The sequence below is a fragment of the Nymphaea colorata genome, chromosome 7 (assembly GCF_008831285.2).
Source record: "Nymphaea colorata isolate Beijing-Zhang1983 chromosome 7, ASM883128v2, whole genome shotgun sequence".
Classification (NCBI taxonomy): Eukaryota; Viridiplantae; Streptophyta; class Magnoliopsida; order Nymphaeales; family Nymphaeaceae; genus Nymphaea; species Nymphaea colorata.
In genome coordinates, this window is record NC_045144.1 from 6,163,823 (window position 1) to 6,235,911 (window position 72,089).

General features: G+C 39.7%; 4 protein-coding genes, 1 long non-coding RNA gene and 1 pseudogene across 5 annotated transcripts; 3 read left to right on the forward strand and 3 right to left on the reverse strand.

Moving 5' to 3' along the window:
* Positions 1–565: 565 nt before the first annotated feature.
* LOC116257504 (flavonoid 3'-monooxygenase CYP75B137-like) lies at positions 566–3,195 on the reverse strand. Its single transcript, XM_031634329.2, has 2 exons — positions 2,227–3,195; positions 566–1,468 (listed from the first exon to the last, which is right to left on the reverse strand). The coding sequence occupies exons 1-2, from the start codon at positions 3,112–3,114 to the stop codon at positions 824–826; spliced, it is 1,533 nt and encodes a 510-aa protein (XP_031490189.1). The 5' UTR covers positions 3,115–3,195; the 3' UTR covers positions 566–823.
* A 10,693-nt stretch (positions 3,196–13,888) lies between these two features.
* Positions 13,889–16,618, reverse strand: LOC116257503 (flavonoid 3'-monooxygenase CYP75B137-like). The gene is made up of 2 exons (XM_031634328.2): positions 15,651–16,618; positions 13,889–14,825 (listed from the first exon to the last, which is right to left on the reverse strand). The coding sequence occupies exons 1-2, from the start codon at positions 16,545–16,547 to the stop codon at positions 14,184–14,186; spliced, it is 1,539 nt and encodes a 512-aa protein (XP_031490188.1). The 5' UTR covers positions 16,548–16,618; the 3' UTR covers positions 13,889–14,183.
* A 2,621-nt stretch (positions 16,619–19,239) lies between these two features.
* Positions 19,240–23,423, forward strand: LOC126410250 (uncharacterized). Its single transcript, XR_007573896.1, has 3 exons — positions 19,240–19,679; positions 22,332–23,150; positions 23,255–23,423. It is a non-coding gene; the product is annotated as an uncharacterized LOC126410250 (long non-coding RNA).
* Positions 23,424–27,608: 4,185 nt separating this feature from the next.
* On the forward strand, positions 27,609–28,720 carry LOC116257505 (pentatricopeptide repeat-containing protein At3g56550-like). Its single transcript, XM_031634330.2, has 2 exons — positions 27,609–28,006; positions 28,108–28,720. The coding sequence occupies exons 1-2, from the start codon at positions 27,609–27,611 to the stop codon at positions 28,484–28,486; spliced, it is 777 nt and encodes a 258-aa protein (XP_031490190.1). The 3' UTR covers positions 28,487–28,720.
* On the forward strand, positions 28,515–29,428 carry LOC116257506 (pentatricopeptide repeat-containing protein At2g42920, chloroplastic-like). The gene is made up of 2 exons (XM_031634331.2): positions 28,515–28,796; positions 28,875–29,428. Exons 1-2 carry the CDS (start codon positions 28,515–28,517, stop codon positions 29,115–29,117), a joined length of 525 nt encoding a protein of 174 aa, XP_031490191.1. The 3' UTR covers positions 29,118–29,428.
* A 30,207-nt stretch (positions 29,429–59,635) lies between these two features.
* On the reverse strand, positions 59,636–69,334 carry LOC116257986 (flavonoid 3'-monooxygenase-like; annotated as a pseudogene).
* Between the last annotated feature and the right edge of the window lie 2,755 nt (positions 69,335–72,089).

The following is a 72,089-nucleotide window of genomic DNA, read 5'->3' on the forward strand; positions in this document are numbered from 1 at the left end:
ACTTTCTACAAATCAAATGAATACAAATCAAATGAAAAAGAAAAATTGGAAAACAAAGAAAGAAACTCAGTTCGGCTGCCTATGTGTGTACACTGAATAGCAAAATGCTTTGTTCAGCGGTGCAAAATAAGAAAAAGTGTGAGACTGTTCATTGGTAAACTGGTTTTGTTGCATAGTTTGTTTGTTGCATAGTTCTGAGCAGTGACTCGATGTCAGTGGCGTGTTGGCAATTATGTTAGTAAAACTGCACTTTTCATTGGTTCAAAGATCAGCTAAGATAAGATACTCCCGCATCGCGAAGATAAGACATATTCTGACGTGACGTCTTCTTTGACACACTAAAAAAGTTGATTAATTAATCATCATTTGTTATCTTTTTTATAAATTTGCTCCAAAGATTTAGCACATATATTTACATTTTTTTTTAATCTCAAAAGCGGCCATGTCCCCTTCCAAACTAACATTATCATTTAGTATTTTTAAATTAATAGCACTTAAGTTTGGGGATTTTCGCCTGGTTATACGACATATGTATTAGAGAGTTTAAAATGATGGAAAATGGAGGTAGGTGTACACACACTACATTATTTTATATATATGTAATATGTAGACACACTCATAGAAGGAGACTAATAGCCCCGAAAGATATCTCAGCCTTTTACAGATGCAGCCAAATGGATGGCCCGAGATCTCAGTTCGGATAGAGAGAAAGGTGGTGCAGTCTAGTCAAACATAGGCCCATGAGCTTGAAGCCCAAACTTTACATTGTCTTATATATCTAAACATCGTGTTTATAGCTCAAAAATCAGACCATGCGTGTGAGCTAAGCAAGGAGGTAAGCTCTTGAAGCAAGCCTGAGCTTAGGTTGAATCTTGAGGGGCATGGTCCTCTGCAAAGTGATTCCAAAAGCCTCATCCATATTTAATGCCTCTGAAAGCTGGCCCACCGGCAGCTCCCATTCGAACCCATGGACCAAGGTCGCAGCCATCAGCTGCACCATCTTTATGCCCATGCTCACACCGGGGCAAATTCTTCGGCCTGCCCCGAATGGTATCACTTCAAAGTCATTTCCCCTTACATCTATGTGCTCATACTTGGATCCAGGCATGAACCTCTCCGGCTGAAATTCCAGTGGGTCGGTCCATATGCTCGGGTCCCGGCTGATAGCCCAGACGTTGACCAAGAGGCGCGCACCCTTGGGAATGTGGTAGCCGGCAACCTCACAGCTCTCGCTGGCAATGCGCGGGAGGGAGAGTGGTGTCGATGGATGGAGGCGGAATGTCTCCTTGACAATTGCCTGAAGATACGTTAGATTTGGTATGTCTGATTCCTTGACCAGCCGGTCCCGGCCAACAACAGAATCGAGTTCGGCCTGAACTTTCTTTTGGACATGGGGGTGCTTGATCAGCTCAGCAATTGCCCATTCTACTGTGCTTGTTGAAGTGTCGGTACCAGCTGTGAACAGATCCTACGTTTGCAAATGCCTTTTAATTAGTGATGGCGATGACGTACAGGAGGTAGATAGAGCAACGTTTGGTGAGACCGATAACTATGGCAGGTGAAAAGACAATTAATTTGCCTATTTCTTGCTTGTGTCCTCTTGCATGATTTCATGAATTTAAATGAAACATGTAGTTATCTAACAAACTTTCAAAATTGCTACTTATTCCAAGCCACCCGTCAGTCAAGGATTAATGAAACCAAATATATATATATATATATATATATATATATATATAAAGAGAGAGAGAGAGAAATAAGCCATGTTGCTAAAAACATCATAAACTATTCCATGTTGCTAAAATTTTGTATTTACAGTTTCAAATTTTTAGTTAGTGATCTAGCAACCTCTGAGCAGCCAGTTGCATCAGTTGCATTAGGGAGAGAATGAGTGGAAGGAAATGGTGTTGCATTTTTCAATTTTTACGTAAAAAGTTCGTATTTTTGTAGAGTACTATACTACTTTTAAGACACTTGATTAAGCGTTGAAAGATTACGTAAAAATGATGGAGAAAGTCTAAAAATGTACGTACCTTTGTAAAAGAATTTACGAAATACCTGTGTCTCACTTCTTTCTTTTCTAATTCATATTTGTTGTGAGTGTGCAAGCAACTCGATTTAAGAAAGGCCACCTCTGGACAATTCATATAATGCATATTTGTCGCGTATAAAATCAATCAAAGGAGAAGGAGAGAAACAGAGAGAAAGAGAGAGAGAGAGAGAGACAGTTAGTAAGGCTTTGATGTCAATATCTGTCAGCTTGCCATCTAGACCATCAAGACCGACGGGATCATCCTTCAGCCGCAGCAGCACGCTGAGAAAGTCGCCCTGCAAAGAAGAGAACGCATGCTCATCCATAATCCTCTGCATGAAGCCATCGTGCCTCCGGTGGTGCACCTTCATCTTCTTGGCCACACCCATGAGATCCATCCACTCCAGCGAAGGCACAAAGTCCCCTATGTTGAACACCCCCAACAGCTGCATCCCCTCCAACACCATCTCCCTGTACTCTCTGGCGTCCTCCCCACCCTCGAACAGCCTTCTCCCTATCAGCACCTTCCCCAGCACGTTCGCGATGCACAAGTGCACTGCCTCCCCCACACCGACGATCTCCCCCACCTCGCCGGCCCGCGCCAATGACGCCGCCAGGATCCCCACCTCTTTCTCCCTAACGATCCGGAAGTCGTCGAGCGCCGTGTTAGAGAAGAGGTGGACAGCGCAGATCTTCCGCAGGCTCCGCCACCTAGGCCCGTGCTCCGCCCACACCATGTCATGTGAGCCATACGGCATGTGCTTCGACACGGCGTTCGAAGGCCGCGACAGGAAATTGGCGTCGTTGTGCTTCAAGAACTCGCGTGCCGCCGACGCCGAGCACGCGGCGACCACCGTGGTGGTGCCGAGGCGGAGGGAGAGGATGGGGCCGTAGCGCTTAGCGAGCTCGGAGATGGAGTGGTGGGGCATCGCACCGAGGGCCGGGAGGCTGCCGATCAGGGGCCAGCCGCTGGGGCCCGGTGGCAGTCGGCTGTTCTGCCGCCGAAAATACCAGATCAGCGCCCATAGGGCAGCAATGAGCACGACGAGATGGATAGGACTGTCGATCAAATCGCCTATCATGGTCGGAAAATCGGATGGGACTTGTGAGGGACGACTGAAGATAGCTACAAGCACGGCTTGAGAAACTTTTATAGATTAAGGTTTGCAGAAACGACGTTTTTCTCTCAATACCTTACAAACTTACCACCCGACCGTTTGCAGTCGTCATCCGTGAGTCAAACCTTATCTACCAAGTCCAATTTTCTTGTTCCGGTTAAGTCTAACTTATTCTTTCAAGATTGGCTACATTATTGTGGGGGAGTAGGAATATATATATATATATATATATAAAAAAAAGAGAGAGAGCCTTTATAATCAAAATCAAAGATGTTAAAGATATTATTGAAAATAAAGTTATATATTTCCCTTTCCTTGTTATTTTCTTTATTTTCTTTTCTTGTCTTTTTATCCAAATAATTTTTTTCCTTTTTTTTCCCTTTCTTTTCTTTCCTTCTTTATTATTTTTCTTTCCTTTTCTTTTTTTTCTTTCCATCTATTAAAATCATGTCATTTTCATCGATCTAAACGTAACTTTACTACATGAGCAGGATTGTCCACAACAATGGGAGAGGAGTTGCCGAACATATATATATATAATATATATATATATATATATATATATATATATATAAGAAAAAGCAAGACTAAATGGTTGGTGAAAGTTGGATCGATTCTCATGGCACCATTCATCTGAAATTCAAGTATTAATTTATGTACCACTTCTCAAATTGAGGACCTTGGGGCCAGGGAAAGGGGAAGAGTTTTGGTCTTTTTCGAGGTATCTCTCACTCGTTAGAAAGAACAAAAAAAAGTTAATAGTAGCTTACACACACTGCATATGCATTTTTTTTATTGCTTCAAGTTTCCGTTACTAATAGGCATGCAACACCCTATATATATTTTAATAATTTAGAAAAAAGAGATTGGTCATTTGTCTCTGATATGAATATGTTTTGCCTGATGGTTAAAAAATTTTTCTAGAAACTATAAAAAGAATCTCCTTCTCTCTTTCTCTCTCTGTATATACATATAGTAAGTGGTAGACGCCAAACTGTTAAAGGTCAGAGATTATATATATATATATAGAGGGAGAGAGAGAGATCTCAATCTCAAACTATTAGGTCAGTCTGAAAACTAGACCCATTAAATTTTTATAAAAAAATAAAATTTAAATAAAATATAAATAAGTTCAGCCATATCCAACGAAATTTGAAATTAATTTTCTGTCCTTTACTTTAGTTGGTTTGGCCAAAATAAAAATGTGGCTCATTAAACGCCGCCGGCTGCACGAGGAGGAGACTGCTTGCTCATAATGCTAGCGTAAACAAGAGCCTTCCTATGCCGCTATTCTGGTGATGTTACCTAGAATTACATTTGAAGAGCTGCATTTGACATTTATTATAAAATGGCCACATCTTTATCTCTATTACAAACAGAATCTCTCGCTTCCCCCCCCCTCTCTCTCTCTCTCTCTCTTGTATAACTACAGTTTCAAATTTTTTGTGATCTAGCAACCTCTGAGCGGCCTGTTGCATTGGAGAGAAAATGAGTGGAAATAGTGTTGTATTTTTCAATTTTTTAAAAAGTTATTTTTGCCAACAAAAGTAGAGTACTACCCTACTTTTAAAATCCTTGATTAAGCGTCGAAAGAAATGAAAGATAGGAACTTGCAAAAATGATGGAGAAAGTCTTGAAAATGTACGTACCTTTGTAAAAGAATTTCTAAAATACCTCTCTCTCTTTTTTCTTTTCTAATTCACATTTGTTGCGAAGTGTGCGTCAGCTTTAATTCATATGATTCAAAGGAGAAGGAGAGAAAAAGAGAGAGAGAGACAGTTAGCGGCTTTGATGTCAATATCCGTCAGCTTGCCACTGAGACCATCAAGACCGACGGGATCATCCTTCAGCCGCAGCAGCACGCTGAGAAAGTCGCCCTGCAAGGAAGAGAACGCATGCTCATCCATAATCCTCTGCATGAAGCCATCGTGCCTCCGGTGCACACCCATGAGGTCCATCCGCTCCAGCGAAGGCAGGAAGTCCCCTATGTTGAACACCCCGCACAGCTGCATTCCCTCCAACGCTAACCTCCTGAACTCTCCGCCGTCCTCCCCACCCCTGAACACCCTTCTCCGGTTGTTGGAGAAGAGGTGGACGTCGCAGATCTTCCGCAGGCTCCGCCGCTTAGGCCCGTAGTCTGCCCGCAGGCTTCTAGACGTCGCAGATCTTCCGCAGGCTCCGCCACTTAGGCCCGTAGGCTTCGCCACGGCATTCGGCGGCCGCGACAAGAAGTTGGCATCGTTGTGCTTCAAGAACTCTTTTGCCGCCGACGCCGAGCACGTGGCCGTTAGATGTTATGCAAATCTAGTGCTAAGTTGTATCTTTTTAAGATCTCATAGTTATAAAATTTTTTAAAAAAAGATAACGCTTGGACGTTATACTCACTCTTGTATAAATATTGTTGTAATTTGTTCACAATGTATTGTACGGTTTTGCTCGGTTTATTATTTATCATGGTATAGATTATGGTTGAAGTCGACCAAGGCGAGCACGGGCAGCATCTGCTCGTTTCTGATTCCGCAGCATCAGTCTTGTTATATCCGGCTGTTCCTCTGTTCACGACTGTTCCTCCGTTCACAAAAATATCGGCGCCCTTTCCTCTGTCCACCACCACCGGTGTTGGCCACCGTTGGCCTCCATAATACTCAGGCAGCACCCTCCGTCCGTTCCGGTTCCAACGAGCCCAAGCTCGACCGGAACCGACGCCTGAGCCGGCCGAAATCTCCAGATTTCCAATCGCCTTCCTTGCCCTGTCTTTGTTCGTCAGCGGGAGAAATAGGGCGACCGACCTCCGCCTCGCAACTTCAATATCTCGCCGTGAAACTGAACAGGAACCATCGCCCAGACGTTGTGCTTCCAACTGTCCGGTGCTCGACCGGATCCGACATCGGTGCCGGCCGGAATCACAGTTTTTCCGGCCACCTGTCCAGTCCTCTGTTTTTGGGCGAGAAGCATCGGGTTCTGTTACTGCTGCTGTGTCCCCTGCTTCAGCCGATTGTTACGTCTCGCCTCAGCAGCCCAGCCAACTGTTTCCTTGGCACCTTCCCTCTGCTGGACTTCTGGGCGCGCTGCTTCGTGCGAGCCATTTTTTCCGGCAGAGGAAATAACCAAAATTATATCGCCTCTTTCCCGTTCTCGCTCTCTCTGGTTTCCCCGAGTCATTCTGGTATCGTCGCCGGAAGGAAGAAATGACAACTCCGCCTGGAAGGAACAAACTCGATAGCCCGCTTACGACGGCACGTCTCTTTCCCGGCTTCCTCCCTCTCCACCTTGGTTTACTTTCTCTCTGCCTCCTCGCTTCATGGGAAGCCATCAGACTATTCTTTTCACGTGAATAACTAATGGACCAAGTGCAACAGAATCCAGTTGATGATGTCGTTTTCCACATGGTGGAGAGTCGTCTCAATCGTATCCCAAAACAATCCATTTTATCTCCATCATTAGGATAATCCTAATTAGGATAATCCTAGTATGGTTCTTGTTTCCCAACCTTTAACCGGTGAAAATTATGAAGTTTGGCGTCGTGATATAACTATGCATTTGGCAGCCAAGAATAAACTTGGTTTTGTCGATGGTTCTATTCCTAAACCGACATTCCCTACTCTTGTTGTTTCTTGGGAGCGATGCAACAACATGGTCTTGTCATAACTGCTGAATTCTCTTCATGAAACCTTGTTGTCAATAGTGGTTTATGCTAACAATGCAGCGTATGTTTGGGCTGAACTGCTGAACTTAAAACTCGCTTTTCTCAGTCCAGTGCTCCTAGACTTTACCAAATACAACTGCAGATTATTAACTGCAAACAATTGCAGTCCTCAATTGCTGTTTATTATACTCAACTTAAATCTCTGTGGGATGAGTATGATTCATATGTTATTTTGACTACATGTGATTGTGGTGCCATGCGACAAATTAAGGAGATATATGAACAACAACGATTGCTTGAATTTTTAATGGGGCTCAACGAAAGCTACAGTGCTATCCGCAGCCAACGCCTTCTATTCCACATGCTTATTCTTTGCTCGTTCAAGAAGAGCATCAACGAGAGGTTCATGTATCTCTACCATCCAAAGTATTTCTACTGCAGCCATTCAACGACAAAATAATGATAGGAACCTTAACGTTAAGTTTAAAGGCAAGTCACGTTTGCAGTGTGAGCATTGTGGGAGAATGAGGCACACTAAGGCCCACTGCTATCACATCCATGGTTTTCTTAAGAGGGGTGTCTCTAATTCTCAAAAACAGCAGCCTAAGGTAAACTCTTCGACTTCTGATACTTTATTGCCAACTCATTCACCTTTAAAACCTCCAACCGGTGGCATCAGCTTCACTCCATATTTGTACCGCCAATTCATGGATTTCCTAAACACACAAACTCTCAAAGTGAACATTGCAGGTATATACCTCAGCCTATTACTTGTTTTGTTTATTCATCAAAGTGGATTATAGATATCAGAGCCACCCATCATATGGCAAGCTTTGTTTCTATTCTCTCTTTTCCTATTTCAACTGATTGTAACCCTGTTAAAATGCCAAATGGATCAACCACGTCTGTCACTCATATAGGGCAGGTTCAATTAAATCCATTTTTCACATTGTCCAATGTTCTTTGTGTCCCAACCTTCTCATTTAATCTTGTTTCAGTCCCTAAAACTTGTCACTGAAAATAACTGTGATGTTATTTTTAATTATTCTTGTTGCATTGTTCAGAACTGTCACTCGAAGAGGATAATTGGGCGGGGTAAATTGGAGAATGGCCTATACGTTTTGGAGATTGAGAAACCAGCCGCTGCCCATGTGACGCCGAATTCTTCAACCTTATGGCACTACCGTCTTGGTCATCTTCATTCTCTAGACTCAAAACTTTATTTAATTCTCTTCATTTGTCTCATGCTGATGAACATTGTTCAATTTGTCGTCTTGCCAAACAATCTCGTTTACCGTTTCCCAATAGTTCAATATCTACTACCAGACCTTTTCAATTGATTCATTGTGATAATTGGGGAGGCTACCAAACAGATTCACTTTCTGGTGCACATTGCTTTTTGACTATTGTCGATGATTTTTCTAGATCCACATGGGTATATTTGATGTGTTACGAACATGCAACCTCTTTTGTAATTCAAAATTTTATCTATATGGTGGAAAATCAGTTTTACACAAGGATAAAAAAGATTCATAGCAACAATGGAGTAGAATTTTTTTCAAATAATATGACACAATTTATGTAAACCAAGGGCATAAAAAGACAACACTCTTGTGTCGGCACTCCACAACAAAATGGAGTTGTCGAACGAAAGCATAAGGATCTCCTCAACATAGCTCGCGCCCTTAGATTTCAAGTTAAACTTCCTTTAAAATTGTGTGGAGATTGTGTCTTAACTGCAACATATTTGTTAAATCGTTTGCCTACAAAACCATTAAAGGACAAAACTCCTTTCAAAATTCTTCACGGAAAACGTCCAACTTATAATCATATTCGGACATTTGGATGCTTATGTTATGCCTATAATACTTCAAAATGTCATAAATTTGAATATCGTTCATGAAAACATGTCCTCATTGGATATTTGTTTGGACAAAGTGCCTATAAACTTTACGATCTTGAAACACATGAACTATTTACAAGTCGTGATGTTCATTTTGAAGAACTTGTGTTTCCTTTCAATAGGATCCAAGATAGTGATAGTCGGCTTGTGTTGTCTCTCCTACACGTGAATCTCTTGAATATGAGTACATGGTTCCTAGTCCTGATTCTATATCTCATGGAACTACCACCACATTGCCACATGAAGAATGTCTGTCAACATCACCCAACGAACCTCCACCATCCACTATGCGACAACCTGACCTCAATGATACCACTGTTAGTCACCCACCATTAAGGCGTTCTACTCCGCAGCGCATGGTACTATCTCGTCTATAAGACTATCAGTGCTTCTACTCTACCTCGCTCAAATCCTCTAATTTGGGTAATGGTACTAACTTTACAATACCCGCACATCACCCAATGCACCATTTTCTCGGTCTTGACAATTTCTCCCACCGTGACCAAGCCTTTTTAACTACTATTCTCAAGAATCAAGAACCATCATCATTCAATGATGCAATACAATATCAGAAATGGAGAAATGCTATGGATGCTAAGTTTCAAGCATTAGAGGTAAACTCTACTTGGGAAATCACTTCTCTTCCATGAGGCAAAAAACTCATTGGTTGTCGCTCGGTTTACAAAATCAAGTATAAAGCTAATGGATCCATTGACAACTATAAGACACGATTTGTTGCTAAAGGATATACACAAACTGAAAGCATCGATTACACCGAGACTTTTTCTTCCGTTGCCAAAATTACAACTATTCGATGTCTCCTTTCCATTGCTGCTACTAAATGGTGGTCTCTTTATCAAGTCGACGTCAATAATGTCTTTGTTCATGGAGATTTGCAAGAAGAAGTCTATATGTCTCTTCCACTTGGTTTTAGCCGACAAGAGGAGAACATTGTCTGTCGGCTAAAGAAATCTTTTTATGGGTTAAAACAGTAATCTTAGAATTAGTTTTTTAAACTCATTGAGTTCCTTCAACACCTGGATTTTTTCAAATCTAAAGTAGGTTACTCCTTATTCTCTAAGGTTAACAATCATGGCAGTATTTTTATCGTGGTATATGTTGATGACATTATTATTGCAAGAGACAATCAACAAGCAATTGATTAGTTGAAAGTCAACATCAATGGCAAGTTTCAATAGAAAGATTTGGGAGAACTAAAATATTTTTTGGGAGTCGAAGTTGCAAGATCAAAACTTGGAATTTTTCTTTCTCAAAAGAAATATACAATAGACACATATAGTGGGGCCAAACCGAGTGACACACCAATGAAACAACATCTAAAGGTTGATGATGAAAAAGGTCAACTGTTGGAAGACCCTACCTTCTTCAAAAAAATCATTGGTCGCCTAGTTTATTTGATCATCACGCGACCAGATATTCTTCTTAGTGTTAACATTTTAAGTCAGTTCATGGCATACACAAGAACCACTCACTTGGAAATGACTTTTCGCATCCTTAGATATATTAAATCATCGCCTGGATATGGTATTATTTTGTCGTCTAATGGCAACATTGTTGTTAAAGGATTTTGTGACTCGGATTGGGCCTCATGCCCAATGACAAGGAGATCAACTTCTGGATTTTATATATTTATGGAAGACAACCCAATGTCATCGAAGGTCAATAAACAATCCACTGTATCAAAGTCTTCAACAGAAGCAGAGTATAAAGCTATGGCTCTAGCCACTTGTGAAATGACTGAGATAAAATATATTCCCAATGATTTTGACAAAGAAACACCCATGGAAGGAAGACGGGAAGAGGGCTCCTGGTTTTGTTGAGGAACACTGGAGGGTGACCTCATGATGAGAAGGAGAAGGTGGAGAGAGGGCGAGACGGGAAGAGGCACCAGACAGAGCGACACCCATGGATGATGCGTCCCTCCCTGCTCCGTATAGAGATAACCCACACTCGTACTGAACTGGATGAGACGGGCTGCTCCTCCTCCTCCATATTTTCTCTCTTCCTCCACCTCCTCTGAGGTTCGCCGCCTCCGTGTCCCTCTTCTTTGATTCCCCTCCCCGTCGAAAACACCGACCCGGGCTGCATCACCTCCTTTGAGGTCGCCTCCTTCGTCCTCCACCGCATCTGCTTGCAACCCCACGAGGCAGACCAGCAACCGGGTAATGGGCCGGACCGGGCCGACCAGGGCTGCATCATCTGACCCGGGCCCGGTCCGAGACCCGGTTTTCCCGGCTCGAAACCAGGCCCGACCGGGCCAGGTACCAAGTACCCGATGGCGGCCCGACCCGACGCTTAGGCCTAATTGATATACCTTCAGTTACAACATGACCTTTGCACATAACTATTATTGCCAAACTTAATAGAGCAATGACCTAAACAAAAAATGACATGGAGTCTAAAATCAACAACCTTCTAGTTTTTTTTTTCTGACACTTCTAGGCTGAGATAATAAAAGAACAACTCATTTGTCACCAACTAGACTTTAGCAAGAAAATGAGAGTATTTCATTCTCTCTCCAATCGTTTTGCTATAGGAGCCTTCCCACTACGGTAGCAGTTGAAGGAGGCTGAATTGTTGTCCACTCAAGCTAAATAACCTGTTTTTAATGACCCAAAGATTCTCATCCGAATTTGCTGCAACTTAAAAATGAGAGTGACCATTTGGTTTCTCCCACCCCTGTTTAATGTCTAACATTGTACTCAACTACCTAACTAAATATAATTACAGATTTAATACTTAGTTTGATTGGTCCCAACATTTTATGTAAATAAAAATAAACAAAAATATCTATACATATATATCTAATTGCATCCTTTTGAAATTACAAGGCTTTATACAGAGAAGTTTTCCCCCACATGTTAATGTGATGTAACATGCAAAAAGGTTATTGGTCACTTTGATGTTTGATGGGATGCAAAAAAGTTGCCGTACTAAAACATAATGTTAAGGAATGCAAGTTTTTTCTAGTTGCTTGTGACATTAAAATTAATTCTTCATAGAAAGTCCTGAGATCTTTGTATATAAGAAAAAAATTGTTGAAATATTTTCTGTTGATTTTACTTTGAATATACTTTGCACAGTTCTAGGAACACAATAAGTAAATGAAAAAGGTGAGACTGACGAGTTGGTGAAAGTCCTGTCATTAGTTGACCTTTTTAGGGTGTCTCCACCGCCCAGCTGCCCCAGAACATAGGAAAACAGGATAAAAATGATTATTTAAGGGACTAATATAATGTTGAACTAACAAAACCAATAATAGTTTATAGAGGCTGGTGATCACGCGCCGCATATGACTTTTTTATTAGTTTAAGCTTGTGCTACTAATTAAAGAACACATGATATTTTGATAGTTTATGATAGAGAGATTGGTCATATACGCACATTAGTTTGACTTAGCTTTTGCCAACTCAATGATAAAGAATACAAATATTATGTAGTTTGCATTGGCATTGAACAATACATAAATTTTCTCTGATTATATAAATATGTTTTGCTGATGGTCAAAAAACATTCTGAAAATCTCTCTTTAATATATATATATATATATATATATATATATATATAGAGAGAGAGAGAGAGTAACCAGACCCATTAATTTATGTTAAAAAATATTTTAACTAAAATATAAGCACTCTAATCTATTTGTCAGGACTATTTTAATATAAAATATACTTTTATTCGAGTCGCTTTTATGAAAAAAGTGTATTTTTCTACCGTCCACGATAAAACATCAGCAAAACCAACAGTAACGTTTTGCATATGTTTGTTGATGTTTTTCTTCCATCAATAAAAACCTTTTTTTTTTTGTAGTGAGTGCATAGCCGTGATAGAAACCTCATCAACTAAATTCTGATGCCTACACTATTCTCTCCATATATAATTTGATGAAGGAGGAAACTAAGTATACTGTTTCGCTAAATTTTATGAGTGGGTGCGGTAGCCTAGCATTTGAACATCTTTCCTTGAATATAATATTTCCTTGTAAAAGTTTTGTTACATAAACCATGGCCAGAGTGGGCACTAGCCACAGTGGTGGAGTTTGAAATTTCTAACTAAGGGCCACGAATTTTTGGAATTTTAAACTTTAAGTGATGCTTATATATAAATAAGTAAAAAATAATAATAAGGTAGTGTATGCAATTGCCTATACCAACCTACACGTGCCTCCACCACCAATTAGCCACAAGGTTTTATAATTACCTTGAGAAGAGTTGACTAAGTCTCGACACAAGTGTGGTTTTCTAGTGTAATAATTAAGTTCAAAAAAATTTTGGACATAAGTCTTTTTTAGCACATTCCTTGTATTTAGTTGAAACAAATTTAACTTATATTTAGTTGGAACAAATTTAGGTGATGCCGCCGGCGTGCGACCTTTCAGTGGTTTGATTCTCAAGGGTGCTTGCCCCTTTCACTTAAAGCGTCGACACCTGGTCGGGCTACCGGCACGTACTCAGTATTCTGCTCGACTTGGGCATAGCCCCGGAAAAAAGGGCACCGTACTGGCTCCGATCAATTATCAGGTCGGCCCGGGTGGGCCTGATAAGTCTGGTGGGTCCGATAATATCTTTTTAATATATATTTTATTAATTTTATATATAATTATAATATTTTTTATTAATTTTTTTTATTTAATCGAGCAAGATTTGGGTGTTAGGCCAACCCGAGTCCGATTTTTTACCGGTTCAGGCCAGCTCAGCCTGATGCCTCGACCTACTTCCAATCCAAACCTACCCGGAGTAGTCCCCTATGTGTATTGATAAAAAAAAAAATGAAGATATATAATAATGAACAAAAGGGTACATGACGTTTGCACCCCAACTGAGACGTAGTCTCCCTTCCTAATGGTTTCTACCAATGATTGGATTTTAGTGGCGTGTTGGAAATTATGTCAGTAAACCTTCACTTCCTTAGGATCAGTTAAGATAGGATACTTCCGGCTTGGCGAAGATAAGATGTATTCTGACGTGACTTCTTCTTTGACACATTAGAAAAAGTTGATTAATTTATCATTCTTGTTATCTTTTTTTATAAAATTTGCTTCAAATATTTGAGCACATATATTTATTTTTATTTTTTAATGTCAGAAGCGGCCATGTCCCCTTCCAACCTAACATTATCATTTAGTACTTTGAAATTAATAGCACTTAACAAGAACAAGCTCTGAGTTTAAAATGATGGAAAATAGAAGTAGGTGTACACACACCTACATTATTATATATAGATATACATACACACACTCATAGAACACACTCATAGAAGGAGAAGGTTTCTCCAATAGCCTTGGACATATCTCGGCCTCTTATACATGCAGCTAAATGGACGGCCTGAGATTTCGGCTGGAATAGAGAGAGAGGTGGTGCGGTCTAGCCAAACATAGTCCCATGAGTCTGAAGTCCAGACTTTACATAGTCTTATATATCTAAACATGTCTATAGCTCAAAAACAGACCATGCGTGTGAGCTAAGTAAGGTAAGCGCTTGAAGCAAGCCTGGGTTTAGGGTGGATCTTGAGGGGCATGGCCCTCTGCAAAGTGATTCCATAAGACTCATCCATATTTAATGCCTCTGAAAGCTGACCTGCCGGCAGCTCCCATTCGAACCCATGGACCAAGGTCGCGGTGATCAGCTGCACCGACCTTATGCCCATGCTCATGCCCGGGCAAATTCTTCGGCCTGCCCCGAAAGGTATCACTTCAAAGTCATTCCCCCTTACGTCTATGTGCTCATACTTGGATCCAGGCATGAACCTCTCTGGCTGGAATTCCAATGGATAGGTCCATATGCTCGGGTCCCGGCTGATAGCCCAGACATTGATCAAGAGGTGCGCACCCTTGGGGATGTGGTAGCCGGCTACCTCGCAGCTTTCACTGGCAATGCGCGGGATTGAGAGAGGCGTCGATGGGTGGAGGCGGAATGTCTCCTTGACAATAGCCTGCAGATACGTCAGATTTGGTATGTCTGATTCATTGACCAGCCGGTCCCGGCCAACAACAGAATCGAGTTCGGCCTGAACTTTCTTTTGGATTTGGGGGTGCTTGATCAGCTCGGCAATTGCCCATTCCACGGTGCTTGTTGAAGTGTCCGTACCAGCTGTGAACATATCCTGCATTTGCAATTGCCTTGTAATTAGTGATGACTAATAGAGCAAGGTTTGGTGAGTGCCATAACCATGGCAGGTGAAAAGACAAATAATTTGCTTATTTCTTGCTTGTGTACTCTTGCATGATTTCATGAATTTAAATGAAACATGTAGTTATCTAACCTTTCAAAATTGCTACTTATTCCAAAACACCCTTCAGTCAAGAATTAATGAAAGCAATTACACATATATATATAAACGATTAAATGAAACTAATTATATATATATATATATATATATATATATATATATATATATATATATATATATATATATATATATATATATATATATATATAGAGAGAGAGAGAGAGAGAGAGAGAGAGAGAGAGGAATAAGCCATGTTGCTAAAATTTTGTAATTACATTTTCAAAATTTTAGTTAGTGATCTAGCAACCTCTCCGCGACCAGTTGCATTAGAGAGAGAATGAGTGGAAATAGTGTTGTATTTTTCAATTTTTATGTAAAAAGTTATTTTTGTAGAGTACTATCCTACTTTTAAAATCCTTGATTAAGCGTTGAAAGATTACTGTAAAAATGATGGAGAAAGTCAAAAAATGTACATAGCTTTGTAAAAGAATTTATAAATACCTGTCTCACTTCTTTCTTTTCTGATTCATATTTGTTGTGCGAGGTGTGCATGCAACTCGATTTAAGAAAGGCCACCTCGGGACAATTCATGTAATGCATATTTGCAGCGTATAGATGCATGCAAGCAGTTGGATATTAAGAAAAACCACAATTCATATGAATCGAAGGAGAAGGAGAGAAAAAGAGAGAGAGAGAGACGGTTAGCAAGGCTTTGATGTCAATATCCGTCAGCTTGCCATTGAGACCATCAAGACCGACGGGATCATCCTTCAGCCGCAGCAGCACGCTGAGAAAGTCGCCCTGCAATCCAACGCTAGAAGAGCACGCATGGTCATCTATAATCCTCTGCATGAAGCCGTCGTGCCTCCGGTAGTAGTCCTTCATCTTCTTGGCCACACCCATGAGGTCCATCCACTCCAGCGAAGGCACAAAGTCCCCTATGTTGAACACCCCCAACAGCTGCATCCCCTCCACAACCATCTCCTTGTACTCTCTGGCGTCCTCCCCATCCTCGAACACCCTTCTCCCTATCAGCACCATCCCCAGCGCGTTCGCGATGCAGCAGTGCACTGCCTCCCCCACAGCGACGATCTCCCCCACCCCGCCTGCCCGCGCCAATGACGCCGCCAGGATCCCCACCTCTTTCTCCCTAACGAGCCGGAAGTCGTCGAGCGCCTTGTTAGAGAACAGGTGGACGGCGCAGATCTTCCGCAGGCTCCGCCACTTAGGCCCGTACTCCGCCCACACGATGTCATTTGAGTCATACGCCATGTGCTTCGCCACGGCGTTCCGCGGCCGCGACAGGAAATTGGTGTCGTTGTGCTTCAAGAACTCGCGTGCCGCCGACGCCGAGCACGCGGCGACTACCGTGGTGGTGCCGAGGCGGAGGGAGAGGATGGGGCCGTAGCGCTTAGCGAGCTCCGCGATGGAGTGGTGGGGCATCGCACCGAGGGCCGGCAGGCTGCCGATCAGTGGCCAGCCGCTGGGGCCCGGTGGCAGTCGGCTGTTCTGCCGCCGGAAGTACCAGATCACTGCCCATAGGGCAGCAAGGAGCACGATGAGATGGATAGGACTGGCGATTAAGTCGCCTATCATGATCGAAAATCGGATGAGTCAGGATCTCCAGGCTTGTCATGGACGACTGAAGATAGCTGCAAGTAATTCGAGAAACTTTTATAGATTATGGTCAGCAGAAATGTCGTTCTTTTCTCAATATATCACAAACTTACCACTCGACCGTTTGCAGTTGTCATCCGTGAGTCAAACCTTATCTATCTAATCCAATTTTCTACTTTGTCAGTTGATTGCCTAGAGAGGGAGAAAGATTATAAAACAATTTATTGTTCTAGACTGACGAATTTATTCTTCAAGATTGACAATATTATATATATATATATATATACACGATCAGATTATTGTATATTCTTTTAAAACTGCATAGATGTCCATATATAGGTCTTTATATATTTCTAGATACATACTTGAGTAATCTATTGGCAATGACAATCCGGGTTGACTATAGCTAATCAGTTCCTTCTTCAACATAGACATATTCATATACCTTCAGGTTACAACATGACCTTTGCACATAACTATTATATATACATACATGATTGCCAAACTTAATAGAGCAATGACCCAAACAAAAATGACATGGAGTCTAAATCAGCAACCTTCTAGCTTTTTTTCTCTCACTTCATGGCTGAGATAATAAAAGAATAACTCATTTATCACCAACTCAAACTTTAGCAAGAAAATGAGAGTATTTCATTCTCTCTCCAATCTTTTTGCTATAGGAACCTTCCCCACTACGATAGCAGTAGAATGAGGCTAAATTGTTACCCACCCCTGTTTAATGTTACATTGACTTTTTCTAGTAGTCCTAACATTGTACTCGACCACTTCTCTAAATATAATTACAGATTTAATACTTAGTCTGATTGGTCACAACATTTTATGTTGATAAAAGTAAACAAAAATATCTATTCATATATATCTAATTGCATCCTTTTGAAATTACAAGGGTTTATACATAGAAATTTTCCCTCACATGTTATTGTGATGTAACATGCAAAAAGATTATTGGTCACTTTGATGTTTATTGGTCACTTTGATTAACCATATATTTTTTGTTGATTTTGCTTTGAAGATACTTTGCAGCAATAGGAACGTAAATGAAAAAAGTAAGACTGACGAGATGGTGAAAGTCCTTTCATTGGTTGGCCTTTTTAGGGTATCCCCTCCGCCCAGCTGCCCAAGAACATAGAAAAACAGACTGAAAATAATTGTTTGAGGGACTAATATAATGTAGGACTAACAAAACCAATAATAATTTATACAGGCTGGTAATCACGCGCGGTATATGATTTTTTGAGAACACATGATATCTTGATAGTTTATGATAGAGATTGGTCATATCCGCACATTAATTTGACTTAGCTTTTGCCAACTCAATGATAAAGAATACAAATATTCTATAATTTGCATTGGCATTGAACAATACATAAATTTTTCTGATTATCTAAATATGTTTTGCTGATGGTCAAAAAGATTTTGAAAATCTCTTTCTTACTATATATATATATATATATAAAAGGATTTCTCTTCAGTAGTCCCCATATCTCGGGCTTCTCATACATGCAGCCAAATTGACAGCGAAAGGTTTTACCTGGGATAGAGAGAGGGTAGTACAGCTTTGCCAAACATAAGCCCATAAACCTGAAGCCCAGACTTTGCATTATCCATAACTAAACATCTTGTTTACAGCTCAAAACCAGACCAAGTCTGTGAGCTAAACAAGGTAAGCCCTTGGGGCAAGCCTGAGCGTAGGCTGGACCTTCAGTGGCACGGCCCTCTGCAAAGCGAGCGTAGGCTGGACCTTCAGTGGCCGGCATCTGGCATCCGAACCCATAGATCAGCTGGCGCAAATTCTCCAGGTCGTTCCCCCTTACATCTATGTGCTCGTACTTGGATCCGAGCATGAACCTTTCCAGCTAGAACTCTAGTGGATTGGTCCACACACTCGGGTCCCGGCTGATAGCCGAGACATTGACCAAGAGGCGGGCACCCTTGGGGATGTGGTACTCGGCAAGTTGGCAGCTTTTCCTGGCAAATGAGCGGGTGGGAGAGCGACGGGATGTGGCACCGGGCAAGTTGGCAGCTTTCCTTGGCAATGAGCGGGAGGGAGAGCAACATAGATGGGTGGAGGCGTAATGTCTCCTTAACAACCACCTGCGGTAGATATATCAGATTTGGTATGTCTGATTCCTTGACCAGCTGGTTTCAACTGATGACGGAATGCTATGTCAGATTTGGTACGTCTGATTCCTTGACCAGTTGGTTCCGGTTCCAGCTGACCAAGGAATCAAGTTTGGCTATGTTGGTATGTCTAATTCCTTGACCAGCCGGTCCGACAGCAGAATAGAGTTGGGCCTAAACTTTCTTTTGAATGTTGGGGTGTCCGATCACACTCGGTAATTATCCATTCTACCGTGCTTGTCAGTACCAGCTGTTTGTAATTAGGATGATGTACAGGAGCTAAGACAGAGCAAGGTTTGGTGAGACTGGTGAGACCGATAACCGTGGCAGGTGAAAAGTGCTTGTGTACTCTTCATGAAACATACTGTCATCTACCAATCTCTCCAAATTGTTAGCTACTTATTCCAAACCACCATTCAAGGATTAATGAAATCCATAAAGATCAAAATCATATATATATATATATATATATATATATATATATATATATATATATATAAAAAGAGAGAGAGAGACTGAACCATGACGATGACAGCCGACCTCAGCCGCTCGATCCCGTCCCATTGAGCGGCAGAGATCAGATCCCCTCTCAACAGTTACTCTGGCAACTCTTCATCGACATCGACCCCTCTCTCTCTCTCTCTCTCTCTCCTCCCCGCCCAGTGAGTCAGTGAGTGCGACACCCGGCGTCCAAAGACTTGCCGTCGCCGTCGAGTCCGAGCGTCGCCGCCGTCCTCCCTCACCGAGAGAGTACTCCTGCCTGCCCCACGGCAACGGCACCCGTCGACGGTTTCAGCTGCTGTCTCCCGCTCTATCTGTTCCTTGCAGGTGCCCGCACCAGAATCCGACGACGTCGCCGTTGCCGTCGTCACTGAGCTTGGCCGCCGTCGTCCCTCAACCACCGATATCCATCACCTTCCCCGCCGGTGCCCATTGTTGAAGGAGACATCCACAACCACAACCGCGCAGGTGAACCGCTTCTCCCTGTTCGTCTTCATTTTTCTTCCATCCCTCAAGTGTTGAACTTATGCGTCTTGTAACCTGTTATTATCTACAGCAACTACTGATATCCCATTTTCGTTCAAATTCATTTACATAATCTGCTGATGTGCATAATACTGTTGTCGAATAGTCCCAAGATTAAAAAGTCGTCAATGTTTGGAAGATATGAGGTCAACAAGCACATATAATCATCATAAACTATAGCCATACTATAAACCATGCCATGCACGTTGGTAAATATTAGCACCGACAGTTTGAAATTTTTAGTGATCTAACAACTTCCGGCGGGTTGCATTAAATTTTTAGTGATCTACCAACCTCCGGCCGTCCAGTTGCATTAAGGAAAAGAGAATGACTGGAAATAGTGTTGCATTTTTCAATTTTTTTTGTAGAAGGTTATTTTGTCAACAAAAGTAGTGTACTGTGTTGGGATTTCTCCATCTGGATAGTCCTGCGTCGATACGGGTCCATATCCGTTTCGGACCCTTAAGTATAAATACTTGTGTCTTGTGATGGTGTGAGATACATCAAGTTTTTACCGTCTGGGTAATCGGTCCCCTTAGCCATACGTAAATTGCCTGTCCCCATCACTGGGCTGCTATGGCTGAGGAGAGAAACCCATTGCCGCCGCCGCCACCGCCGCTACCTCCGCAGGGGAACGACTCTATGGGGACTGTAGCCGTTCTTCCCACAGCCGCCGACATTCAGTCGGCGGTCGCCTCTACAGGTTCTACTTCCGCCCTACATGAAACCACATTAATCATGAATGTTTGTTTTTCGATTTCTGTATTTTCGTTTGTGCGTTATCTAGATTTCTAGTAAAGCTCCAACAATGGGTTATGGGCCCACTCCATGCATCGCTGCGCGTTTCCCTTTGCATAATGTTTTTTCACGCAAAGGGAATAGGGCAGAAACGTGGTCACCGGCGTGCCTGTTCCTTCCTCTGTCGGAACAATAGGCGATGGAAGCGTTGGGCTTCTGTTGCAGTCGCAGGAAGAGGCAATGGACGTGGCTCTTGCCGGCGCCCACCCACTGCGTTGGGAATGAACAGAAAAGGGGAAACGGGCAGAGGGCATTAGGCTTGGATTGCTCGGAGCCCAGCGACGTCCGGCCTGCCGTCCTCAGGCGGCGGGAGTCGGGAGTCAGGACGGCTCCGGTTTCGTGCATCGTCCGTCCGTTTTCTATCGGGCGACAGGAATGAGGATCACTCGACGCCCTTCCCCTTCCGTTTTCTGTTTATTGCTTCAAAGACGAAAGGGGCGGGGCGTCCATGCCCATCAGCCATTGGGAATGGCCAGCGGTGTCGCCGGGTGCCGGACGGCGCCAGGCAACCGCCGGATCTGTCCCACCGCCGGTGGGACGGCCGTCTGGTGCATCTCCCGCCGCCCCCATCGCCTCTGCCGTTAGGCTAGGGCAGCAGTGGTGGGAGGCGGTTTCAGCCTTCCCCGAAACCGCTCGCGCGGTCGAGCGGGTGGGTCGGACCCGGGTCGGGTCATGCTAACCCGACCCGGATCCATAAAGATTATAAAAAAAAAAAAAAAAGAAAAAAAACTCGTTCCCGCCCGTTCTTCCACCCGCGTTTTAAGTTTCTGGATCGGGTCGTGTCCTATCGGACCCGACCCGTATCCATACGGACTGATTCTTTAAAACAGAACCGAAAGAAACCGATACGGTCCGTTTCAGGACCGGTTCAAGCTTTTGGGGACCTATTCGGACTGTTTTGAGACTGGTTCAGGCATTTTAGAACCCATTCAGATCTTTTCTGGACCGGTTCATTGATTTTCAGACCGGTTCATTCAGTTTTAGAACCGGTTTGGGCCTTTTTGAACCGATTCAGAGTCGTTTGAGACTGGTTCTTTCCCTTTTCAGACCGGTTCATCTAGTTTTCCACCGGTTCGGTCCATTTAAGACTGATACGGGACCGGTTCTAAGCTAGAGGAAGCTGGTACATGTGTTTGTATGCCCATTTAAGGTGTTTAATGGATTGGTTTGATCATTTTAGATCGATACAGGACCGATTCATTATGTTTTATGGAGCTTTAATGAATAATTTAGATAGCATTAAGTTGATTATGCAGAAATGATTCATGTGATTCGTGTATTTCATTTTAAATGTGTTATTCTGACATGTTATATTTTTGTATTATGTTTTTTGTTTAAGATTATGCTAAGGTTAAATTTTATTGCATGATCATAAAATTATGCGATAACGCTAATGTAAGGAGCCTATGATTAGTTAAATCATGTTATACCTCACCAAAGTGACTACGCATGATTTAAAGGCACATTAGTGTTTCATGTTGTGCTCATTCTCATTTGAAGTAACATAATTACCCAAAGGTAGTGTGTTATGTTCAGGAGAATAAGTAGAGTAAAATAGAAAAATAGATCATTACATAGTTGTGTCATTTTACACCCAAAGGTGTTATGCTTAACTATAGTTTGAATTTACATTTCCTAGTGTGCGTATTAGGTATATTACCAAAATAGTATCCTAATGACCCCGGGTATTTGTCTTGGAAATAGTAGACATAAAGAGCCTTTTATTTGGTTTACTGTTCCATATGGTTTGTCTTATATAATGCATGTCAACTTATGGATGTCTTTTATCGTCTGCAGTGCCTGGATCTACTTATTTTAATGGCTCAAATTATATCCCTTTACTTGATGATTCAAATTATGCTGAATGGAAAGAAAATGTTGTGTTTACGTTGGGGTATATGGATCTGGATATGGCTTTGAGGCGACCTGAGCCACCACCTCTTACACCAGAAAGTACACATAATGAAATAGTGTATTTTGACAAGTGGGAGCGTTATAACCGACTAAGCTTGTTGCTTTTGCAATCAAGGGTCGCTAAGAACATACGTGGTGCTATCCCACCTTGTAGATCGGTGAGAGAGTTCTTGGATGCAGTTGAGGCTCAGTTTGTTAGTTCTCATAAAGCCAGATCCAGTACCCTATTGTCAAAGTTAATATCTCTGAAATATCAATGAGGGGGTAACATTCGCCAGTATATGTTAGAGATGAGGAACATTGCTTCTCAATTGAATGACATGAAGTTGACTATTTCTGAATCATTCTTGGTATTCTTTACTTTGACCTCTTTACCAGCTGAATATACTCCTTTCAAGATCAGTTACAACACACATAATACTGAATGGACATTCAATGAATTGATGTCCAAGTGTGTTGAAGAGGAGGAAAGAATGAAGGGTGAGAAGTTGCAAAGTGCACATATGGTTTCTCACTTTGGGGCTGGTAAAGTTGGCATAAAGAAAAGTTCAATGAAAAGGAGTGCCAAGAAGAAGTCAACAGGACAAACTGCTTCTCAAACTGCGCAGACTAACTTAGCCCCTATAAAGTGTTTCTTTTGCAAGAAAAAGGGGCATAAGAAGTCAGACTGCATCAAGTACAAGAATTGGTTAGAGAAAAAAGGTAACATGTCATTTGTTTCACTTGAAAGTAATATGTTACATGTTCCTATTAATAGCTGGTGGATTGACTCTGGTGCTACTGTGCATATTGCCAATAATTTACAGGACTTTCTGAGCAAAAGGGAACCAACACTACATGAGAGGAGCATTTTCTCAGGAAACAAAATGCGCTCACATGTGAAGGCTGTAGAAGAATGCCAGATTAGGCTTGATACTGGCTTTGTTTTGGATCTTCATGATGTTTTCTTTGTTCCATCATATAGTAGAAACTTAATTTCTGTATCAAGACTGGACAAATTTGATTTCTGTTTAAAGTTTGAAAACTCAAAGATGTTGATTTATAAAGATCTTGTTGAAATTGGTTCTGCTATTTTGTGTGATAGTTTATACAAGTTGAATGTGAAGATCCAATCTCCTGAATCGTTGGTTTCTAGTCATAATATAATTGGCAATAAGTGTAGTACCATAAAGGATGATTCATACATGCTATGGCACCGCCGTTTGGGTCATATCTTTGAAAAGAGAATAAGGAGACTCCTAAATGAAGGGATCTTACGATCTCTTGATTTTACAGATAACGACATATGTGTAGATTGCATAAAGGCAAAGCAAACTAACATATATAAAGAAGGTGCCGAGCGATGTACTGAAAAGTTAGGACTTATTCACACAGACGTTTGTGGACTTTTCCCTCCTTGTTACACAGGCGAAAAGTATTTTGTCACCTTTATAGATGACTATTCTTGGTATTTGTATCTCTACTTAATCTTTGAAAAATCCGATGTGTGTCAAGTTTTCAAAGACTATAAGAAAGAAGTAGAGAAACAAACCGGTGAGGTTATCAAGATAGTCAGATCTGATAGAGGTGGTGAATATTATGGTAGGTTCACTGAGATGGGACAAAGGGAGAGACCATTAGCGCGATTTCTAAAGGAAGAAGGCATTGTGCCTCAATACACTATGCCAGGCAGCGCCTACCAAAATGGTATTGCTGAAAGAAAAAATCGTACGCTTAAAGAAATTGTTCGAGCTATGTTAAATTACTCTACTCTCCCTCTAAGTTTGTGGGGTGAAGCTCTCAGAACAGCAGTGCATATCCAGAATAGGGTTCCTACTAAGGCTGTTCCCACAACTCCTTACGAGTTATGGACAGGTAGGAAACCTTCTCTTTCTTATATGCACAAATGGGGATGTCCTGCTGAAGCTAAATTGTATAACCCCTACATAAAAGCCTTTGATCCTAGAACAACCAGTGGTTTCTTTATTGGTTATCCAAAAAGATCGATAGGCTATAGGTTTTATTGTCCATCTCATACACCACATATTGTGGAAACAGATAAGGCTAAGTTCCTGGAAGATGGCTCATTTGGGTTAGATGCATTACAAAACCTCAATTTTAAGGAAATACAGGATACTGAAAGTAGACCTGATAAAGAAAATATAAATGTGTATAATTATGTTGTCTCCCACGATGACATGAATGCAAATCATACAGGCAATGCATCAGATCCAGATAAATTAAGTGTAGATCATACTTATGAACACGAACAGGATGTGGACATACAAATTGAAAATGATCAATTACCTGTTCGTAGATCTACAAGGGCCAGGAGATCTGCCATATCATCAGACTATGTGGTATACCTACAAGAGCCTAGTGATTTCATAGATGTTGATGATGATCCTTTCACATTCATTGAAGCCGTTGAAAGCAAACAATATAGGCACTGGATTAATGCCATGAAAGAAGAGCTTGACTCTATGGCTAAAAACCAGACATGAAGCCTTGTGTCGTTGCCTGAAGAAGTAAAGCCCGTAGGGTGTAAATGGGTCTATAAGACCAAGAGAGACTGTAAAGGCAACATAGAGAGATACAAGGCAAGATTGGTTGCTAAAGGATTCACACAAATGGAGGGCATTGACTATAATGAGACATATTCACCTGTCTCTGCTAAAGAGTCAATAAGGATTGTCCTTGCACTTGTAGCTCATTTTGACTTAGAGCTACATCAGATGGATGTGAAAACGGCTTTCTTGAATGGTGATTTGGATGAAGAGGTATATATGGATCAACCTCAAGGGTTTTCTGAGAGTGGTAAAGATCATTTGGTTTGCAAACTTAATAAAGCGATTTATGGACTTAAACAGGCCTCACGTCAATGGTACATTAAGTTTTCCGAAGTCATTACGACTTTTGGGTTTACAGAAAACATCATTGATCGATGTGTGTATCTTAAGACATGTGGGAGTAAGTTCATAATTTTGACTTTATATGTGGATGACATTTTGCTTACTTCAAATGATCTTCAATTGCTAACATAAACCAAACATTTTCTCGCATCTCATTTTGAGATGAAGGACATGGGTGAGGCTTCATTTGTTCTTGGCATTGAGATTAGTCGAGACATATCTAAATGTGTTTTAAGTCTCTCCCAATCAGCATACATCAATAAAGTTCTTAAAAGATATGAGATGGAGAATTGTTCTCCTACTTCGGCACTCATAGCTAAAGGGGATAAATTGAGCCTAAATGATTGTCCAAAGGACGAATTTGAAAAGGCACAAATGATCAACATTCCATATGCATCTGCGATTGGTAGCTTGCAGTATGCACCGATTTGTATTAGGCCTGACATTTCCTTTGCTGTTGGCATGCTTGGTAGATTTCAGTCTAATCCAGGCATGGCACATTGGAAGGCCGTAAAGAGAGTCATGCGATACTTGCAAGGGACAAAAGATTACATGTTGACATATCGCAAGGTGGACCATTTAGAAGTGATTGGCTATTCTGATGCCGATCTTGGAGGATGTACCGATAGTAGAAAGTCTACTACTGGTTTTGTTTTCCTTTTATCGGGAGGTGCCATCTCATGGGGGAGCAAAAAGCAGACTGTGACTGCTGCTCACACCATGGAAGCAGAATTCATTGCATTATATGAGACTACATCACAGGCAATTTGGATAAAGAACTTCATTTCACAGCTCAAGATAGTGGAATCCATTGATAGACCACTTAAGGTTCACTTTGATAATGAAGCTGCAGTGTCTTTTTCCAACAACAACAAAAGTACTACTTCTTGTAAGCATATGGAACTTAAGTATTTTGTTGTTAAGAAAAGGACAGAGAATCAACTAGTGTGTATTCAACACATTGGGACTACAAATATGGTTGCAGATCCTCTTACTAAAGCGCTAGCATCTGGTATGTTCTTTGAACATGTTAAGAGGATGGGTTTGTGTAGTTCAATGTAAACACACTATTATGCAAACATTTATAAATGTGATCACATACAGTTTGTTGATTCTCATTAAGTTTGTTGTCTATTTATTTTGTATTCTCATTTGTTTGTTGAGAAGCTTTGTAAGACAACAAGGTGGGACCTTGGAATATATTTTAAGGCTAATCCATTCATTTTGTTTACCCTTGATATCGACTTGGACTAGTGGGAGATTGTTGGGATTTCCCTATCTGGATAGTCCTGCGTCGATACGGGTCCATATCTGTTTCGGACCCTTAAGTATAAATACTTGTGTCTTGTGATGGTGTGAGATACATCAAGTTTTTACCGTCTGGGTAATCGGTCCCCTTAACCATACGTAAATTGCCTGTCCCCATCACTGGGCTGCTATGGCTGAGGAGAGAAACCCATTGCCGCCGCCGCCGCCGCTACCTCCGCAGGGGAACGACTCTATAGGGACTGTAGCCGTTCTTCCCACAGCCGCCGACATTCAGTCGGCGGTCGCCTCTACAGGTTCTACTTCCGCCCTACATGAAACCATATGAATCATGAATGTTTATTTTTCGATTTCTGTATTTTCGTTGTGCGCTATCTAGATTTCTAGTAAAGCTCCAACATACTGCCCTACTTTTAAAACCCTTGATTAAGCGTTGAACGAAAATAAAGAACTTGCGTTTACTGTAAAAATGAAAGCTAAAGCCTTTCCAAAAGGATTTAATACCAAGCATCACGTATTTAAAAATGGAGAAAAAGTTAATTCCAAGCCGCTGGTAGTTGTCAACAAAACCAATAAGTTTATTCTAAAAACTTTAATGCGTGAATTTGAATCTTTTGGAATTATAATAAAGAAAGGTCATAAGCTGGTTAAATGCACGCCAACGACCAAAATGCTTTCCATAAAGTGAAAAACAAAGGCAACTATTAAAAAGGATAAAAAGCAATCATAAAGATATTTAAAAGCCTAAAATGTATATATCTTTATAACAGAATTTTAAAATACCTTTGTCTAAAAGGGAGAGGATGGAGCCGTAGCGCTTAGCGACATCAGCGATGGAGTGGTGGGGCATCGCGCCGAGGAACGGAAGGTTGCCGATCAGGATCAGAGGCAGAAGTTGGACCAGGTGGCGGTCGGCTGTTTTGCCTCGTAAGTACGAGATCTCCTCCATACGGCAGCAAGAAGCACGATCAGATGGATAGGAGTGGCGATTAAATCACCTATCATGATCGAAAATTGGAAGGGTCAAGGACTCCTGCTTGTTCATAATTTTGGTTCAGAAAACCTTTATAGATTAAGAGGTCTTACCACAAGACACGGAGAACAGGAGTTCCAAGCTAACCCTGAGAACAGACAGGACAGAAATTCATCTCCCCAGCCCCGACCCCAACCCCAACCCGAAGCCCTCGACCTCTGCCCCCATCTCCTTCTCCTCCACCTCCGCCTCCATCTCCCCTGCCTTTCTCCTTTGCCCCCATTTTTTTGTCCCCTACCAGAGCAGGATCTCGGCGATCGCATCGCCTGCAAGAACGTGGCTGTGTCGTCCTCCTCCACTCCGTCGTCTTCGGTTCCGATCTGTTCTCCCGACCCTCCTCCGCTCCTACGTCTCCCCTTCTTCCCTAGGTTCTGGTCCCCCCCCCTTCATCTTTTCTCTTGCTCTAGGTTCCTTTCTCGTCTTGCCTCACGTTCTTTCGCCATCGTTTTCTGTTTCTATCGCTTTTTAGGGAAGGACAGAGAAATAATCGTCATACTGAAGCTATTGACGCTAGTTTACAAATTGATGGCGAGATGTTGCGTAACTTCTATGTTTGTGCTGAACTCATCCACATGTACGGTGGTCTGGGCTGCATAGACTCTGCTCGCCAAGTATTTGACGAAATGTCTGAAAGAAACGAGGTGGTTTGGTCTTTGATGATTTCCAAATACATCCATAATGGATATGATGGGGAGGCTATGAGTTTGTTTTCTCGGATGCGATATGAGGAATTCTCTTTTAATTCATTCATCATGGTCAGCCTGATTGGATCTTCAGCTCGCCTTATCGATTTGAGTCTTGGTTCTTGCATCCATGGTTGCGTTATAAAAAAGTGGTTTGGCAGGTGATTCTTTCGTAAGGACCTCTTTGGTGGACATGTATGTGAAATGTGGATGTATTAATGGCTCTCATCGAGCTCTTGGGGAAGTTCTTGAACCTAATATAGCTACATGGAATTCCATTATCTCTGGGTCAGTGAATCGTTGCTTGTTTGGTGATGTTGTGCGATTGTTTAAGGAAGTCCAATTGTTGGATTTGAGACCTAATTTAGTGACAATGTTGAGTCTGATCTCTGCTTGTGCTGGGCTGGGGTCAGAAAAACTGTGTAGATGCATTCATAGCTTTACTGTTAAACTCAGAATTGATGCACACCTTAAAGTAGGTAATGCACTCTTGAAAATGTATTCGAGCATTGGAGCCATTGATGATGCATCTAAGCTATTCAACATAATGCAGGTGAAAGATGTGATCAGTTGGACCACAATGATCAACATGTATGGTTCTGCTGGTTGTCCTGTTAATGCTCTGCAGTTCTTCTGGCAGATGAGAAGTGCAAATGTTGAACCCGACATTTTTTTAAGATGTCATTCAAACACGCCCTCACGCTTTTCCGCCACCGAAAGTACCAGACCACCGCCCATAGGGCAGCAAGGAGCGCGACGAGATGGAGAGGACCGGCGATTAAATTGCCTATCATGATCGAAAATCGGAAGGCCCAGGATCTCCAGGCTTGTGATGGACTGCTGCAGATAGCTGCAAAGTTTGGTCTGGAAACTTTTATAGATTAAGGTTAGCAGAAATGACGTTTTTTTCTCAATATATTACGAACTTACCACCTCAGGATTTCCTTTTGTCTACTTAGACAATGGATTGTCTAGATATACATATATAATGAGAGAGAGAAAGAGGGAGAGAGAGGGGGAATAATTTATTGCTTATATTAATACTTGTGAATCTTATTCAAGATTGGCCAGAGAGTACAGTAGAGAGAAGGGAAAGGGATATATATAAAATGAATGATAAAGTGTGAAAGCTAATATAATCAAAATCAAAGATGTTAAGTGTATTATTGAAAACAATTTTAAATATTTTCCTTTCATTTCAGCTAAACAAGCATAACTTGTGACATGTTCTTTTATTTCCTTTCCTTTTTCATCCAAACAGTCTTTTGTAATAGTTTCTTTTTGTTCATTTCTTTTTCTTTATTTTTCATTCATTTCTTTCCTTTTCCTTTACATTTATTAAAATCATTTCATTTCCCTCTATTCAAGCATAGCCTGATAGCATGGGCGGACAATTCTCATGGCACTACTCATTGGGAATGCAGATGGTTGATACACAACGCTTTATATTGATATATGTGGCCGCTTCTCATCCGTCTCGAAGTAACCCTAAACCTTGGGGCTGGAGAAAAGAAAGAGAGCTTAGGCCATTTCCGGGTATCTCTCACTTGCCACAAAGAACACAAAAGAAACAGGCTGATATTCAATGTTCAATGAACCCATTTGGCCCAGGACTAACAAAACTAATAATCGTTTGTACAAGGCTGTTGATCACACAGTGTATATGAATTGGTTTTACTACTTTAAGTTCCTGCCACTAACTAAGCAACACGTGATAGTTTAATAGTGTAGGATCGAGAGATTGGTCATAGCTGCACGTCAGTTTGGCTTACCTTCTGCCAACTCTTTGATAAAGAATTCAAATATTCCACAATTAGCATTGGTAATGAACAATACACATGCATTATGAATATCTTTTGCTGATGGAAAGAAAAAATTTCCTAAAAGCTATATATATATATATACCGAGAGAGAGAGTAAGTGGTAGATCCCAGACAATTAGATCAGGGAGAAAAACCAGACCCTTTAAATTTTTATTAAAAATAATTTAAACAAAATAGAAACATCATGATACATTTATAAAAACTATTTTAATGTAAAACATGCTTTGATTCAAGTCTCTTTTATGAGAAACGTGGATCTTTCTGCCATGAAAATGTTGATGTTATGGGAGCCATTCATTTTTTCACTTATTATAAAAACACCAATGAACTCCAAAAAATGACCAACTTAACAAATATTTTGCATCAATTCATTCTTAAGATCATACCGATAAGGTTAGGTTATAAGAAAAACACTTTAATTATCACATTTACGCCATCTGGGTTTCATCCATGACTTAATGGTGTCTAAACTACGAATTATATATATATATATATATATATATATATATATATATATATTGCATTAACATACATCCTTATAAGCTAATTATATAAATGTTAGTGGTCACTTTCTGTTACCTGCCTAAGAGAAACTTTAATTTTCTGCTAAAAAAGCTTAAAATAATTGTTCAAAAAAATGTAAGAAAATTAAAACGATCAACTGATGGGGCCATTGTATACGTAATCCATTAATCTCAAAATGATAACACAGGGCAATATGATATCTGCAGCCCTATTAGAAGATTGCAGTAGATTTAAATATTGCAGACTGCTCTTAATATGTGATTCTATCACCGACCCTAATTTCTAATTGGCCACATTCAAGTGTATTATTGGTTCTGCATGCATAATTTCTCACTATATAAAATTAATTCCGTTATAAATGTGGTCGTACCAAAATAGAAAAATAATTTTCTGTCCTTATCTTGAGTTGGTTTGGCCCAAATAAAAATTGTGATTCATTGAACCCAACGAGCTGCACAAGGAGAAGACTGCTCTGGACATGATGGTTGGGTAAACAGGACCCTTCCTATGCCACTATTATGGTGATATTACTAAGAATTGCTTTTGACAGCTGCATTTGACATTTATTATAAAATGCCGACCTCTTTATCTCTATCTAAAGCACTATAATCTCTCTCTCTCTCAGGATTTACACCAGGACACACACATAAACACACACACACATATATATATATATATATATATTCCTTCACATTTATCTCGTTATTCTTAGCTTGGAATCAACAGAATGGCTAAGTACTTCCTCCTTTTCTTCATTACCTCTCTACCTTGCTATCTGCATCTGCCACCACTACGGTGACTTAATTTGGCCAGCTTCCTGTTAGAGTCGAAGCTTGACCCTTACTTTTGCCATTCTAGGGTGTTGTCCTAATCCATGTGTTTGAAAGGGGTGCTTATCCCTTGTATTTTCTATTATAAGTTGGTAAAACTTCCTATGTGGCTGTGGACGTAGGAGAACTTTGGTCTCCAAACCAGTAGATGTTTGTGTGTGTTTTCTTCGTTTTCTTCTTCTTCATCTTTTCTTGATATCAATCGGTTATTTTTCTATCTGTAATGGGTGCCCTTTGTTTATATGTAAATTTTTTTCCAAAATCTTTCATGCTGACTGTAGAAATGAAATAAAATACTTGTACTCGCTTTGGTTTTATTGTGCGGGATTTTGAGAGACGGGACTCAACCTGTCAGTACCAGGTTTGACCTTTTCTAGCTCTTTTACCAGGGATAATCAGACTAAGGATTAAACTAAAATGTTCATCCAAAACCTAAGAAAGCAAATGTATCCTTATAAACAATGAGAAGTTAATCTTGATATCTGTTTATGTTTGGATCATCATAGATCAATGCAAATCGAGATCATATATGTAAAATGATGTATGGAAAACTAAGTCATGTAGACCTGGAGTTTAGTCTCTACTAGGATTGAGGTGGAGGACATGGACATAGTTGGAAGATTGAATCTGAACCTAAAAATTGAGATCATGATTTGAGATATTCTTATTCTAAATTGAAATTGGAGATGTCATGAAGATACAAAATATCATATTGTATTAGGAGATCCAAGACCCAAAGTTTGAAACCCAAAATCTGATATCCAAAATCCTTAATCTAAGGTTTATGATCCAAAATTCAAATATCCATGATCTGAAATTTATGATTCAAGACTCTATGTGAAATTTGATTCAAAATCCAAACTCTAAAATCCAAGATCCAAAATCGAAGATGTGAGATCCATAATCAAAGATCTAAAATCTAATACTTGAGATCCAAAATCCAATACTTGAGATCCAAATCTAAGCAGGTAGACTCAGGTTAATGTCATTTTTGAGATCAAGAAAGGGTTTATGATTTGAATCCAATACTTGGAATTGAATTTCAAGAACAAAATGGGCTAGGTGTAAGGCCTGTCAAAATCACTGGGTTCAATCTTGCCTACACTGGGTTTGAACATATTTGGGAGGAGTTTGACTGTAAATGTGTTCATTAGTCAAACCTTGTGATATATGATATATATTTTGTTCATTTCATATGAATGAGTATTTAATGACATTGGACTTGACCTAGGCTAAGAGACTGGGTTTATAAGCACTAGGCTCTACGACCTGTTTGAGCTAAGTATTAGAGAATTGAGCTGATGCCTACAAAGCCTAGGGCTTTTAAAATCATTTAAAGAAGTTTAATTTTACAAATATTTCAAAAAACTATTATTTTAAAATGGTTCTTGATGAGGACCAAACTAGATTCAGGTTTTCATACACATGGGCTGATGCACACATGGTATGTTACTAGGCTGACCCAGTCTAGTTTGAGATCATGGGTGCAAGGAGGTTTAGTGCATATTAAAACATAGGTGCAATACATGCATAAAGAATATACAAAAGAAAACTACATTCTACATGCATGCTTTAAGTAAAACTAAGTAAACAAAAGTAAAGAATTCAAAAGAAATTGACAAAAACGAGAGGGGCATATCTGACCACTATGCCTACCCTAACGACATTAAAATAAATTTAGTCCAAAAAATAAACATGTTAAACTACAACATTACTAAAACAACTAAGAAAAATAAACTAAGCTAGATATGGAGAAGGCAAAAAGGAAACCAAACTAAACTTGCTTAAAAAGTAAAATCTAAACAAAACATGCTTAAAAAGCAAAATATAAAACTAAACATGCACGCGCGCGCACACACACACACACACACACACATATAACTAACTTGTAAATAAAAAAAGAAAAAAGAAAAAAAGAATAAATTACCTGAAATTGGTGCCCTGGCTGTGCCTGCACCCATGACCCCCACACTAAGTCTAGTTGGGTCTGGGTTGAGTGCTAATACAATCCGAGCTACGACTTAGACCAAGACTATAAAAAATTTTACTTGTTTTGAGCTACCAACCCTATTTATAAAAGAGAGAAGGGCCAAACCCCCTTGGGATTTTCGAAACACTCCAAACCGTATGTTAAAAGTATATATTCAACTGTATTTTGCCCATTGCGCGATTTCGTCTGGACTAAAAATTCAATTCCGTAAAAAGCCACTCGTGCACAGAGAAGCGCTCTTCGATTCTTGAGAAAGTATTTGGATTGACATTAAGCATGAAGAACGAACAAAGTGAGAATACGAAAAGGAGAAAATACACTTTTAAACTTCATTATAAAACTTGATACACATTAGAGAAATGTTCATTCCAGCCATATACGGATATGGATTTCGATTCTGTATGCACTAGAGCGCTTAGCAAAAAATTTTGTAAGTTTCAAGTGCTTACATGTGAATTAACATTAAGAGTGGAGTGAGAAAACCATGATGTATTTTTTGAGATATAACATGCATTAGGTTCACATGTAGATTATGCATTTGGGTTGATGCTGAGGCTCAAATCTAGATCCATATCCAAGGAAAGATAGATATAGATATGGTATTACAATTTGGACTATGATTCAATAGACAAGATTTGAAAGGGGAATAATGGATCTGGATCTATAAAATATACATCAAATTTGAGACTTGGGCATGAGATCCAAACATAAAAATAAGACTTGGATTTATGATTTCGATCAGAAGTATGAAATAGAGATCTGACATAGCAACCACCTAAACCTGACTCAAGTTGGACTAGGTGGGTTCAAGCTATATGACATGGACTCGACTTGAGTTAGGTTCAGTTTTGAAAAATAAGGTTCGGACCTAGGTTGGATGCAAGTTCAGCGTAAGTGCGGCATTTGGAAAATTCAGTTTTAAATTTTTAATGACAAATTGCGATAGGCTGAGCCCGGGCTTAGGCCTACCAAATCCATAAAATGTTTATGAAAAGCTACCTTAGGTGGTTTATGTGTCTCTTAAGTTATGTTTTTTGAAAAATATGTATATGGTAACAAACGACCAAAAATACCATTGCGTATGAATTTGGCCGAGATGGATTGAAATAAGGGGACTGGCTTGAACTAAGGTTCTAAAATGAAAGAAAGTCATAAACCAAAGTATATGTGACCTATACCTATGTTTATGAATTTAAAATAACCATTTTGCCCCTATGTATATTTTTAGAGTTCCAGATGAATCCGACTAAACCAGCTTGTGGCCAAATTGCCAAAGCCGCTTTGGTTGAAATCTTGCTGAAAATTTTAACTGCATTGCTCTAACAATCAAAAACAATTTTTTACCAACTTGTATGCCTTCATATTTATGAAGGGACATCAAGGATGGTGATATTGGTAAAAACGAGTCTTTCTATTTTGGTCCATTTTTTAGGGTTTTTTTTTTTTTAATTTTCAACAAAACAAAACCTATCAGGCACGACTGACTGTCGCCCATTTGCTAACGCCTTCTGCCCGTCTCTATCTCTCCTGCGATCGGCCCTTCCACCGGCAGCAGCTTCCTCTCTGTACGACGACCGGCGGCAGCTTCCTCTCCGTCCGGCGACCAGCGTCGGCTGCGATCGTCTCTATCTCTCTTGTGATCGTTTCCTCCACCGGCTATCCGACCGGCGTGAGTGTCTCTCTCTCTCTTTTTTCTTCTTCATTTCTTTCATTCATTTGGATCGCAGACCACCTTACCTTTGGTTTGTTGTCAGTCTGTAGCCTGTCGTCAATGCCTCAAAATCGTTAGTTGACTAAGCCATTGTTTGCGCGGCAGCGGATTGTAAGTTTCTTTGTCTCTTGCTCTCTCTTATTTTTTGTTTGATTTGGGCATTTATTTGCCCCTTCTAATGCCAGTCTTTTATAGGCCCAGATTTGGGAGTTTATATTAGCCATTACTGCATTGCAGATTTCTCTTATCCATTTTTCCAATATTAGGGGCTTTTTATGCTTTCATGATCGTTTATTCCTTATCTATTCCTTATGCGCGTTTATCTATTCTCTCATGTTGTATGCTGGCTTTGTATAATTCGCCCTCATTGTGGGGTTGCTATGAATCTATCTGCATCTGTGTTTGGCTGGAAACTTCTTGTTTCTATGTAACCAGGAACGCCCTTTCCTGTTATTAGTATGTCGGTGGCACTTGAGCTGAACATATGCATGATGAGATGGTTGATCAAAATGCTACTTTTTGGTTTCGAAAGAATAAATAATTATTCTGTTTATTATATCAAATTAATAATAATAATAATAATAATATTAAATACTCTCGCTGCACTGCCGCTCTTAAATTTTTTGAAATGTGCTACACCAGCACTAGCACCCGCACACGCACCCCGTACCTTCATGACATAGATGATAACAATCAGATTTTTATTAAAATTTTCACAAATAGAGAGGATGGTACTTGGAAAAACTGCTTACCAGTAAAGATATGTCAAAAGATGAGGAAAATTCATTTTAATTTTGCGAAATTGAGCTCAACGGCAAATACTAGGAATGAGTTTCATGGCTTGAAACTAAATTTAACTCAAGAAAAAATAAATGACGTCAAAACCAACCAAGAAGGCCAAAACCGCCCTTTAGGGGTAGTTGTTGACCAAGAATGGTGCCTGCCCCATGCACAGACCCTGTCCCGGCGGCAACAGCGCTCGGCGCGTCAGCGCGCGGTCAAAACGCATCGCTCGAACGCGGTTGCGTCACGCGAGCGCTCGACGCAAGTGCTTGCGACGACAACGCTTGACGCAAGCACTCGCGATAGCGCTCAACTCGAGTGCGCGAGTGCGCACGGGATTTCTTTTTTTTTTTTTAAATGAAATAAAATAAAACGAAACGGGTAAGAGGTTTTTTTTTAGCATAACACCATTTTTTGTAATAAAAAAGCTTTTTATTACAAATAGGTGAGCCGGCTCCATTTCGAATGACTTTGGGCTCGTTTTAAATCCGGATTGGGTTTAATTAATCATCGACATCGAGTAGTGAGCTCAAAAACACATCTTGGTGCGAGAATAAAATGTAAAACAAAGGGAAGGTTTGTGTATGCACGCGCCGCACTCGAAACATTAAATTTTGTCGTTTTGATTTCACTCTTGGAATTTGAGTTTGAATTTCTCGATTTGGATCTAAACTTGGGTGTTGGATCTAATTCAGATCTAAGAATTGGGTTTTGGATTAGAATTTCTGGTCTAAAGTTCAATTTTGAATTTGAATTTTGTGTTTTGGGTTCGAACATGGATTTAAAGATTCATTTAAATCCAAATAAAATAAAATACAATCTTTTTGGAAAAATTTGGGGGGTAACAGATGTCCATCTTTGCTGCTAAGCCAGTGTAATCTATTCGTAGTGGCAAAGATTAGCACTACAAATTTTGATCAATGAAAATTTTGGTTGAAAAATGTAGAAGCACATTTCAGGTTTAACCCCTTACTTGAATGAGTTGTTTGAGCTTATGTTGCAGCTTTGACCTCTTACCTACATGGGTTTGTCGAAATTAAATTCAGGTTTAAACCCCCTGATTGGGTTGTTTGACTTGCATTGCATGTTCAAACCCTTACCTGCGTAGGTTGGCCGAAATTGAATTCAGGTTTAACCACTTTGATTGGGTTGCTTTGGCTTGCATTCCAGGTTTAACCTCTTACCTGCATGAGTTGCTGTTTTTTCCATGATTTCAGGTTTGACCATTTTCTTGAATGGGTTGTTCGATAACAAGTGGTAATACCAGGAAAGAACCCTCATCGCCTCTAATACTTTTTGTTGAAGCTAGGAATGAGACCCTATTGCTCTTACATTGGTTGTGATAAGAAGACTTTCTATCACCTCGAGCGCCTTATGGTGAAGGTTTTGTTTTCATCGAAGGCTGCATTTTGAACTTGTCTAGTAAAATTCTCCAAACTAGCACTTGGGTTGAGCTTGCTTGGCCAAATGGCCAAGTTGCACTTGCTAGTGACATGGTTGAGCTAAATTTAGAAGGCCCCAAACCTAGAGTCTGGATTGCGTTTGATCAAATCTTTAACTTAATAGCTGAGTTTATTTGATTGAGATATGACCCTTTTTTTTATGGACATTGTTGATTGCGAAAGAAAAATATATGTCGCAAAAATAATTTAGAAATGCCTCAAAATATTTATAATTAAAAAAAATTGCCCCAGTGTTAGCCATTGCAATGATTGATAAGTGATGGGATTTAGAATAAAATACGTCATGTACTGGGTGAAAGAAAGTTGATGTTTTGGGTTGAGATTGAGGCGAATTACGTTTGATCAAATGTTTAGCCTAGCGGCTGAGTTGAATTGATTGAGATATGACCCTTTTCTTGATTGACAACGATGATTTTGTGAAAGAAAATATATGTCGCAAAATATTTTAGAAAATGCATCAAAATATTCATAAATAAAAAAAATGCCCTAGTGTTGGCGGTTGCCATGACTGTAAGAGATAGACTTTGGTTCAAAATAGAATGCGCCAATATACTGGGTATAAGATAGATGGTTAATATCTTCGGTTGAAATTGAGGTGAAGAAAATATTGAAAAATGCCCCAATAAATAGAAGGTGTGGACAAAAATTATAAAAAGAAAATTGATGAATTTCTCATTAATAGGAAAATGTATATGAGCTTGGGCATACAAGAATTTTCGTTTGTATTTAATGGCAAGAAATTGACACAAAGCTTGTAGGAAAGAAATAAGAATATGATCGGTAGATAATGATTCTCATAGTGAGATATCAAGTTGATAATATTTCAAGATAATGTAGGAAAACAGAGAACAATCATGAGCGATCTATTATTTGTGAAGAATTTTAATTTTGAAAGGATTAAATTTCAAGCAGAGTATAAATATATGAGGTTTGATTTGTGAAGATATAGACTCAATAGGGGTGAATGAATAAGTTAAAATCAAGTGTTCGACAATTAAAAATAGAATATACTGGAGTAAAGCAAAGATTGGTAATCATGTTGATGAACCAATCAAATCAAGGAAGTAGTAAAATAAGAGGAAAGGCATACTATGGGTATCAAAGGTAGAAAATTATTTGGCTAAATTTAAATGAATGAAAAAGAATTCATGACCTGAGTCTCGCAAAGTTGGTAATTGAGTCAATAGATGGCTATCATGTTCAAGAATATGAGATCGGACAAATAAATAAGGATTGACAATATATAATAAAATGTAGTTTCGAAGCAACTCCAAAAAAAAAGGACTTGCCAAGCAATAATTGATGACCCAATGAAATTATGAAGTAGTAAAATGGAAAGAAAGACACTCTATGGGTATTGAACCTAGAAAATTAGTTGGCTGAATACAAATGAAGAAAAATGAATGCATGATCTGAGTCATACAAAGTTGGTAGTTGAGCCAATAGGTGGCTATCACATTCAATAATAGAAGCGAATGAGAGATTGACAAGATATGTTAAAATGTATATTTTGAAGTAATTTTAAAAAATGGACTTGCCAAATGATAGAATTTGATAGAATTTGAAAAATCAATGTCACTTAGGTAGTAGAGTTAAAACATTATTTTATGAAGTGGTCATATTGAAGACTACATAGAGATGATCAAAGAAGACATTGATTTAAATGAGGAAGATAGAGTGTAAAATTATTAAATTGATCAAAGAGTGTATGGAAGATACACATGCACTTATCATACAATGACAAGCTTTTAACATTTTCTAAAGTCACATGTCATGCATATATTTGAAAAAGGAGCACGAGACTCTAATTGAGTTTAGTTTGAGCATATGTCAATATACCTTAGCGAAGAGACTTAGTACGAGCATAGACTCCTCCATTTGGAAACTAAGAGTAAAGTTTATTCACTTTTTCTTGGACATTCATTGATATACTACAGGTTACCACTTATAGTACTAAGAGGCTTCCCCGCCTAAGGTTTGGTCCAGTCATAAAGCTTAGTCTTGTGCTACCATCTAAAACCAAATCCCAACATGATGATCGAAACAAATAGGTATTGAAAGTTTTTTTGAAATATGAGCAAACATTCAAAATTGGTTGTCTCTAATGCAATGTTGCATAAGATGATGATTAAAATAAATAGAAGAACAAATATTGTTTTGAATGAAGTCTTAAATTGAGGAGGATTGTATTTGATCCAATATATAGGTGAGCATGGTTGATCTTCTTAATTAATCTTATATGCGAGACAACAAACATAATTATTAAACAATGTAACGAATTGCCGATGGCAAAAGAAGGGAGACATGCTTTATCATCGGCCATATATAAGATGTTCAAATTAGTGAAAATACATCAATGATAATCATAGCCAAACGATGACGGGTCCCATCACGGTCGCCATCTGTTCGCATTCCAAAAAAATTTTGGTTTTTGGAGTGCTTCGAGAAAATGAGGTTTTGCTTTGAAATAAGAGAGAAATGGACTCGCCCCTCGATACAAAGATTGACCATTCCCGGTGTCTTTATCATTTGGAAGCCTTTGAAGATAACATTTGAAAATCACTTTGATATTTTCTTAAGATTTTAAGTAGGTTTGAACTTTTGCTCGGTTACTACCTAGTTAGAGCTCTATCTCATCTTGCTTAAGTTCTTTTAGAGAGGTGTTTGTGATCATGAGTGATGTTAAGGCACCGGGAACGGTCGATCCTCGTACCGACAGGCAAGTCTCTTTCTTTTCTCTTTCAAAACAAAAACCTCATTTTTCTAGAGCACTCCAAAACCAATGAAAATTTTGGGATGCAAACAGATGGCGACCGTGATGGGACCCGTCATCGTTTGGCTATGATTATAATTGATGCATTTTCACTAATTTGAACATCTCATATATTGCCAATGATAAAGCATGTCCCCTATTTTGGCCTCGACCTCATTGGCATTTCATTGCATTGTTTGGTGATTGTGATTGTTTTCTTGTGCATAGGATTAATTGAGAAGGATCAATCATGTTCACACATATCTATGATCACATACTACCCTTCTCAATTTAGGAGTTGTTTGAAAACCATGTTTGCTCTTCTATTTTAATCTTCAAACTTAGGCAACATTGCATTAGAGACAACTCATTTTATATGATTTCTCGTATTTCAAAATTTCTCATACCTATTTGTCCCGGTCATCATGTTGTCGAGCTTGGTCTTTGGCGGTAGCACAAGACTAAGCCTTACAACTAGACCACACCTTGGGCGGGAACGCCCCCTCGTTAGTACCATGAGTGGTAATTTATGGTATATCGACGAGTGATCAAGAAGAAGATGAACTCTACCCTTACTTGCCTAAGGAAGAATCTATGCTCGTACTAAGCCATTTGGCTAAGGTATATAAGCATAACTTGATATCGGATTATCGTGACACAAAATTATCTCAATTAGGTTCCTATACCCAATTTTCTAAAAAAAGAAAATTATTTCATGATAGATGTTGATGTGCGTGAAACCTTATGTGATGATTTGCAACCTCATTCCACACATCTACCTCATATTGTCTTTGTCAACCTAGTCAATGTTTTTCACTAATTCAATCTTTATCTTTTAGAGTCATCATTCAAGATGTATTCTTTCCAACGTGGTGTCACATTCCCTTACGATCACATCCTCTTTGGGGAAGGTCTTGAACGGTCCACCTACATTTCTCTTGAGTCTCAACCTTTGGCTCCCAAATGGTATCAGACTTGGCATCCCACCTTCTCTCAGATGTTTCCTTCTTACTTTGAAGAATGTGGGCTAGAGACAGTGGCAGCTGGAGGAATGCAGTTAGTTGATGGAAATTTGGTACATGCAATCGCCGAGTGTTGGAACCCAAGGACCTCCTCTTTTTGGTTTTCATGGGGAGAAATGACAATATTACTACATGAATTTACCGAAATACTAGACCTCCCTACCCCAACTTGTGACCCAAATGATCTATTGGAAAAACATTTCCTTATGAACCCAACCAAGGTCAATGCAAATGACCTCATTGCTCACTTTACTGGACGAAAAACTTGGCCTTTAGTAGGAAACCGTGAAAATCAAAGCATCAACATGAAAAATTTGTATGAAGAATTTGGAACCTATGTTGAACCTTCTACCCTACCTCGAAAAGCTATAGGGAGAATTAAACATTGTATGATGCTCTGCACAGTAGGAGTAACCCTTTTTACCAATGAAAGTGACCTTTTAGATGTTCGTATAACCCAACTTTTCCGAGTATGGGGGCATAGAGGGACCCGACACTTGTCAGTAGCAATGACAGTCTTAGCCTTCCTTTACCGAGGACTCACCCGCTTTACCATTGGAGATATAGACTTCATAGAAGGATGCACATATGCTTTACAATTGTGGTTCCTCAAGCATGCGGGACCCCAAGCCAACCTATTCAGAAACACTGATGGATCATTGACAACCTTGGAGCAATACCGTCGTTTGATCGAGCAATTGAATGAAGGAGAGATCATTTGGGATTATTGTGATCGTCGGTAGAGCCTACCCCGATACACTCACCATCATCATGGGCGTCCCACACTCTTGGGCCCTTACTTCATAGTTGATTATTGTGCTGATAGATGTATGAGACAGTTCTCTCAAAGGCAGAAGAAGGTCTCTGTGCATGCACCAATTGAAGCTATTTCCAAATTTGACCTTAGTTCTCCTCAATGGACGGCATTGTTTGTAGTAGCTCGGCAAGAATGGAATACACAAATATCATACACTTGGTTCATAGGCCCAGTGGTGAAGAAGGAATATGCTGAGTGGTGGGATGCCAACCGACCACCATCCATCCTTCCCTAAAATTTTTTATGTTGTTAACTTTGTATTCCTTCTGTCATTGCCATCTTTATTAGTGTCTATGGATGTAACTTTTAAAACTTGTAATGCAATATGAACCTTCATTTTGTCATCATTTCCGTCCAATAACTCTATTTTCTCATGTCATAAGATGAATACTTGAAAGCCAACAAGATGGTTGAAACTAGATCGCAAGCTAAGCAGACTCCTCAAAACGAGGCTTCATCCTCTGAACTCCGTTCAGAAACACTTGGCCTCCCAGCAATCGAGCCAGAAGCTTACTATATGTTTCGTTTGTTCATAGACTGATTCATGAAGGAGCAAGAAGAGCAAAAGGCTTTGATGGTTACTCCAGAGCCGGATAATGAAAAGACTGCCAAGCAGAAAAGAAAGAAGAAAAACAAGTCTTTTGTTGAAAATCAGGATGAAGACCATTTGGGTTCAGATTCGACAACTAGTAAGGAAGGAAAACCCGAACTGTTTTCTCTCAAAAAGAAAAAGACAACAAAGAAAAATAAAATGGGAAAAGATGTTATGATAGAAAACAGCTCACCCAGTCCTATCACCACTGAAAGTTCAGAAGAGAAGCCCAAAAGGAAGAGAAAACCTACCAAGAAAGTAAAAAAGACAAAGAAATACATCACTAGCAGCAACTCAGACAGTGAGAGTTCTGAAGAAAAAGTAAAGGAGATCAAGGGCAAGAAGAAAAAGACCAAGCCAGAATTGGTCGAATCAAGTGATGATGAAAGTCCGACTAAGCGCAGATTCTACGAAATGGATAAAAGAATGAACAATCTTGAGCTTAGGGGGAAGGGAAAACGTTCATACTCATGTGAGGACTACTACCTTGGCATTGAAGGAGACGAAGACGTGAAAGGCTTGCCCAGAGAATTCATCAGATATGATGGAACCACTTGTCCACACATTCATCTTTCAACCTTTTTCAATGATTGCTACAAAATTCGGACAAATAACAGAGCTTTGTTCCGATATTTTCCAAGAAGTCTTGAAGGCATTGCCGCACAATGGTATAAAGCAAATATCAATCCAATCGAGCTGAAGGAGTTTGACAAGTTGATTAACATGTTTGTTGAAAGATTTGAACAAAATGCTCTCATGGCTCCAACCCTCAGTACCATTTGCAGTCTTCGTCAGAAACAGGGAGAAAAGGCTCGGGAATTCATCCAAAAATGGAGAATTCAATGCAATAAGATGAAGGAGCCTATTTCTGAGACACAAGCCTTGTCACTCATTAGGAAAAATCTTGCCCAACCCTTGAAAAGTCTCATCCGCAATGCCCCGATCAAAACCTTTGCTGAGTTGATTGAACAAGCAAACTCGATAGAAGAATGGATTGATGAAGGAGATTTTGATGGAATTATTGCTCCTAAGTACAAAGAAGATGGAAAGAAAGGAGGAAGGACACAACTGCCTGCACACTTCATAGCCAATGCTGGCATTAGAAAGGACTATGGCAATAACTACAAGCATGACAAAGAAGTCAGTTTCAAGAAGAACACACAGTTTCTCAAAGGCAACGATGAAAGGAAAAACAAACACCCAGGTTGGAGCTACGACCGGAAATTCACTCCTTTGAGCCAGTCTCGGGAGAAGATCCTGAAATACCTTCTCGCCAAAGGAACTATCGTCTTGCCAAAAGTATCAGAGCCTCCGAAAATGATGGGAAGAAATAAAGAAAAACTGTGCAAGTTTCATCGTACCCCTGGTCATGACACTGAGGATTGTTTTGTCCTCAAAAATATTATTCAAGACTTCATCAACAAAGATCTCAAGATTTGTGATGATAGCACCCCTGAGATACTAAGGAATCCATTCCCTGACCACGGAAAGGCGGCAGTAGCCATGATCACTACAGGCACTCCACTTCCGTACCATCCACAAGAGCACATTCTACCTTATATTGGGAGTAGTTCACACAAAGTCATGGTGGTAGACCAAGGTAAGGAACCTCTAGATTTCATTGCTATGATGAATGGCAGGATAGAAAGTTTGCCCAAGAAACTTCCCATGATTCCGAAGACTTTTATCTTACAAGGGGACGAATCATCAAATGACTCCTCAGATGAAGATCCATGCTATTTGGACGTTCTCCCCTTAGAAGAGCGTATGGATGAGGGAGACTCGGTTCAAGCTTCTAAAAATCAGTCAATTACCTTCTCAGAAAAAGACCTCTCAAAATGGGGATATTTCCATGAAGATGCTCTTTACATCGTTGTTCAGGTCAATGGGATGACGGTGCCACATGTTTTGATTGATGGAGGAAGTGGTTTGAATATTTGTCCTGATCTCACGGCTAAAACATTGGGGTTTCGTGAAAACGAATATCGTTCTGATAATACCAAGATCTACGGATACGATGGCCGAGACATGAACAGCAAAGGTACCCTCGACATGAATGTGATCATTGAAAATACTAGTCATTCCATTGTATTTCATGTGGTAGATGTACCACCATCATACAACCTGCTTTTGGGACGACCTTGGATCCATCAAGTACGAGGGATCCCATCCACTCTTCATCAATGCCTGAAATGGAATTTTGGTCCATCAGTCATCACTGTCCGTGCTGAGGATCCGGTCAAGAGGTTGATGCAACCTATGCTCCCTAGGCCAATTGATCTAGTAGATGTACCGAACATAAGAACAACAAAGGACAGACCTTTGGAAGAATTGATGCACAACATGGAGATAGGGGAACCATCCGGGAATGCTTATACTATTTCAAGCAATCGTACAAGTTACCAAAAACACCTTTTGTATGTTCATTTCATGAAAAACCCCAAGGGTTTTCAGTTGCTTCTGAAAGGTGGGTACCATCCATTTACTGGCTTTGGGAAAAATGAAGATGGCATCTTGCAACCGATTAGCATCTCTTTTCAGATGAACATGAGAGGGCTGGGATATCATGAAGGAATTTGAAGAAGATCTTGGGGGCTAAATGTATTCACTTTTGTTTCAAAATCCTCCCATGAATTTTGTAATTTTGAACATCTTTTTGTTTGGTCTCATGAGAGGACCCATTCTATGAACTAAGAACCTTTTTTTTATATATGCAAATGCAAGTAATTTTTTGTTATCAATTTCGTCCAACTCTTTCCTTTATCCTTTTTACAGGATGTTGGAACTCAATATGTCTCAGTTTATTATTTTTCCACGAAAGTCCCCCCAGAAAGCATTTATCGAACAAGCAATTGGTGAAATGGAACCTATGGCAATACCCGAGTCAGAATTACCAGAATTCACTCAGATTCAGAAACAAGAACATCCCTCATCTTTGGTGAATGATCCAATTGAAGAAATTAATATTGAAACTAGTGAAAATCCTAAAATTCTTCAAATTGGCACCAGTTTGTCAGTGGATGAGAAGAAAAGATTGGTGAACTTTTTTATAAGTAACCAAGAAGCTTTTGCTTGGACTTATGAAGTTATGTCAGGCTTAGACCCCCAATTGGTCGAACATCGTTTGCCCTTAAATCCTAATTGCAAGCCGATTAAGCAAAAATTGCGCAAGCTTGACCCTCGACTAGAAGGCCCTGTAAAAGAAGGACTAGAGGACTTGCTAAAGGCAAAATTCATTCGTGCCATTGATTACCCCGAATGGTTGGCGAACATCGTGGTGGTCCCCAAGAAAAATGGCAAAGTTAGGTTGTGCATTGACTTTCGAGACTTGAACAAAGCCACACCGAAGGATGATTATCCTCTTCCAAACATTGATCTGTTGGTAGACTGTACTGCAAGCCATGCAATGTTTTCTTTCATGGATGGATATTCGGTATATAATCAAATCAAATTAGCAGTCAAAGATCAACCTAAGACCGCTTTTACTACACCCTGGGGCACTTTTTGTTACATGGTAATGCCATTTGGGTTGAAGAATGCTGGAGCAACCTATCAAAGAGCCATGGCCACCATCTTCCATGACCAGATGCATAAAATCATGGATGCATATATTGATGACATATTGATCAAATCCAAGACAAGAAAAGATCACATTGAAACTCTTGCCCAAGTATTCGATAGGCTTTTACAGTACAAGCTTCGCCTGAATCCTCAAAAATGTGTGTTTGGAGTTGAGTCAGGAAAACTGTTGGGTTTCATGGTCATTAAGAAGGGAATTGAAATAGATCTTACAAAAGCTAAGGCAATAATCGATATGCCACCACCTACCAATATCAAGGAGTTACGAAGCTAGCAAGGACGAATCCAATCCATCAGATGATTCATTTCCAATCTGGCCATGAGATGCGAGCCATTCAACCAGCTACTGAGGAAAGGTGTCAAGTTTGAATGGGGTTTTGAATGCCAACAGCCATTCGAAAGAATCAAGAAATACATTCTAAATCCACCAATTCTAAAACCACCAACGTTGGGCAGACCATTGTTGCTTTACATCACAGTGAATGAGTCAGCATGTAGTGGCTTTTTGGCACAATATGAGGAAGGAAGTCGCATCGAACATGCAATCTATTACATTAGCAAGACTTTTGTTCAGTACGAAAAGAAGTACTCTCCAATAGAGAAAACTTGTCTGGCATTGGTTTGGATGTGTCAGAAGTTGAGACATTATTTATTAGCTTGTGAGGTCAAGATACTCTCCAAACTAAATCCTCTCAAGTACATCTTGGAACAACCATTCCTTAATGGGCGTATCGCCAAATGGCAAGTTCTGTTGATGCAATATGATCTTGAATATGTGTCTCAAAAGTCAATCAAAGGACAAGCAATTGCGGATCAGTTAGCAGACTTCCCTCAGTACGAAGAAATCAGAACAAATGATGAGTTTTCATATGAACATGTACTAAGATTGGAAACGGTTTCGACATGGAAGATGTACTTTGATAGGTCTAGAAATGTGATGGGAGCAGGCATAGGCATCTTACTTATCACTCCAGAAAGCGAAATGATCCCGTACTCTTTGAAACTTGATTTTCCATGTGCCCATAACATGGCTGAAATTGAAGCCCTCATACAAGGACTTCTTTCTTTATTGAGTTTTCAAGTGAAAAGAGTGCATGCCTTCGGCGACTCTCAACTTATTATAAACCAAGTGAATGGAGACTGGCAAGTCAAAGATGAAAAGTTGGTGCCATATCAAGAAATTGCTACCTCCTTAATCTGTCAATTCGAAGAAGTACAATTGGCTCACGTAAAGAGAGAAGGTAACCCTATTGCGGATGGCCTCGCGAGCTTAGGATTGACCATCACTTTTCGAACCAATGAAGCAATCCGTTCTTTTGAGATTGGAAGATTAGAACACCCTGCTTTTGAAACGATGGCGCATGTTCATCATATCCAAGGGGGGAATACGCCTTGGTACCATGACATCAAAAGGTAAATTGAAAGCGGAGAATTCTCAACTAAAATGCCTAAAAATGAACAAAAAGCAATACAACGTATGTCAGCGAGGTACTTTATCCTAGCAGGGGTATTATACAGACGTGGATTTAGTATTGAATACTCTCAGTGTCTTGATGAAGATGAGGCAAAGAAAGTAATCGAAGAATCACATCGAGGAGATTGTGGAGGCCATGTTGGTTACCAAACCCTCACCAAACAAATAATTCGAGCAGGGTATTATTGGCCTACCATGCAAAAAGATTGTCACCAATTTGTCAAAAGATGCAAAGAATGCCAACTGCATGCTCCAGTAATTCATGCCCCAGCCTCGCATTCTGTGACATCTCCTTGGCCATTTTCAATGAGGGCCTTTGACGTAGTCGGACCGATATCCCCTGCAGCTTCTAACGGCCATAAGTATTTTTTTGCTGCAACAGATTATTTTACCAAGTGGGTAGAAATCGTCACACTCAGAACAGTGGAAGGACGTCATGTAGTGTCATTCATTCATAAAAATCTTCTTTGCAGATTTGGAGTCCCTCATGATATAGTATCAGACAACGGAACTCATTTCAAGAATGAAAAGATGAGGCAATTGTGCAGCAAGTATCACATCGCGCACCTTTTTTCAGCTCCTTATTACCCCCAAGGCAATGGACAAGCAGAGGCTACCAACAAGATCCTGATCCGCATCTTGGAACGGACAGTAGAAACCGGAAGAGATTGGCATGAAAAGATGCACAACGCCCTATGGGCATATCGCATCACTATGAGAACTCCAACAAATGCCACTCCAGCAGAGCTAGTCTATGGAACAGAAGTGGTTCTACCATTACATGTGTTGAAACCTGCTTTGAAGTTCGCTTCTCTCATAGAGCTCCCTCTTACTCAATATCAATAGAAAATGCTAATGTAACTCGATTTGCTAGATGAAAAGAGGCTAAAAGCAGCTGAACATGCTGAAGCTTATCGCCAAAGGGTAGCCAGACAATTTGCCAAGTCAGTTATCGAGAGACAGTTCAAAGTGAATGATTCGGTCTAGTTTTCTTGTATTCATTTTCCAATCCATGTCAAACATTTGTTTTTCCACATCGACTATTCAATCTAAATTCTTCTCAGCCGTAAAACATGACAATTACACTGGGACATTTTTATTTTTATTTTTATTTTATTATTATCGCTCAGGGCTTGAGAGAAACCCGTGAAAGTAAAGGGTTAAACGTGCAATATGAGGGCAACCCATGCAGGTAAGGGGTTAAACCTGCAATGTTAGCCAAAGCAACCCATGCAGGCAAAGGGGCTGAATTTGAAATCGGCAAACCCATGCAGGTAAGGGGTTAAACCTGCAATTTAAGCTCAAACAACCCATTCAGGTAAGGGGTAAAGCCTGAAACATCTCTATGAAAATGTCTTGTTTAAAAAATTTGTGGCGTTTATCTTTGTCACTAAGCACAGCTAACACCGGCTTATTAACAAAGAGGGGCATCTGTAATCACCCCAAATTTTTCTAAAGGACTATGATGTTTTATCCAAGTGTGAAATTCAAATTTAGGCACAAGATTTTCAAAATACAACTTTCAGATCCAAATTAAATCCAAAATACTACTCTTAGTTCTAAATTAAATCCAAAATACTACTTTTAGATCCAAAACTCAAGTTCAGATCCAAATCAATCATTTAAGACTAATTTGCCCTTCCTTCTGACCAAAAACCTCCTTTTAGAGGGTGATTTTAGTCTTTTTGGGTAAACATGACCAATTTACCCCTCCTTTTGACAAAAAACATCATTTTAGAGGGTGATTTTAGTCTTTTTGGGCAAACAAGATCGATTTGCCCATCCTTTTGACCAAAAACGTCCTTTTAGAGGGTGATTTTAGTCTTTTTTAAACAAGACCGATTTGCCCCTCCTTTTGACAAAAAAAATCTTCTTTTAGAGGGTGATTTTAGTCTTTTTGGTAAACAAGACCCATTTGCCGCTCCTTTTGACCAAAAAAACATCCTTTTAGAGGGTAATTTTAGTCTTTTTTGGTGGACAAGACCAATTTGCCCCTCCTTTTGACCAAAAAATCTCCTTTTGGAGGGTGATTTTAGTCTTTTGAGGTCAAAAAATTCAAATTTTGGGTTTGAGCTCCAAAATCCTCTATAAATACCCCCCATATCCTCCCTCTTGGGCAAGATTGGTCCTTGGGAGAAACTCCAGTGTATTCTCACTTGAAGACTTAGAGTATTTCTTGAGCTCTCTCTCTCTCCCGCTTCCTCTTTCCATTTCCTTCTCCAACTTAGAGCAAGCTACAACACTCTTGGAGCTTCATTCAAAAGGGGATCTTCTAGTGAAGGTGTTCATCTTCGCTAGGTCATTTCCCATTAGAGGTATGTAATCTTCATCCCTCTCATTTCTCTCTTCTTTCTTTTCATTAATATTCTTATTATTATGTTATTTCTTTTTCTTAAACATAGTCTTGTTGTTGTTTTCATTTTCTCTTCTTATCTTCATTTCCCCATGGCCAAAGGAGATAGCACTCAACCTCTTTTTAGAGACAAGAGGTTATGCTCAAGTGCACCGGGAGCATGAGAAGATGAAATGATATTTTATTTTATGTTTAAATCATGCTCTTTCAAGTATTCTTGTTGTTCTTATTCTTTCTCTTTATTAATATCTTCTTGCTCTTTTTTTTTCTCTTCAATATATTCTTCTTGTTGTTGTTCTTTTCCTTAATGAATATATTTTTGTTGTTATTGTTATTTCATTTTTTCAATATAGTTTTGTCCTTGTTATTTTATTTTTTCCTCCTCTCCCCATGACCAAAGGAGATAGCCCTCAATCTCTTTTTAGAGACAAGAGGCTATGCTCAAGTGCATTGGGAGCATGAAAAGATGAGAGAATATTTCATTTCATCATTGAATCATGCTTTCTCTTTTATTAAATATAACATTGTTTCTCTTTCTACATTTTCTCCTCATCTTCATCTCCCCACGGCTAAAGAAGGTAGCTCTCAATCTCTTTTTAGAGATAAGAGGCTATACTAAAAGTGCACCGGGAGCATGGAAAGAACCGGGAGCATGGAAAGATGAGATGATCTTTCATTTTAATCATGTTCTTTCTTTTCATGAATACATTCTTATTGCTCTTTTGTTTCCTCTTATTTTCCTCTCTTCCTCATTTCTCCATGGCTAAAAGAGATAGCTCTCACACTCTATTTTAAAGTCAAGAGAAACTCCAGTGTATTCTCACTTGAAGACTTAGAGTTTTTCTTGAGCTCTCTCTCTCTCCCTCTTCCTCTTTGCATTTCCTTCTCCAACTTAGAGCAAGCTACAACACTCTTGGAGCTTCATTCAAAAGGGGATCTTCAAGTGAAAGTGTTCATCTTCGTTAGGTCATTTCCCATTAGAGGTATGTAATCTTCATCCCTCTCATTTCTCTCTTCTTTCTTTTCATTAATATTCTTATTATTATGCTATTTCTTTTTCTTAAACATAGTCTTGTTATTGTTTTCATTTTCTCTTCTTATCTTCATCTCCCTATGGCCAAAGAGATAGCACTCAACCTCCTTTTAGAAACAAGAGGCTATGCTCAAGTGCACCGGGAGTATGAGAAGTTGAGATGATATTTTATTTTATGATTAAATCATGCTCTTTCAAGTATTCTTGTTGTTCTTGTTCTTTCTCTTTATTAATATCTTCTTGCTCTTTTTTTCTCTTCAATATATTCTTCTTGTTGTTGTTCTTTTCCTTAATGAATATATTTTTGTTGTTATTGTTATTTCATTTTTTCAATATAGTCTTTTTCTTGTTATTTTCTTTCTTCCTCCTCTCCCCATGACCAAAGGAGATAGCCCTGAATCTCTTTTTAGAGACAAGAGGCTATGTTCAAGGGCATTGGGAGCATGAAAAGAGGAGAGGATATTTCATTTCATGATTGAAGCATGCTTTCTCTTTTATTAAATATAACATTGTTTCTCTTTCTACATTTTCTCATCATCTTCATCTCCCCACGGCTAAAGAAGGTAGTTCTCAATCTCTTTTTAGAGACAAGAGGCTATACTCAAAGTGCACCGGGAGCATGGAAAGATGAGATGATCTTTCATTTTAATCATGTTCTTTCTTTTCATTAATACATTCTTATTGTTCTTTTGTTTCCTCTTATTTTCCTCTCTTTCTCATTTCTCCATGGCCAAAAGAGATAGCTCTCAATCTCTATTTTAGAGTCAAGAGGCTATACTCAAGTGCACCGAGAATATGAGAAAATGAGGTGGTATATCAATTCATAGTTACATCATGTCTTCCCTCCTAATTGAACTTTGTTTTTTTCCATCATCATCTTTCTTTCTTTCATTCATTGAATGTTATCTATATATTATGCATGCATAGTTGCTTGGTTCTTTACTTACATGTGAATGTATGGCGGGAATGAGAGTGTGGTTTGGGGACTCTTTATTTTCATATTAATTTTTGAGGTTGGGACTTGTCCAACCCGGGATAAACCCTCACGAAAATGTACATGTTAATATGCATTTCCATGTCATTTTGCGCTAGTTTCCTTCTTAATAATCACATTAGGAACCTTAACAAGTGCCTCGTTATGTTGCTTATTTTCTTTCATACTCAACGGTGGAAGAAATATATCCCTTACAACAAATTAAATAATAATATTATATGCTTATATAAATCATATTTTTCAAAACATTTTCAAAAAGAACCTTCTAACATGGCCTTAGGGTCTTAGCTTACTCTTGCATGAGTCCAAGCTCCCCTCCGACCCACATTAAACTTGAAGTTGGTAATTTTAAGTTATTCCTTGATTTTTCTAATCTTGTGAAGCTATGGATGTATACACATGTTATATACATTTTTGCAAACATGATGACCCCCCATCTTTCTCTCTCTATGCTTTCACTTTCCATTTTATAAATTTTCATATGTGCATGAATACGTATGTACATGTGCTTCATTTCCTCTCTTTCAAATATTTATTCCTCTTTTCAAGACAAATATCTTCTCTTATAAAATTTCTCATACCCATATATGCGTATGATATTTTTCTTTTCCTCTAAAATCTCTCTTTCTCTTCGAATCAATACATCTTTTTCTCTTAAGCTATCATATATGTGTATATGTGATGGTATGTATACATGTTTGCATGTCTTTCTCTATATCTCTGTCTTTCATTTCATAAGAGTGTTTTATCTCTTGTATTCTTTTTAACATTCTCCTCTCGCGAACTTTCTATTTACCAACTTCAATAAGACCACAAACCAAGTAATGACCCCATATTGGAATCATGTTTGATGGTCTACAATCTCTATCCCTTTTCAAAAACTTTTCCTTATTATATACAATAATTATAACAACGAAATCTTAGATGTATGTTGTGATAGGAATGACTTTAGATGAATGTTATGGTACGAATGTTTTACATTTTTTTAATCATATAGGGTAAATGCATCCATGCATTCTCATCCTCTTTATTTCACTTATGATCACAAGCACCTCTCCAAAAAAACTTAAGCCAGAAGGGATGGAGCTCTAGCTAGGTGGTAACCGAATTAGAGCAAAATCTCAAACCTACTTAAAGTCTTAAGAGAACACTAAAGTGATTTCAAAATGATTTCACAAGTTTTTCAAATGATATTTACTAGTTCCACTTTTTCCTCAAAACATTTCACATTTTCAAGCAATTTTTCAAGAACCTTTTCAAAAGTTTGAAACTTCAAACTTTCAATATTTTATACACCGCATATAAAATCAAAAAGATATTTAAGTTAAATCGAAATGCATCAATGATAAACATAGTCCTTGGGTTGATTACCCCCGGTAAAGGCACCGGGAACGGTCAATCCTCGTACCGACGGGCGAGTCCCTTTCTTTTCTCTTTCAAAACAAAACCTCATTTTTCTGGAGCACTCCAAAACCAATGAAAATTTTGGGATGCAAACAGAATGGAAAAGATGAAAGACTTTAATATGAGAGGAATAGTGATAGAGAGAAAGAAGAAGATTTTGAAAATCACAAAACAGGATTTGAAAGCGAGAGAGATACGTATTCATATACATATTTATATATGCATATATATATATGTATATGTGTACATATGGATGCGTATATCAAAGCTTTGTGAAAAGGAGGTTTAACTCAAACGGAGAGGGAAAAAAGATTTTAGAAGAGAGAGATTTTTAAATGGAATACACGTATATGTATTCATATATACATATGCGAGAATTTGTCAAAGAATGTGTTAAATAACAAAAAGAGAAGGACCAAGAGAGATAGTCATGTGCATGTATATGTATATAATTTGTATATGTATATGTGTTCATCAAAGTTAAAATAAAGAAATGACTTGAAAATATCCAACTTCAATTTTTATGGAGGCGAGAGAGGAACTTGGTCTCATACAAGAGCCTAAGTCTCCAATGCCTCATTATAGGGGTTCTTACTCAAAAATCTTTTGAAAAATAAGATTTTAAATATTTTTGTATGTAAACATGAAAAGCATTATTAGTTTGTTGGCTATAAGATTCTTCCATCGTTGGATATGGAAGAAAATCAAACCTACATGAAATGAAGAGCAACATAAGAAAGCACTCATTGGGGTTCCTAATTAGGTAATTAACAAAGAAACTAAGCGTGAAAATGACATGAAGAATGCATATTAACATATACAAATTCATGAATGACTTTTTATGGTTGAACAAGTCCCAACCTAAAAAATCAATACAAGAATGAAGAAACTCCAATCCAAACACTCATTCTCGTCATACATTTGCTCACAAACATAAATGACACATGAAGCAATGTAACAAGCATATTCTTGAAAATAAATGAGGAAACATAGTTTATTTGGCCTTCCTCATACTCCCAGTGTACTTAAGATGTAGTTCTCGATTTTGGATAGGAAATCATTTGAACTTTCTTGCATGACAATGGAGAGGTTGCAAGAGGAAACAAAAAATGAAAATGGAATAAGGATTACATATCTCTAGTATCTTCTTATGATCTCTTGAAGAATTGAAACTTGGAGAAGTTTGCTTCCAAAGTTGGAGAAGAAGAAAAAAATGAGAAGACATAGCGAAGGGAAAATCAAAAATTTTAAGTAATGATTAGAGGTTCCTCCATGGTTGGCTCATGCCTAAAAGGGAAAATTGTGAAGGTACTCACAGGGAGTTTTGGAGCCAAAATTCAAAATTTGAATCTTTCTTAATTTAACAAGATTTTCATGTGAATTTCAAATCATTTTCAATTTTTTTCAATTTTTTTTTAAATAGGTTTTGACTAAGTGGGATTGGCCATTAGCCCTACAAACACCCATTTGAGGTGTGGGCATGGCTAATGCCCACCCAAGAAGGCCAAGGGTTGGTTTTTTGCCAGGAATAGGACCTGCACCGTGTGCATGCCCTGTCCCAGCACGCTAGGCTCAACAGCGCCTGGCGCGTCAGTGCACGGTCGAAACGCATCGCTCGAATGCTCTCACGTCATGCAATCGCTCACGTCGAGCGCTCGCGATAGCGCTCAACTCGAGCGCGCGTGCGACAGCGCTCGCGCGTGGGTGCGCAATGGATTTCTTTTTTTTTTAAATGAAATAAAATAAAATAAAACAAATAAGAGGTTGTTTAGCATAACACACTTTTTTTTAATAAAAATGCATTGTTTTACAAATAGGTGGGCCGACTCTGTTTTGAATGACTCCAAGCTCGTTCTAAATCTGGATTGGGTTCAATTGATCACCGACGCCGAGTAGTGAGCTCAAAAACACATCTTGGCACGAGAATAAAATGTAAAGCAATGGGAAGGTTTGTGCATGTGCTCGCATGCTCAAAGCATTAAATTTTGTCGTTTTGATCTCAGCCTTGGAATTTGAGTTTGAATTTCTCGATTTGGATCTAAACTTGAGTTTTGGATCTAATTTGGATCCGAGAATTGGATTTTAGATTTCAATTTCTTGTCAAAAGTTGGGTTTTGAATTGGAATTTTGTGTTTTGGGTTTGAACATGGGTTTAAAGATTCATTTAAATCCAAATAAAATAAAATACATTTTTTTTTGGAAAAAATTGAGGTGATAACCAAGACATATCACATTTCTATCACCACATCTATTGTTAGACCAAGAGAATTTAAAGTGTTCATCTAATCGCTCCGTCTAATTGGACGAAGCAATGAAATTCAGACCAAATTTCTGTATAGCATTTAATATGAAATTGAATTCGCCTAGCCGAATTACCACCAAATGGAGATCCCAAAACGATACTTATGAATTTTAAAATTCAGGAGACAAGTAGAGTCTGATGACATTGAAATATTGCATAGTACTCCTAGATTAGAACAAACAATTAATTCAATACCCCATGAGGGAGACTGTGAGACATGAGAGTAACTTATGCTTCATCCCACATCATCAAAATCCCAGCCTATTGCCCATCAAATCCCACATTGGACAAAGTAGGTTAGTAAGGAAGTTTAAGTTGAAATTTGTTCATATCTTCTATGGACAGTTTGGGATCAACAAGGATTGTGACTGTCGGTTTCAGTGTGGAGAGCAGCATCGTGAGATCCCGCTGCAATACTGGGCTCGCCACTCCCAGTATGTTCCAGCTAACTATCTTCATGGTCCACCAGGGCCATGTCAAGGTCAACACTATTCTATGTCCCTAGCAAAGGATCCGGAGACAGCGAATACACTTCCTCCTCCATGGAGAAAGCCACTACGACATCGGAATCTACGGTAGTGGGCATTATTTCACTGGCTTTTTTGCGACAGACCTTGCCCCTTGAATTCCTTTGATTATTCTTGTTCAAAGGAAGCTCAAGTAGGTCGTCTAGTTCTGAAGGCTCAGAAGCCTTTCTCTTGAATTGACTCACTACTTTACAATTAAGGCCTCTTTTAATGCTTTTGCAACTTGACTTGCTTTTTTGGCCTCTGCCATGATCGCGGCCGTTAATAACATTATCCTTTTCTACTTCCATTTGACCCTGCTCATCAAAGACTAGGAGGCATGGGCATGTGTCATCGACCTCTACTAGATACTGTTTGTTGCGAAAGGTGGTACCTATGACCCGGCCTATTTGCATGCTATCTCTCTTGACGTTTTCTTCCTTATGACCCACCTCACAATCGTGTAAGGTTTCCTTGGTAGAATGTCTAACAATGGAGAAAACCAGGGCATGCAAGGGAGTAGCTTCTCCCTCCTGGTCATTGCCTGCCGAAGGGGGCAAATGATCTTCACCTCCCAAGGCTTCAAATCTGTTCGCCTGAGTAGCTCGAGTCCCCTTGGCTACTTGCTTTCTCATGTTGAACTTAATTGTGCATACCTTAGACCAGCCATCCAACGAGACGGTGCTTGCTTCCCTGTTTGGTGTGCTAAGATTGCAATTAGCCGTGAAATGAGTTGTTGAACCACAAGAAGCACTAAATTTAACCTTCGATTCATATTCGATCTCCTAAGCAATGGCATTTTCATCTTCTGTTCTCATTTTAAATTCTAAGATGGCCTAGTAGCCGATGGGAACTTCTATTTGGATTCTTGACAAATCTCCTCAAACACCTTATCCCTCCACATCTCCACAGAGAAGTCTGGCAGTCTGATCCAAATGCTGACTTTGATGATGGCTTCTACCTTCATGGGTTGCCTAGGCCTCCAACGATTTGCTAAGGGCAATCTAGCTCCCACCCTCCAAGCTCCTGGGGTTAGGATGGCGTTGATTTTCTCAAACCTCTTGCATAAGGACATTATCACTCAGTATTTTGAAGTTGATTAATAGCACCTGTGTTTGAGGGTTTCCGCCTAGTTATGTGACCGGACAGAAATGCTGATCTTTATTGGACATGCTCTGAGTTTAAAATGATAGCAAAATGGAGGTGGGAGTGCACACACACATAACATATATACAGAAAAGGGTTTCCCCTATAGTCCCGATATCTCCGGCCTCTTAGCCAAATTGATGGCCGGAGATTTCAGCTTGGATAGAAAGAGGGTAGCACAGCCTTGCCAAACGTAGACCCATAAGCTGGAAGCCCAGACTTTGCATTATTCGTGTCCAAACATCTTGTTTACAGCTCAAAACCAGACCATGTCTGTGAGCTAAGCAACGCAAGCCCTTGGGGCAAGCCTGGGCCTAGGCTGGACCTTTGGTGGCACGGCCCTCTGCAAAGTGAACCCATATGCCTCATCCATATTTAATTTCTTTAAAAGCTGACCGGCCGGCATCTTGCATCTGAACCCATGGACCAGCCGATGCAAATTCTCCTGCCCGCCCCCGAACAGTATCAATTCAAAGTCCTTCTCGCTGGCAATGAGCGGGAGGGAGAGTGGCATTGACCGGTGGAGGTGGAATGTCTCCTTAACAACTACCTTCCTTAACAACTACTTGTACATTTGGTATCTCTGATTACTTGACTAGCCGGTCCCGGTGGCAGCCGTCGTCCTTCACGTATATCCATCGCCTTCCTCGCCGGCAGGGGCGGAGGGAGGGGGGGCCGCCTAGGCCATGGCCCCACCCCAACCAAATTTTTTTTAAAAAATCTAGTGTAAAAATTGAATTTTTTTTTGTCTCAATGTATTTTTTGAATATAAGTTCAGTTGGCTCTACCCAAATCCAATCCACAAAACCCAATCCCCATTTGGCCCGCCCTTGCGGAAAATGCTACCTTCGCCCCTGCTCGCTGGTGCCCATTGTTGAAGGAGCCATCCACTGTTAGTCTTCATTTTTTTTTCCATCCCTCAAGTGTTGAACTTATCGTCTTGTAATCTGTTAATATCTACAGCAACTACTGATATCCCATTTTCGTTCAAATTCATTTACATAATCTGCTGATGTGCATAATACAGTTGTCGAATAGTCCCCAAGATTAAAAGTCGTCAATTTCTTGAAGATATGAGGTGAACAATCACATATAATCCTCATCATAAACTATAGTCAGACTATAAACCATGCCGTGCATGTTGGTAAAGATTTGCATTGATAAACATTTGCACGGATTTATATACATCTTTCCCTTCTCTCTACAATAATCTAACCAATCTTAAATAGGTTAGTCAGTCCTAATCCGAATAATAAATTGTTATCTCTCTCTCTCTAAAGATGGAGAGAGAGAAAGAGCCGTTATAATCAAAACAAAAAATGTTAAGGGTATTATTAAAAACAAAGTTAAATCTTTTTCTTTACTTTTCTTTATATGGCCAAATAATCTTCATTTTCTTTTATTTCCTTTTCTTTTTATTCCTATCCAAACATTATTCAATAATAGTTTTTTTTTTCTTTCATTTCCTTTTCATTTTTTCATTTTCCTTCTTCATCGTTTCCTTTCTTTTCATTCCTATATATTAAAATTCTTTCGTCTCTATCCATCCAAACATAGCATTAAAGCGTGGGCAAGCCCACCGCCCCTTGAGAGGATGAGAGAGTGAAAGAGAGAGAGAGACTAACAGGTTGGATGTCCCTAAATGTCACTATAAAAAAAATAAAAAAGCGCAACACTAATGGGCTGGTGAAAGTTCCGTAGGTTGTTTGATTCTCATGGCACTTCTCATCTTGAATGCAAATGGTGGGCACACGACACTTTGTATCAATGTATGTGATGTTTCTCCTTCAAGCCTAAAAATAGCCTTGAACCTCGGTATAGGGGAAATGAAAAGGGTCTTCATCCTTTTCCGAGTACCTCTCACATGAACACAAAGGAAACAAGTTAGCATTAATTGTTCAATGATCTAATATAGCATTAACAAAAGTATTAATAGTTTATACAAGGCTGTTGATCACACAGTGTATATGCTTTTTTTTTATTACTTTAAATTCGTGCTACTAATTAACACGTCATAGTTTAATATTTTAGGATAGGGAGATTGGTCGTAGCTGCACGTTAGTTTGGTTTACCTTTTACCAAATTTTTGAAAAAAATACAAATATTCTGCAATTAGCATTGGATAGGAACGATACAGATTCGTCTAGCAAACATAGGCCGGTAAACATCATGTTCATATCATGTTCATAGCTCAAAACCAGACCATGTGTGTGAGCTAAGCAAGATAAGCGCTTGGGGAAAGCCTGGGCTTAGGGTGAATCTTGAGGGGCGCTTCCCTTTGCAAAGTAATTCCATAAGCCTCATTCATATTTAATTTCTTCGGAAGTTGACCGGCTGGCAGCTCCCAGTCAAACCCATGGACCAAGGCTGCAACCATCAGTTGCACCATGCTTATGCCCATGCTCATGCCGGGGCAAATTCTTCGGCCTGCCCCAAATGGTATCACTTCGAAGTCATTCCCCCTTACATCTATATGCTCATACTTGGATCCAGGCATGAACCTCTTGTTGGGTCAAGTGTAGTTGCAGCGGAGGATGCACGTAGTCGCCTGCACAGTAACTTCTTTAACCAGTTGTGATGGTCCCGTGTAGAGCCGAACAGATCAAGTGCAAGGAGGAGAAAAGAAGAGGATGTTAGATTTTGGGGTTTTCTTCCAAAGGGCTGCTCACGGCTCGTTTTCATACTCTTCAAGAAAAGCTTGCTAGGAATTTAAAGCCTAGCCCCTTAGGTTTTCCCCAACCCTAGCTGCGGTTACTTGGGAGATATCTTAGGAGATATTTTAGGAGCACTTCGATATTCTGATAGGGCTCAATTGTCACTATCCAACATCTCCCACTTGGCCATGAGACCGCCAGTTTTCTTCCACTATATGTGGGTTTTCTTTGCTCAGTTTGTTACGTGGTTTTCCTTAATTGGCTTATCCAACGTAATCCAAACATTTTTCAAGGTTTACAGCGAGGTTTTCCATTCAATGGTTTTTCCTTCGCAACCTTCAAATATATCTTAGCCCCATATGGGCTACATGCTTTGAAAACAAATCTTCAGATATCCCCTTAGTTAAGGGATCAGCCACCATATCATTGGTAGGCAAGTAATCAACCGAGATTTCATTTTTCTCGATCATTTCATGAACATAATGGTATTTCACCATTATATGTTTACTCTTTGAGCTAACAGCTCCATTTTTCATCAGAGATATTGCTGCCTGATTATCACAGTACAGTTGGACCGGTTCATGAGCAAGATCTAATTTCAAGTCTTTCAAGAACCGATTTATCCAGACAACAAAAGTAGTTACAATATTGCATGCTACATACTCTGCTTCTTGTGTATGCTGAGCAACACATCCCTGTTTCTTACAGGACCAGGCTATCGCCCCACCTCCAAAGAGAAAAACATACCCTGAAGTGGATTTACTATCATCTTTACAGCCTGCAAAATCTGCATCAGAATAGCCAACAAAAGTTAGCTCATCTGCTTGATAAGACAATTTCAGTCCTTTTGTTCCTTTAATATACTGAAAAATTCTTTTGACTGCTTGCCAATGAGGCCATCCAGGATTACTTTGATAACGACTTACCAGACCGATAGGAAAACTTATGTCTGGTCTGGTACAAAGCATTAAATACATCAGACTACCAACTGCTTGTGCATATGGAATATTTAATTTTTGTTGTCCTTCATTGGGACAATCACTCCTGTTTAAGTTTGCTCCTTTAGCGATAGGAGTCCCAATTGGTTTGCAGTCTAACATACGAAACTTCTTCAAGATATAATCAATATACTGTTCCTGGCTTAAACTCAGGATTCTTGAGTTTCTATCTCGAGTGATTTTTATTCCTAATATATAGGATGCTTCACCAAAGTCCTTCATTTCGAAGTTTTTATTTAGCCAAGTCTTCGTTTTGTATATCATATCGTTATCATTTCCTGTTAATAATATGTCATCAACATATAATGATATAATACAGAAAAGACTCTCACTTTTCCAAACATATACACAGTGGTCTAGTTGGTTTGCTACAAACCCAAGTTTTGTAATTGCTTTGTGAAAAGCAAAATACCACTGTCTTGGAGACTGTTTCAGTCCATATAACGATTTATTCAACTTGTATACTTTGTCTTCTTTTTCTTTGATGACATATCCCTGCGGTTGAGTCATATATATAGTTTCTTTCAATTCACCGTCAAGAAAAGCAGTCTTCACATCCATCTGACAAATATCCAAGTCATAGAATGTCGCGATAGCCAAAATTATTCTGATTGATGCGAACTTTGCAACCGGTGAATAGGTCTCTGAGTAATCAATTCCTTCCTTTTGGGAAAAACCTTTCGCTACCAGTCTGGCTTTGAATTTTTCGACTGATCCGTCTGCTTTATATTTCTTCCTTAGTACCCATTTACATCCAATGGGTTTTCTATCATTAGGAAGATCTACTAATTCCCAGACTTTATTCTTTTCTATGGATTCAATTTCTTCATCCATAGCATTCACCCAATCTGACGATTCATGTGAGCTTACGGCTTCATCATATGTCAGATTATCAGACATTTCGTCAATGTCCGCTAGGTAGCATAGCTCCTCTGCCAAATATACATAATAATCATTTAAATATGAAGGAGGAGCTCTAGGTCTTTTATGACCTGATAACGTCTGAGATGATGAAGTATTCATATCAGTTGGTTCATTGCCTAACTGATCTTCAGTCGGTTCATTTCCTGACTGTTCCTCAGACGATTCTTGTTCAGTTGGTTCATTGCCAAACTGAACTCCAGTCGGTTCAATTCCTGACTGACCTCCAGTCGGTTCATTACCAGACTGTTCATCTGAATAAATCAGATCATCCAGTGTATCATTTCGATATTCCACTGGATCATAATCTTTATTATTGAGTTCTTCTATGAACTCTACATCTCTGCTTTCTATAAGTCCCATAGATGAATGATATAATCTGTAGCCCTAGGATCATTTTGGGTATCCAATAAATATACATCTCACTGATCTATTATCTAGTTTATCCAACTTTGGATCTAGAATTTTCACGTGTGCTACAGATCATCATCTCCTTAAATATCTCAGATCTGGTTTTATACCAGTCCATCTTTCATAAGGAGTGGTTGGGACTGCTTTGCAGGGCACTCGGTTTATTGTATACATAGCTGTCAACACAGCTTCTCCCCAAAAAATTTTTGGTAATTGTGCTCCTACCAACATGGATCTCACCATGTTCAAGAGGGTTCTATTACACCTCTCAGCCACACCATTTTGTTGTGGTGTCCTAGGCATTGTCTTTTGCCTATTAATTCCAATGTCTTTGTAGTATTTGAGGAATTCACTAGAAGTGTATTCTCCTCCTCGATCAGACCTTATAATTTTGATATTCCTTCCAAGTTGTCTCTCGACTTCAGATTTGTATTCCTTGAATTTCTCAAGTGCTTCAGATTTATATCTGATTAAGTATATGTAACCAAATCTTGAGAAGTCGTCAATGAAAGTTATGAAATATAACTTACCACTATGAGTTTGGATCCTAAAAGGTCCACAGATATCTGTATGAATTATCTCTAATAATTCAGTGGCCCGAATTACTTCAGACGGAAATGGTTTCCTTGTCATTTTTTCGTATACACATGATTCGCATTTCGCAAAATCATTTATATTTATGTCAGGTATTAAACCTTGTTGTGCTAGAGTCTGCATCTTTTTTATGTTTATATGGCTTAATCTTTCATGCCATAAGTTTACATTCACACTCATTGCACAATCGAAATAAGCAGAACTTGAAGCTTCATTCATGTCATTCAGTTTGAACATACCATGTTCTTTTACAAATTTTCCACTAAACATGAGCCTTCCATGTTTTTCCACTGTTACTTTCCCTGGAATAAAACGTACTTCAAAACCTTTCCCAGTTAGTGCATGAACTGACACTAGATTCCTCCTCATGGAGGGGACATACAAAACTTCGTTAAGTACAACACTTGTACCCCCAACATTTAAACGATATGCCCCAATTCCCATGACATCACAATAAGAATTGTTTCCCATATAGACTTTGTGGGTTCCCGGACTCAGATTTTCCATGTGGATCACTCTTTCTTTCGTCTTAGCAATGTGACGAGTTGCTCCTGAATCGACCCACCATCCAGTTAGATCTCCATCTGCAAACAGACATTATGATACGACACAGATCACTTCTTTGTCAGAGTCCCCTTGAGGCTTCCTTCTGTTGTAGTTGCCCCGACCATTGTTGTCTTTCTTACTCGGGAATTTTGTCCTGCAATTCTTCTTTATATGTCCAGGTTTACCGCATCTGTAGCATTTCACTACAGTTCCTTGAGATTTCTTAATACCTGCATAAATGCCCTTGAACTTGCCATCATTTCGATTTTTAAATTGTTTTGGTTTTACAGGCATATGACTACTAGCAGGTTTTTCCTGGACTGTCATCAACTCTGCTCTATTTCTCTTAGTCAAACGTTGTTGCTGTAGAGCTAACTGTATAGGAAGCTTCTCTAAAGTAAGAGTATCAAATTGAACACTTAAAGCAGTAACTGCCATATACCAAGAAGGAGGTAGGCTATTCAGAATTGTGCTTATCTGCATATTGTCAGATATGACATTCCCTACCACGGCTAAATCTTTAGCCATGACCAACATCTTATTAACATGGTCCATTACATTGTCTGATTCTTTCATCCTATATGAATTGTACTGTTCTTGCAGTAACTGGATGTGCATAGCAGTCATGGTGTTGTATTTAGAAGCGATAGTATCAAACATATCCTTGGCAGTTGGACAATCCTCAAAGACTCTAATTTGATCATCTTCCATGAAGGCTAACATAATAGTTTTAGCCATTAGATCATCAGAAGAAAATGACTCATATGTCTTTTTCTCTTCATCTGTGTGTTTGTCTCCTAAAATTGGAAAAGGTTCGTTGATCACATAAACTAGTCTTTCTAAGGTCAAGGCCAACATTATTCTATGCTTCCATGCATGGAAATTCGTCCCATTGAGTTTTTCAGTCTTAGCTAATTCAGAAGCTCCCACTGTTGATGTCATTTCTAAATTAATTTTCGATGACAAGCAAAGAACAATCATAACAAAGGAAAGAAATTTACAATATTACATCAAGAGACATTAAAGAAGGAATTCTAGAGCATGTACATGAATCTCAAACAATATTCTAAAATAATATTTAAAATAACAAGACATTAGATTAAATATGAAACATACATAATCTCTTTTCAGAATTATTTTCAGGGCCCTTCTTTTATAATTGTCTAACAAGCTTATGGGTGTTTCTGTGTAATTGAACTTTAACTATAAAAGCTTCTTTTCGCCCGTTTTCCTCATTTTCACTTTCATTCTCTCTTTCCTCTCAAGAGTTCTCCCCTCTCGCGAAACCCTAGCAGAAGGTTTCACCTCCCACGCCACCATCGCTGCCTCTTCCCATCTTCTACCACCGTGACAGAAAGAAGGTATCCTCCTCTATTCTACCACGCGGAGGGTTGCAGGAAGCAGAGTTTACCAGCAGAGAGCATATGAGGCCCTCGAGCTGACTTGCCTTCCCCAAAACCAAAAGCAAATAAATGACAGGATGGGCCGGCATTTTCATATGGATGTCAAATGCCGTCTTCCTCCTTCACCCAAGTCGCCTCCCATTTTTCTTTTCAGCAAGAGAAGATCTTTGCTCCTCGCACTTGGAAGACGACTGGTTTTCAGTCGATTGTACGTCTGCTTCTGCTCAACGGTAGAGATGGACGGGTCGAGTTAAAAAAAAGAACTGAGGTTGTATATTTCCTTCCCTCCTTCCTATTCATTGGGTTTTTTTTTTTTTTTTTTTTGTCTATGTATGTCGAGCAGAGCAGGCTCTGCCTCCTGTTCTACGGTTTGCCAGAGACGTAGATCCCCAATTTTGGGGCCTGTTCTGAAAGTTTTTACAGAGCCGTAGGGCTCTGTCCTGGTCTCCGTCTCTCGCAGACACAGAGAACAAAAAAGGAACTAACGCTATCATGCTTTATTTAGCATAGGCGAACCTTTTGGCTTTCCTTTCTATTACCGACAATAGGCAGAGAGAAAAGAAAGAAAAAAAACGAAGTTACATGATGAAGCAGGTTTACATTTGATTATGGGTTCATCGAAAAAAAAAATTCGGTGAACTTCCAGCTGCGACAGAGGGTTCGTCTCAAGAGAGTTCTGGTCAAGATATAAGTTATTTCCTCATTTTCTAGTAAGGCTTTCTATTCTGTGAGGCCGACAACGCTGACTGTCATCAGCAGCATTGTCCTTGTCCAGACCGGGAAACTCTCTATCCTCTGGAAAAACACAGGCGCAAACAATATATGCATAAAAATTTGGCAAAGTATATTAAATCGCCTTAGTCTTCTGGATTTACATGCACAGATATTATATCTAGCAAACTGCAAATGACATGCTTCATTCAGACTAACTTTTGATTTAGGCAACGTTCCTTGCTTACGGCTAACATGCTTCATCCTTCATACGGCTAACATGCTTCATACATTCAAGCTAGTTTTTATCTTTGCATTGATTTCGTCTGAAGTTACTTACCTGTTTCAGACGATAATTTCCCAACGATGCTCTGATATCACTGTTGGGTCAAGTGTAGTTGCAGCGGAGGATGCACGTAGTCACCTGCACAGTAACTTCTTTAACCAGTTGTGATGGTCCCCTGTAGAGCCGAACAGATCAAGTGCAAGGGAGGAGAAAAGAAGAGGATGTTAGATTTTGGGGTTTTCTTCCAAAGGGCTGCTCACGGCTCGTTTTCATACTCTTCAAGAAAAGCTTGCTAGGAATTTAAAGCCTAGCCCCTTAGGTTTTCCCCAACCCTAGCTGCGGTTACTTGGGAGATATCTTAGGAGATATTTTAGGAGCACTTCTAGTAACTGCTTTGCAGTTACTAGATATTCGGATAGGGCTCAATGGCCACTATCCAACACCTCTCTGGCTGGAACTCCAGTGGATCGGTCCAGATGCTCGGGTCCCGACTGATAGCCCATACATTGACTAAGAGGCACGCACCCTTGGGGATGGGGTAGCAGCTCTCGCTAGCAATGTGCGGGAGAGAGAGTGGCGTCGCCGGGTGTAGGCGGAATGTCTCCTTGACAATTGCCTGCAGATATGTCAGATTTGATATATCTGATTCCTTGATCAGCCGATCCGACCGACAACTGAATCAAGTTCGGCCTGAACTTTCTTTCCGGATCAGCTCGGCAATTGCCCATTCAATTGTGCTTGTTGAAGTGTGGTACCAGCTGTGTACATATCCTGCATTTGTAACGACTTATTTTAAAACCCTTGATTAAGGGTTGACTGAAACTTGCTTTTATTGTAATGAAGTTGGAGAAAAATTTAATGGGTGAATCTTATGAAATTGTAAAAAATAAAGTTCCCAAGCAGGTTGCGTGCACACCAATCATCAAAATGTCTTCCATGAAGCAAAGAAGGAAACTTTTAAAAAGGATAAAAGGAATCATAAAAAATCCTTATAGTTTCAAGTGCACGTACCTTTATAAAAACTTACAAAAATACCTCTACCCTTAATCTTTCTTTTTAAATGTATATTTCATGTCTGCACAGAGGTTTGCAGGCAGCTGGATTTGAAAAACATCACGTCTAAAAAATTCTTGTAATGGAAAGATCAGGTCTAAACAATTCATATAAATCAAAAGAAGGCAAGAGAAAGAGACAAATAGCAGGGCTTTAATGTCAGTATCCGTCAGCTTGACATCCAGGCCATGCAGACCGACGGGATCGTCCTTCAGACGCAGAAGAACGCTGAGAACGTCGCCCTGCCCTCCGGCGCCGGAGGAGCACGCGTGTTCATCCAAAATCCTCTGCAAGAAGCCATCGAGCCTCCGGTGCAGCGCCTTCATTTTCTTGGCCACACCCATGAGGTCCATCCAGTCCAGCGACGGCACAAAGTCCCCTATGTTAAACACCCCCGCCAGTTGCATCACCTCCAGCACCATCCCCCTGAACTCTCCGGCATCCTCTCCACCCTCCAACACCCTCCTCCCTATCAGCACCTTCCCCAGTGCGTTTGTCATGCACACGCTCAGCGCCTCCCCCACCCCGACGCTCTTCCCAGCCTTGCCGTCCCGTGCCAGCATCGCCGCCAGGATCTGCACCTCCTTCTCCCTAACGTGCCGGAACTCGTCGAGCACCTTGTTGGAGAAGAGGTGCACAGCACAGATCTTCCGCAGGCTCCGCCACTTCGGCCCGTAATCCGCCCACACCATGTCATGCGAGTCGTATGCCAAGTGCTTCGCCGCAGCGTTCAGCGTCCGCGACAAGAAATTGGCGTCGTTGTGCTTCAGGAACTCACGTGCCGCCGACGCCGAGCACGTGGCGACTACCGTGGTGTTGCCGATGCGGAGGGAGAGGATGGGGCCGTAGCGCTTAGCGAGCTCGGCGATGGAGTGGTGAGGCATAGCGCCGAGGGCCAGGAGGCTGCCGATCAGGGGCCAGCCGGTAGGGCCTGGCGGCAGTCGGCTGTTCCGCCACCGAAAGTACCAGACCACCGCCCATAGGGCAGCGAGGAGCGCGACGAGATGGAGAGGACTGGCAATTAAATTGCCTATCATGATCGGAAATCGGAATGGTCAGGAAGTCCTGGCTTGTCAGGGATGATTGAAGATAGCTGCATGCTTGGTTCGGGAAACTTTTATAGAGTGAGGTTAGCATAAATGACGTTTTCTTCTCAGGATGTTACGGACTTACCACCTGACCCTTTGCCGTTGTCATCCGTGAGTCAAACCATGTATATAAAATAAATGATAAAGAGAGAAAGCTATTATAAACAAAATCAATGATGTTAAATGGTATTATTGAAAACAATGTTTAACTTTTTGCTTTCCTTTCTTTTGCATGACTAACTGAACATAATTTTTGACATACATGTGCATGAGTTAAGCCATCAACATTTTTTCAAGCAAAATGGAATTTTTACATACAAAAATTGAGGACCTGCTAATTTTCTTTTATTTCATTTCCTTCACATCTAAACAGTTTTTTGTAATAGTTTCTTTCATTTTATTTCTTTTCCTTTCTTTCGTCATCTTGTTTCCTTCCTTTCTTTCCTTTTTTTTCCACTTTTTGAAATCATTTTATTTACATCCATCCGAACATAGCCTTACGGCATGGGCATACACGACACTCTATATCAATGTGTGTACTACTTTTCATCCAGGTCTGCTGGGGAAAGAAGAAAGGTCTTCAGCCTTCTTCGGGGTATCCCTCAACCATGAGAAAGATCATAAAAGAAAAAGATCATAAAAGAAGGAGGATAGCATTAATTGTTTAATGAACTACTATAGCCCAGCATTAATTGTTGATTGCACGGTGAATATGAATATATTTTATTACTTTAAGTTAGTGCTACTAATTAGGCAACACGTGATACTTTAATAATTTAGGTTAGAGAGATCGATCATAGCTGCACGTTAGTTTGGCTTACCTTTTGCCAACTCTTTGATAAAGAATACAAATGTTCCACAATCAGCGACACTAGTTTTTAATTGGTCACATTCAAGTGTACTGTGTTGGCGTCATGGTTCTGCTTGCATAGTTCCTCACTATATAAAGTTAATTCCATTACAAATTCAGCCGTACCAAAATAGATTTTAAATAATTTTCTGTCCTTTTCTTTAGTTGGTTTGGCCAAAATAGAAATTGTAACTCATTGAACCCAACGGGCTACACAAGAAGGAGACTGCTCTGCTCGTAATGGTAGGGTAAAAAGGAGCTTTCATATGCCACTATTGTCTTGATATTACCTAGAAATGCCTTTGAACAGCTGCATTTGACATATATTATAAAATGACCCCCTCCTTATCTCTATTTAAGGCACTATAATCTCTCTCTCTCTCTCTCTCTTTGTGCTTGTGTGTGCAGGGTTGATATTGATCAGTCAGTGGATTCACTATATATATATAGCTACTGCTTTCTCCAAATTGCTTCACCTGTATCTCATTATTCGTATATTGAAGTCGACAGAAATGGCTAAGTACTTCCTCCTTTTCTTCGTTGCATCTCTACTTTTTGTATTTGTGGCTGCCACCTCAACCATGACTGAATCTGGCCAGGTCGCCTGATCCTTTTGTATTTATACCGGTGGTGTTTGTCACCGGTATTTCTGTCGTCCGTACAAATTCATGCGGTCGCCTTGGACACCGGTATACGTTGGTCCTCCAAATAAAACACACGAGGCACCCAACTTTTCCCCCATTTTTATCCTGTTCTTTAATTCCTATGCATCAATTCTGCATACATCAAAACCCTCGACACTATGAAATTGTTGAACGGACCATTGGAGTTGGTGGAGCTCGTTACGTTCCGCTCCCTCAGGCTCATCCTAGCGGCAGAGGTCTCGAAGCCACCGCCGATGTCCAGCCCGATCTTGATGGACCCTCCTCTTCTGGGAACACATCATCGATGCTGTAGTCGAGACCGCTGGCATTACCTTAGAGCCACCGGCGAAAAATCTGATGCTCAGGCCTTGCGAATACTGAACAAGCTGAAAGATCTCATGAAGATGTAGAAGGTAAGTAAGTTGGAGATGACAGTAACAATATCTTGAATTTCCAGTTGATAAATCACTGGGATACTAGGGACAACGGCTTCTGGTGGTCGTCGTTTCCTCCCATCTCAATCTCTCTCTTGCTCTCTAATGTGTTTAAATGAGAATATCAATGTGGAATTTCAGCTATATATCCTGCTCATGACATGTTTGATTAATTGCTTAAATGAATTCGTCAAAGACTTTCAGTGCCATTTGCCAGGGCAATCCATCCATGTACGTCTCTATAGTCTAAAAAATTCAACTTCCAAAAACTTCTCTCTACCAAAAACAGAGGATTTGTCGACGGCTGAAAAATGTCAGTAAATATACCAACGTGTCGGTAAACATTTTACCAACGTTCGAGGGGGTCGATGGTGAAGATAATATCAGTGAAAACTATCGTGGGATATTTTAGTGCACACCTCGGTGTACAATTCTGCACAGATGCATCATGTGCCTATGCCTGTAAATAAAATTATTACTCACGTCCGCAAATGTTGGTATGTAAAACTTTTTACGACACGTTGTAGATGTCAGTAAAACATTTTATTGACATATAGGTGGACATTAGTAATATATTTATCGACATGATTTCATGCGTCGGTGAACATTTGTTAATTTTTTTTATCGATCAACAAAATGCACTACAACAGTACTAAGAATGACCACCTGAATGGCACTGGGTAATCAATTGGACAGAAAAAGCACATATGAATAATGCTTTTAAAACACAATTTACATAAGACTGTGACGCAATGAATGGACACTTCATAAGCTAATGTGAAGGATGTAGAAACTAGGCTATGAAAAGCAATTATAGAAGAACCATTCAAAACCAAAATGTGGCATCCCCCATTACTGCCAAAAGAAAGCCAACGATTTCACTGCTATATCTAAAATAGAAGTTGAAGTTGAAGTAGATTAGCAACTTACCTTGCTCCCTGAGAGCCTCATCAATGACCTTAGCTACTAGTTATGTTGAAAAGTTACCAAAAAGAAAAAGTAATAGTAACGACTGAGAAAAAAAACCAATCGAATGGAATCAGACAAGAGGAGTATCATTGCTAACCTTATTGAAGTGCTCATACTATCTATTGCCCAAACCGAACGTACCATATTGAAGGTTCTCGAGCCAAGTTCCTCTTTCTTTACACTTAAAACCTAAAATCATTATCCTAAAACAATATTATAATAAAAATCATTCACAAATAGAAAAAACTTAAAATTAAGTTCGATGAACCTACCTTTTTATCATTTATACGTCAAAAATTGATGAACATCAGCGATGGATCAAAAATTTCAGTAAATGCCGGTCGGAAGAAGAAGGAGAAAAAAGAAGATAGAAGAAGAAGAAAGGAGAAGAAGGGCTCGAGCAGAGTTATAGAATTGGGGAAGCCTTTACCAACGCATAGGATGCGTCCTTATAGGTTTACTTAAAAATGCCGGTAAAAGCTTTATGGTAGCTTTTACTGATGTTTTACATGTGTCGGTAAAAGAGATTTTTAGCGATGCGAGCATGACCACGTGTGAGTAAAACTTACTTCTTTTTACTGATGTCTGCAAAGTGGACATCGGTGAAAGGTTTTTTACTGACCTTATCTTCTGAACGTTGGTAAAAGTGACATGTTTTAGTGACATTTTCGAGCTAGACATTTGTAAAAGCTCAACTTCAAATAACATCCTAGTGGCACGTGTTGGGGAAGGCTACTTTTCATCGATGTTTTTTTCCAAACATTGGTAAAAGTGACTTGTTTATTGACATTTTAGAACTAGATGTCAATAAAAGCTCAACTTCAACGACATCCAAATGGCAAACGTCGGCGATGGTTAGGTTCACTGACGTCTTATTCTGGATGTCAATAAAAGTTAATCTTCACCGACATTTAAGGCTGGACGTTGGTAAGAGTAGCCTTTCACTGATGTCCAGTTTTCCTACGCGTGGGTAAATCTGTCTTTTTTGTAGTGTATATGGTTGTGGATGCAGGAGAACTTTGGTCTACAAACCACGTAAAAGTCTCTGTTTTCTTCTTCTTCTTCTTTTATCGATTGGTTATTTTTTTGTCTGTTTTAGTTAATAAA

What these genes read in the sequence shown, in the direction of transcription:
- LOC116257505 (XM_031634330.2), top strand. Translation starts at nt 27,609, where the DNA reads ATGATCGAAAATTGGAAGGGTCAAGGACTCCTGCTTGTTCATAATTTT. An exon ending in CGTCTCCCCTTCTTCCCTAG is followed by an intron (nt 28,007 to 28,107) that starts GTTCTGGTCCCC and finishes ATCGCTTTTTAG; the next exon opens with GGAAGGACAGAGAAATAATC.
- LOC116257504 (XM_031634329.2), bottom strand. Translation starts at nt 3,114, where the DNA reads ATGATAGGCGATTTGATCGACAGTCCTATCCATCTCGTCGTGCTCATT. An exon ending in ACATCAAAGCCTTACTAACT is followed by an intron (nt 1,469 to 2,226) that starts GTCTCTCTCTCT and finishes TTGCAAACGTAG; the next exon opens with GATCTGTTCACAGCTGGTAC.
- LOC116257506 (XM_031634331.2), top strand. Translation starts at nt 28,515, where the DNA reads ATGTATGTGAAATGTGGATGTATTAATGGCTCTCATCGAGCTCTTGGG. An exon ending in GAATTGATGCACACCTTAAA is followed by an intron (nt 28,797 to 28,874) that starts GTAGGTAATGCA and finishes AACATAATGCAG; the next exon opens with GTGAAAGATGTGATCAGTTG.
- LOC116257503 (XM_031634328.2), bottom strand. Translation starts at nt 16,547, where the DNA reads ATGATAGGCGACTTAATCGCCAGTCCTATCCATCTCATCGTGCTCCTT. An exon ending in ACATCAAAGCCTTGCTAACC is followed by an intron (nt 14,826 to 15,650) that starts GTCTCTCTCTCT and finishes TTGCAAATGCAG; the next exon opens with GATATGTTCACAGCTGGTAC.